Source organism: Xiphophorus hellerii, chromosome 16 (assembly GCF_003331165.1).
Source record: "Xiphophorus hellerii strain 12219 chromosome 16, Xiphophorus_hellerii-4.1, whole genome shotgun sequence".
NCBI lineage: Eukaryota > Metazoa > Chordata > Actinopteri > Cyprinodontiformes > Poeciliidae > Xiphophorus > Xiphophorus hellerii.
In genome coordinates this window covers 4,166,184-4,236,832 of record NC_045687.1, presented here as the reverse complement: position 1 = coordinate 4,236,832, position 70,649 = coordinate 4,166,184, and the positions used below count along the sequence as shown (strand labels likewise).

The following is a 70,649-nucleotide window of genomic DNA, read 5'->3' as shown; positions in this document are numbered from 1 at the left end:
TTATTTTTAACTCTTTGTTGAAGCTGCAACCTGTTGAGCTGTGATTCCTTTCATGAGGTTGGCTCCAGCTGAGATAATGCTGCCATTAACTAAACGTTCTCGCTCTCCTGCGACTAACCTTTTACTTTTCTGTAACATTGAAAATTTATTTTTTTTTGTTTTGCTTTGTAAATTCCTTAGAGATAACATATTGTGAATTGGCGCAATAGAAATAAACTGAACTGAAACTCATTTCTTTTGTCTCCTTCCGTACAATGCATCCTAAGAGCACATTAAAATGTATAAGTGATAATAAAAGCCTAATTTGGTTCTCAAAAGATTCATTTTGTGCACATTATGATGGATTTCTAATAAGATTAGAATCCAACAATTGTTCTATTTTAGCTAAATCAGTTTTTCTTAGCAATAAAAATAAATAAAAAGGCAAATAATTTCTTACCTTTCTCGCGTTCTGCAGGTTCTTCTGTTGAGACTTTAAGCAAAGTGGAGACCATGTGAAATGGTTCTGTACTCGTGGTTGTTGCTTCATAACGGAAGTTTCGTTTTGTGTCAATGAAGAGTTTGTGGTCATCTAAACCGGTTTTGCTAGTAGTAAACTGGTACTAGCAAGGTACTGGTTTAGAGATACTAAAAGTAAGAGGATGTAACCTTTGACATCTTTAGCAAATGTGTAGTAGAAAGATTTGATTTTATCTACAATTAAAAGAAAAACATTGAGTGTCTCAAACTCATCTAGATACTCTGGAGCTGGTTTTGAACATAAGACGAAAGCGATGGTTTTCTCTCAAACTACCAGAGATCCCTCTGTTGCTTCCCACTGCTCTCTGTGCACAAATGGAGTTTGACAGTAATTATAAATATCTTGGTTTTATTTTAGATAAAGAGCTTTCTTTTAAAAAGCACATAGAACATTTTTGGCCATCAACATCAACGTGATTCTATTAATCAAGGTCATTACTTTAAAACTGTTTTTAAATTTGTTGTAAACTTGTGCTTACACTCACTGGCCGCTTGATTTAGGTACAGTACACTTTGCTAGTACCAGGTTGGACCACCTTTTGCCTTCAGAACTGTCTTAATCCTTCGTGGCAGATTCGACAAGGTACTGGAGACATTCCTCAGAGTCTGGTCCATATTAACATGGCAGCATCATGCAGTTGCTGCAGATTTGGCTCAGATCCATGATGTGAATTTCTGGTTCCACCACATGTCTACATGCCAAAATGCATCGAGTCGCTGCCATCTGATTGCCTAATTTGATATTTGTGTTAATCAGCAGTTGGACAGGTGTGTCTAATAAAGTGATTGGTGAGTGTATGTTTTAATTTTTTACTTTTGTGTAATCAGGTTGTTGTGTGTTGCAGGTTTCTGCCCAGGTCCCTCTTGAAAATGAGATCTGGTTAAATAAAGAAAATAAAAAACATTGAGAGCCTCAAAAGCTGGATATGAATAATCAGAGTTCTAGGAATTTTTTCACTTAAAAACTGAAAACTGGGGGCGTGCCGTGGTGGCGGAGGGGTTAGCGCGACCCACATTCAGGCAAAACGTAGCCTCGACGCGGCTGTCGCGGGTTCAACTCCCGGACCCGACGACGTTTACCGCATGTCCTTCCCCCTTTCCTGTCAGCCTACTTTGAAAAAGGGACACTAGAGCCCACAAAAAGACCCCTTACGGGGCGATTAAAAAAAACTGAAAACTGGGCTCTGCAGATGTTGAGACATTTTACAAAGTGAACAACATCATAAACAATTTTTTTTTTATTTCCTCTTGCTCTTGGTGAAGGCGGACGCTTTGTTCCTCTGCTCCCTCCCTGCCAATGCCTGCCCTGCTTGCTCTATTTTTGTCCTGTCTTTTTCTATATCTTTGCACAAATTATGGATCTGGTCAACCTGTCTCTCAATGCAATTGATCAAATTTTCTTGATGAAAAGACGGGGCACAGGAGAGCCCTCTTGTTCTGCAGGGAGGGACACACCCGGCGGGATTCATCCTGGATTTATTCATGATAACAGGATTTCTGCTGTTTGGAGCTTGCAGATACCTGGATTGTCGACAAATTTGGACTTGGCTGAATTAGCGAACACTCAGACTGTTGGTGTGGACAGAGACGCAAGTTGGATGTGAGTCTTTGCTGAGACTCGCAGCCCAGCTGAGGACTCAAAAACTCACTAACGGGATGGAATCGATCTTGGAGAAATTGCTGGCTTTGGTTCAGTGGAACGACCAAACTAATTTGGATTATTGGGACTGAGATGCATCAGTTCCCCATACAAGGGAGATTGAAACTTAATATCTACCCGACCTAAGATATTCTTTATCTAAATTGACATATAGAATAAATAAATCATGTAAGAAATGGCAGAAACATAAAATTGATTAAATAATGAGGCAAAATTGTTATCTGGGTTCTTGTTGAACCTCTGAAGATGATAAAAAAGATGGACTCTTCATAAAACCAAGAAAGTTACGGACAACCCTCATTGTCCTCTTCATGTTATTGTCTCAGGAAAAGAGTATCTTCAGTCAGAGGCTTCTTCAGATTAGCTGTAATACAGACTGCTACAGGAGGTCTTTCCTGCCAACACCCATCACTTTCTACAATAACTCTTTGAAGAATCTGAATTAAAATGAGTTACAACAACATTTAATTTCCCTTTGGGATCAATTAAGTATTTTTTAACTGATTTTATGTCATGCAACTGCATCAAAAGATCGCTGTGAAATTTTTTTTTTCTGCTTACAAGAAAGTTTGGGCTGCTGGCAGCGATAGCGCCTCCTGGTGGTGGCAGCTAGTATCCACTGACTGAATCAGTATGACTGTATGTTTTATGTACATGTGTTCTGTGTCATTTATTTTTAAGATTGTACATCTTCCCCAAACACACCAATGAAACTCCAAAAAGGTAAAAGGTGAAGAAAACAGAATGAAGATGAAGATCCAACTCCTAAAGAATTACAAAACACTTTCATCTCATTTGCAGCTATAAAAATAAATGACAGAGCCGACCAAAATAATTAAGCAATTGTGTTCCTGTACTCAGTTTTTCTGTTAAATGATTTTAATGCATCAGTTTTGTTGAAATATTAGCACAGTTGTACAATTTTAACATTACTATTGACAAAATAAATTACATGACATTCAAATTCACAATTAATAGATCCAAAAGGGAAATTAAATGTTGTTGTACCTCACATTAATTTAAATTATCCAGTTATATTAGGTATGATGACTGTTGGTAGAAAAGATCTGTATTATGATCTGTATTATGTTAAGAGCATAATTTATTTAACCTTCAAAAATTGGCAATAGTTCAGTTTCTTTGCACTTAATACAAAATTCTTCTCACTTTTTTCCCCAAACAAAACTGATTCATGTGTCCCAGGTCACAAAATACATTTGGAGTAGAAACTATAAAATCCATTTAAATTTTGATGTTTTAATGAATCACAATAACAGTTTCTTAAAGCTGCATTTTAGAGCATCTTCAACTGTTTTGTTCCTGGGATTTAAATATAATCTGTCTCCCTAAAAACATGCAGAAGAGGCTCGGAAAGGAGGGGAAAAGGCCAATTATGTCAGTAATAGAACCGACATTAATGAATTCGATATTCCTTTTCCCTACAGGTCAAATTAAGGTACAGAATTACCTTTGATAAGAAGAAAGTCTATCCAAAGGTCGACAAGATTCATGACTTAGCAACCTGGCATTTGGTTTGTATTATTACTACCTGATGTTTTGTCTTATTTTCAGTAATACAAAATAAACCCTCTAAATTGAAGTATTTCAAGGATTCCGTGACTTTTATATAAGTAAAATTCTTCTTCAACGTTTAGGATAAATGCGATGCAGATTATGAAGGAAAGAAATGTAGAAAACTGGCCATATAGCCATTGTTTGAATGGAGAGCATGAGTTTTGGCTGGGCCAGGAGCCCTCTAGTGGCTCGATGCGGTATTGAATTTTTATACCAGCATTTTATAAAAACGTCCCAGACGTTCAGCAACGCAAACTTTCTCCATAAAGAAAAAAAACTGAGATTTTGTTAAACATAATAATCATCATAAAGGTGTAAAAGATACTGAATGTAAAGTTACCTTTGTTGTAACTACCGTTAAGGATATATGCTTTTATTTTGCTATCTCGTGTTACTGTAGCTATGGTAACGGAACGATGTTCCAACTGAATAGGTTAAAAGTTAGCAAAACAAAAAATAAATGCTAAAAAGCGACCCAGTTTTCGCTTCAGTCGGTAAGGGAACAATGTGAGTAAGTTGAAATGCTAATAGAAAAGTCTGTGAATGCTGTTAATGTAAAGAATTGTTCCTGTATAGCTCTTACGTTTGATGAATGATACGGATGGCTTTAATAAATCAGCATTTAACTATCATTTATGGCCTTCTCCAAATTGGCTGGATGCCACACGAAATACAATTACAGCAAAAACATTGTGAGTGAATATTCAGAGTGAACGATTTGGAAAGGTCGGTTTCGAATATTCGAATTTCAGACAACGTTGACCGATCGTCGTCTGAACATTGGCTTGCTAGCTGGGTCCTAGCTTCTTCTTTTTTTCATCAAACAAAACTGATCTGTGACGGATGATGATGTAATTCTCCGCCTCTTGTGATGTCATAGTTGAGATTCTTAGTGCATGGTTTTATTCTCTTCAGATATTCCAGACATCACAGGCGCGAGGATTTGTGCAGATATCAAGTTTGACCCTTGAAGTTTTCAGGAAATATCAGCAAGACCCCCAAGCTAACAGAATAATAATAATTATTATTATATTATTCTTGTTTATAAAGCGTTTTTAAACCAACTGGTGAGAGATTGCCAAAGTATTTTCAGGAGCTTCTGTTTTTTTCTTCCAACAGTATGGGACAAGTATTTGGCATGAACAAGTACAAGAGGATAAAGAAGGTGAAGAGAGTGGACTTTATGGAGGAGTACGTTAGGCAGCAGTTTCGCGGACATGACCCACCTGAAAATAATTATGGCACACTAGTAGAACTTAACATGCGATCGATTCGACAGAAAGGTGAGGTTGATGATAAGGTTTTAGGTAAAGAATCTCGGAGTTCCAGTGCGGTGTACTTTTTAAAGGACTTCCTTATCAAACATGACCTGGACTTTCATGTGGAGCCGATTGTAGGTCCGTGCACTGAAAGAGAGATTGAAAGAATAAAAGCCCGCAAGGTTAAACTGGAAATGGGGGAAAGACAGGAACAAATAAGAGAAAAGCCGTTCGAACAGAAAGCTTTGGAAAAACCACCATCTCCACCATCTGTTAAAAGTGAAACTTGTACTCTCCAAAAGCTCCTGACAGATGTGAAAACATCACTTGACGCAGATGAGAAAGACTGGGTGGACTTTGAACAGCAAATGTACAAGACAATGGAAGAAATGAACATGGGGCTAAAACAGAATTTTGATATGTTGAGAATGATTAATCAGGCTTTTGAATCCACAGATGACATCAAAAAACAGGTTTCTGGCAAGAAAACACCTCAGGAGACTAAACAACCAGAACCCTCTCCCCGAAAACTCTCTATGGCACCTCAGAGGGTAAAAATGTACTGCCTGTCACCCTCTTTATTGCAACTTACTCGAGGAATGGATGAAGTGGACTGGGTGCGCAAAGAGGCTACCGTGAGGTTTAGAATGCGGAATGAGTTCATTGATTCAACAGATGAATTCCTGGGGATAGAAGAAAAATGTTTCTATTCCAGGGAACATGAGGAACGTAAAGCTCTTCAAGAAAGGCTTAGGTTGGAAAGAGAGGCAGTAGAACGAGCAAAGATACAGAGATTAGCTCACAGACAATCAACTCCGGACATTATGGTACCAGAGGGGTTGAGGAAATCACTGTCTTTCGAGAGCGTTGCATCAAAAATTGGAGGGGACCGGACGAAAGATGATGAATGATTTGAAAAAAACCCTTGACAGAACTAGAGACACATGCAAGGACTAAAGTGTCTAATAGGGAGCCTTAAAAGGGCTTCAGTGTTGGAGGAGCTTGGAGACCACAGGGCTGCAGGAGTGAAGGAGCTAGGAGTCCGCGGGGTTGTGGCGATGACTTCTAGCGCCACAACCCCGCGGCTAGGAGCCTGGGGTCCTGTGGGCACTGACGTGATTGGAGCCTGGGGGGGCTCCGGGCACCGAGGAGACGTGAGCTCTGAGGTGCTTGGAGCCTGGGGGGCTGTGGGCACCGAGGGGCTTAGAGCCTTGGGGGCTGTGGGCTCTGAGGTGCTTGGAGCCTGGGGGGCTGCGGGCACCAAGGTGCTCGGAGCCTGGGGGGCTTTGGTCACCAAGGTGCTCGGAACCTGGGGGGCCGGTGCAACTGAAAAGCTAGCAGCCTGTGGGTCTTTGGAAACCAGAAGCTAGGAGCCCGCAGGGCCGATTCAACCAGAAGCTATTAGCCTGCGGGGCCGATTCAACCAGACACTAGGAGCCCGCGGGGCCGATTCAACCAGACACTAGGAGCCCGCAGGGCCGATTCAACCAGAAGCCATTAGCCTGCGGGGCCGATTCAACCAGACACTAGGAGCCCGCGGGGCCGATTCAACCAGACACTAGGAGCCCGCGGGGCCGATTCAACCAGACACTAGGAGCCCGCGGGGCCGATTCAACCAGACACTAGGAGCCCGCGGGGCCGATTCAACCAGACACTAGGAGCCCGCGGGGCCGATTCAGCCAGACACTAGGAGCCCGCAGGGCCGATTCAACCAGACACTAGGAGCCCACAGGGCCAAGGCAACTGAAAAGCTAGCAGCCTGTGGGTCTTTGGAAACCAGAAGCTAGGAGCCCGCGGGGCCGTGGCAAACAGGAGCTAGGAGCCCGCGGGGCCGTGACGACCGAAGAGCTTGGAGCCCGCTGGTTTCCAAGCTCTTCCTCCACCCAAAATTCAGTCCTGATAACTAGTTTCTAGTTGTAATAAGAGAATTAAAAGCAAAAACCAATGCTCTTATTCTGTGTGACCCAAAGTGGTACCTCTTATAAACCTGTAAAAAAAAAAAATAAAAAATCTAAATTTAATTTTCATTTTACTGTTACTTCATTAAATGTTTTCAACAGCTTCAGACTTATCCACAGCTCTAAAGTGTTTCTCTTTTATGCCTGTTTTGTTTTTTGTGCACAATATGGTGAACAACAACTCTGGTAAAGTTAGCCTTCCTGTGTTTACTCTGTAGATTTCAGTACAAACACTGTCCACTTACTCATTTAAATGGAGGAAGAAAGTGTGTCATTCTCATCATTTTATGGTGAATTATTGTCATGATCATACAGAAGAGGATTAGGGCCACCCCAAAAAAAAAAAAAAAAAGAATTCTGACTTTAAAGTCAGAATTCTTTTTTTTTTCGGTGGCCCTAATCCTTTTTCGTATGATCAGCACTCAAAAGGTTAACTTTTCACATAAAAAGCACTAACTGCTGCCAAATGGCGCAATGTCCCGCCCACCACCTCCCTCTCAGAGCTCAGGCCGTACACCTCGCTGCAGCAAACAGAAAGGGGCGGGGACGGACAACTGTCAGTCTCATACCTTATATGGAAATGGGACCATTGCACTCCGGAAGTGAAGGGGGCGCTATTTTTTTTATATTATCCACGGTCTCCCGTTTTTATTTTCTTTTGAAATCTGTGATATATATTCATCTTTCGGAAGGATTTTCACTCTCAGTATGTATTTGACCTTTCTCTTTTATTTACTTCAGCGCAGCTCACAGTTTTTAACAAATTCAGTAGCTTTCGGTGTACTTCTAAATCTGCTACTTAGTTGCATCTTTTCGGGCCTGCTACTGCCTCTAGTGGCGTGGGGTGGTATCACAACTAATATATAATTACATTACTAAATCAGAATACCACAAAGTCTTTATTATTTATTGTTAATTTCAGCATTACTGGCACCGTAAAAGATAAATAATCCTATAAAACACCATGTTTTTTAATTTTCTTAAAGATGTAGAGCAGTAGCAGGCCCGAAAAGATGTGACTAAGAAGAAGATTTAGAAGTCCACAGAAAGCTACAGAATTTGTTAAAGACTGTGAGCTACGCTGAAGTAAATAAAAGAGACAAGTTCAAATACATGCCGAAAGTTCAACTACATCCTAAAGGTGAAGATATATCACAGATATCAAAAGAAAATAAAAACGGGAGATCGCGAATAATATAGAAAATAGCGCCCCCTTCACTTCCGGAGTGCAATGGTCCCATCTCGAAATAAGGTCTGAGACTGACAGTGGTCCGTCCCGCCCCTTTCTGTTTGCTGCAGCGAGGTCCTTCTCGAATGGTGTAACCAGGAAACGTTTGAAAGTAAGGATTGTGATTGTGAAACAAAATAGTCTGAGTCTTATTAATTTCACGTCTTCTGTATTTATCCAAACCTTCTAATCCAAATTATTTATGTTCTTATATTATGTTTAGGTAAACTAAATCCTTGGTTGAGATCTGTTTTGTAGCTAGAGTGTTACAAGTGGCATTTATCATCATCCACAGGGGACAGTTTACAGTGAAGCGGTCATCAGTGTGGGATTTGACCAAAATATGTTTACTTTCATTTCTTTTTGTGACTCTTTTAGTCTCTGCATCTCTGTTGAAAACTGCAGATGACGCTTGAACCTCAGAGGCCTCTTCCGTCTGAGCGCATCCTGTTTAAAGCTTCGCCTCACCACGGTGCCGTTGATCAGTTGTTGGGTTCGTCTTTGTCTTGTGTCAAAATGTGAACAGCGTGATGAGGAGGACGGCTTAAATACCAGTTCTTGTTGAACTGGTATTTCAGGCCAATCACTTAATTGTACATGTGTTTGAATGATCAAACACCTGTTGACTTTAAACTTGTTATAGAACACATTGTGAAGAAAGTTCAGAAACAGCTGTACATGTGCTTTTAATGCAGTACTGTATTTTAACTTATAAATCAATGTAGACAACTCTTGATGTGGAAAAATTAAAGTAAGGTCACACCTGTTAGTTGTATTGCTATATGTTTATTCTAAGTTCCTGTAAATTCCCACCAAGTTTGAACTATTTGGGTTACATGCACAAGGTTGGACGATGTTTTTCCTACTGCATGGGAACCAGTCTGTTTCCCAGGCTTTGGATCCCTTATCCCTTTTGTATAAAACTCATGTGTTGGTATAGGGAGCCAGAACATATCAAGTCGGGGCAAAGTGAATGTAAAAACATTTATTTTTGTTGTCAGATATGTGCCCAGTAAATCTTATAGGGCGAGATCTGATGTGCCGATTAGGGATTGATCTTGTCTCAACACCGGAGGGTGTAAAAGTTGCATCACAGTCTGATTGGACTCACACAGCTGTGAAATTTGACTCATCTGCTCAAATTTGAGTCTCTTTGTATGTATATGAATGGAAGCTTCCAAATTCAACTCTTGCACAACAACTTCTTGCAGAAGTGAAAACTTTAATTTCCCCTTTTTCCGATAATAAACAGCCTGATGAATTAAGCTGCGTTTCTAATGTTTCATTAGAAGCTGATTGTGATTATGAGAAGCGATGGTTCAGAGCTCCTTCTGAGAAACTGTCAACATCTGCTTTGTTTTGGATCACACACACAGCGGGTCTGGCTGTCTCTCTCAGCTGATCAGAGGCAGTGTTTTTGTGTTCCTGACTCTTACCCACACATTCCTTTGGCAAAATCACAAAATTTGGGAATGGAGTGATGTAGGATCATTTAATCATGCGTGTAAAAATGAGACTGATTGGATTATTTCACCTGCTGACTCAAATGTAATGTTTTCTGAGTGCATGTCAGCATTCAAAAAGATGTTTCATTGTACAGTGCACTGTAAAAAAAAAACTGTGGAATTGATTCCTACCGGGAACTATCTGTTCCCCTTATTACCAGGTGCCAGATGCCCTTGGCACTTTGCCCCGACTTGATATGTTCTGGCTCTGTGGATATTCCCTGTACCTGTTTCTCCCAGCATATTGGGCCGGTAGGTGTGCCCCAGTTTAGCAAAACATTCCTATGTTGTTGGCAGTGTAGAACTTCAAGGGCAACACCAACGGGTCCGCAGATCACCCACAGACCCGCGTGGCCCAATTTGGGGTTCGACTGTTCCAGAGGATAGCAGGTTGTGGACTCGGGGTCAGAAGGCTGTTCTACCCTTCCTCCCTTCTATAGGTATTGGTCAAGTTATGCTTCTTGTGGAAACTTTGAGTTACAGGTTTGAGTCATTTGTTAATGATGTTTTGGTTGGTCTTGGAGCAGCTAAAGTTGAAGTAACATCGTTAAGGCTAATGGCTCTTCAAAATAGAATGGTTCTAGATCAGTGGTTCTTAACCTTTTTTGAGGTACCGAACCCATCAGTTTCATATGCGCAGTCACCGAACCCTTCTTTAGTGATAAATAAAATATTTTTTTTTTCCAAATTCAAGACATAGGTATATGTTTTTTTGCTGGTGCACAAAATGAGCAATGCATGAACGTCACATTTGCTCAAAGAACAGCAAGTTACAGTGTTACTTTATTCTGGCCCCCAAAAAATATTTCGGCTCCATAAAAGAATTTCAGCCCCCAAAAATATTTTTTTATTATTTTACTAATTAAAAATAAATTTGGATTTTTTTCAAAGAATTAAAAAAAAATTTAATAACTTATTTGTTTTATTTTAAATTTAATTAGTTTTTTGTTGTTTGGAATCCACAAAATACTTATTTGGGGCCAGAATAAAGTATTGCACAAATGACATACCTGCAAATCAGTGTGACTTCTGCTGTTGTCTTTGGGAGACCAGTTCAGAGAGGCGTGGCTTCACCTTGGCAAGTGCATCTTCAGAGCAAAGTCTGTTCATTTTCTTCTTCTTTTGCTCGACATATTTAATATGGATTAAAATATTAAGAAAGAAACCACACGAAGTACAGCTACAACAGCCGCTGATACTTCGTGCACTAAATTCCCCGCAGCACTGATTGGCTGAGCAATGTAACATGATCCTCTGCAGCAAGTGATGGCCAAGCGGCGCGTGTCATCACGACTTTACACAAGTGTGTCTTTGCCTCCGCGGCAGAGGCTCCGCCGAACCCCTGAGACCGACTCATCGAACCCCTGGGGTTCGACCGAACCCCGGTTAAGAACCACTGATCTAGATCAACTAACAGCTTCTACAGGGGGAGTTTGTGTAATGGTAGGTGCTTCTTGTTGTACTTTTATTCCAGCTAATGATGAAGATGGTGGTGCTATTGCTAATGCACTGTCTAACCTGACAGCTCTGAAGAACGCTCTTCATGATGACCATGCTTCTCCATCCGATTGGTTCTCGTGGCTTTCAGTTAACGGTTGGAAACAACTCCTAATAAAACTTCTCACACTGGCGTTTATTGTGTTGGGGATATTAATGATCTTGTCTTGCTGTGTGATTCCCCTACTTAAACGGTTAGTAGAAAGTTTCATTAATGTTCATCTCTTAAAATACACTTTCCTTACACACACATCTGATCAGTTCCATAACTTTATCTACCTGGTGATTCTGATGACTTGGACTTTTTGTCCTCCAGCGATGAGGAGGGTAATGTTAATGTTTCTTTTTTTGTCTTTAAGTAGTGATGATCATTGATATTTTCAAGCCTGTACAAGCCTAGAGGCTAAGCCTAGCTTAGCTTTCCTATCCTGCTTTGCACATTACAGAAATGTCTATGTTTCACAAAAACAAATGCCTATCCTTTCTGCATGTTCTAAATATGCATTTTATGTTTTGATTTTACATTTAATTTTATCTGGCAATATGTAAGTTTTTTTTTTTTGCTTTTTAGTTTCTTCCTTTTTAAGTTTCAGTAGGAGTAGGGTATTACCTTGTTAAGAATTGTTGCTGTGACATTGGTTTTAAATTGCTCAAAGACATATATGTGATTCAGTACAAATTGTTTTTCTAGCTACTTATAGGGGATGTTTTCTATGAATCTTGACTTTTTTTTCCGACAGATTTTTTTTTTTTTTACTACTTGATGGTTTTTTTTGTTTTGTTTTTTTAGTTTTGGTTTTAGCTTTTATATAACTTTTTTTTTCTTACTATTATTGTTCTTGATTTTTTTTTTCATGTCTTCAGTCATTGCTCTGATACCTCCACGATTTTCCTGGACAAACATATACAGATCCGCCTCCCTGGCAAGGAGGGGTTGCAGGATAACTTTTCCTACCAAACAGTCATATTGTTACAGGGTTGAATGGGTGAATGCCGGTAGGTTTTTCATATCTTGCATATGTGTGTTTTGTTTGTTGTTTTTTTCTCTTTTTGTTACATCTTCCAGGATAGTGTTATGTTATATCTTTTATCCACGGAGGTAAATGATGATTAATATTAAATATTACATATTTACTTATAATCAAAATGATGTGGAAAAATTACAGTAAGGTCACACCTGTTAGTTGTATTGCTATATGTTTATTCTAAGTTCCTGTATATTCCCACCAAGTTTGAACTGTTTGGGTTACATGCACAAGGTTGGACGTTGTTTTTCCCAGCTGCATGGGAACCAGTCTGTTTCCCAGGCTTTGGATCCCTTATCCCTTTGTATAAAACTCATGTGTTGTCTCTGCCTGGCAGAGCTTTCCGTTCAGACTTGCTTCATTATTGATTGTCCTATGAGTTCTCTGAGTTGTGCACAATTTATGAATAAACTTGATTGAGTGATTTTACCTGAAGAGTGTTTGGAAATAGTTTTTCTTCCACGACACTCTTCTTTTAGAAAGAATTAAAGTAAAGGATTAAAACAGCAGATGGTTACCACAAATCTTTTATGATGTAATTTAAATTTGCTTTGTTTAATTTTTTTAAGCAAAACAAAGTTTGTTTACAAAGTTTTGAAACTGAGTCTTCTGTGTTTGATTCATTTTATTCCTTTATATGAAAACATTTGTATCTGGCAAAGCTTTAATGATCTATGCTGATCATTGTAAAGAAACAAAAATAGAACAAACCAACTTATAGTAAATGTTTCGTCAGTAGAAAGCAATGCAGAAGCTGAAGAGTATCTGAGAAACACACTCATAAAATTATTTCCCGAGGCCCATTTGGTTGGGAGCTTTGTATAAATGAATACAAAACAAAATGAAATGACAGAGAAGTGGACAGGATTATATAAGCAAACACAATTGTCATTTAAGTTGTCTTGGAAAAATTGTGACTGAAATCTTATTTTCCTGCAGAAAGACTTTTGCATCTTGCACCTTGTTTATGCGTATGTTTTTAAACTTACATTTTAAGCAACATTTCAAAATGTTGGAAATGAACATGTACAAACTACAATCCTTCAAGCACCAACAAATAAAATTATGTTGTCGTCTTCATGGTTTTTATCAACTCTACTCCCTTGTCTGCCTGTCTATTGGACACCAGCCCCTTCCATAAAACCTCTAAATTACAACGTCGTTTGGACCTGAAGCTCTGTTGCTGTAGTACTTGGTGGTTGTATTAGAGCTGCTGGATCTGGGTCTGCTGAAGCAGCAGAGCAGAACTCCAGTCAGGATCAATATCACACCGGCTGCCCAGCCGATATAGATACACACTCCCGGCTCTCTCTTCTGGGAATTCAGGAATATAGGGTTGTAGAAATCTCTTATTACGTTATGTGCCACCCGGCTGACTGGGATGATCACCAGCAGGCCGGCCAGCATCAGGCCCACTGCGGCCATCAGGCTGAGTTTGGGCTTGGTGTCTTCGTTCTGAACACATGCGGTGAAGTCAGCACCCAAAAACAAGATGAGGAGGCTGAGCCCACAGAGGACGCAGCTGATGACGATCATGGCGCGGCTAGCCTGAAGGTCAGAGGATAGTACCAGAAAGGAGTCGTACACTTTGCACTTCATCTGTCCAGTTCTTTGCGTCACGCAGTTCATCCATAGACCTTCATAAATCACCTAAAGACACAGAAACAAAATATTAAATATGTTCTATATTTTCTATATATTAAATCAAATAGACATTGAATTTATTTCTGTTTCCTAAATGGCAGAAACTTTGTAGACTTCTTTGGGAATGAAATGACTCATTTACCAAACATGGGCTGAAAGGCCACTCAGAGAGGAAGACGCCATCAGCACCATGAAAAGCCAGATTAGTGTTCGTTGGTGCAAACCATAAAAGCTACCTAAACATAACTATGATAATTTCAACCATAACAAGCCTTTTGATTGTCTCTATTTAACACAATATATAGTTACCTGTGTAGTAACAATGTTTGCTCCAATGAATGTAGTAATTTTCCACTGAGGACCGGTGCAACACCCGATGACCCCAATCAGGCCGAGGGCTCCAAGGGCCACACAAACCATCTGAACTGCTGAGGATCTCATTCTGCAAAAGATAACAGCAGAAAGCAAATAATTAAAGAAATTACTGCAATATATTCTCTGGCTTTGGTAACAATCAACCATCCATTGTCCATCCATCCATCCATCCATCTTCTTCCGCTTATCCGGGGTCAGGTCGTGGGGGTAGCAGCTTCAGAAGGGAGGCCCAGACTTCCCTCTCCCCGGCCACTTCTTCCAGCTCCTCCGGGGGAATCCCAAGGTGTTCCCAGGCCAGCCGAGAGACATAGTCCCTCCAGCGTGTCCTGGGTCTTCCACGGGGCCTCCTCCCGGTGGGACGTGCCCGGAACACCTCACCAGGGAGGCGTCCAGGAGGCATCCTGACCAGATGCCCGAGCCACCTCAACTGGCTCCTCTCGATGTGAAGGAGCAGCGGCTCTACTCCGGGTCCCTCCCGGATGACTGAGCTTCTCACCCTATCTCTAAGGGAGAGCCCAGCCACCCTACGGAGAAAACCCATTTCGGCCGCTTGTATCCGCGATCTCGTTCTTTCGGTCATGACCCAAAGCTCATGACCATAGATGAGGGTGGGAACGTAGATTGACCGGTAAATCGAGAGCTTCGCTTTTTGGCTCAGCTCTCTCTTCACCACAACGGACCGGTACAGCGCCCGCTTGACGGCAGACGCTGCGTCAATCCGCCTGTCGATCTCCTGCTCCCTTCTTCCCTCATTCGTGAACAAGATCCCAAGATACTTGAACTCCTCCACTTGGGGCAGGACACCCCCACCTCCATCGACCCGGAGAAGGCACTCTACCCTTTTCCGGCTCAAGACCATGGCCTCGGATTTGGAGGCACTGATTGCCATCCCAGCCGCTTCACACTCGGCTGCGAACCGCTCCAGCGAGAGCTGCAGATCACTTCCTCATGGAGCCAAAAGGACCACATCATCTCCAAAAAGCAGAAATGAGATCCCAAGGCCACCAAAACGGATCCCCTGAACACCTTGGCTGCGCCTAGAAATTCTGTTCATAAAATTAATGAACAGAATCGGTGACAAAGGGCAGCCTTGACGGCGTCCAACCCTCACCTGAAACGAGCCCAACTTACTGCCGGCAATGCGGACCAGACTCTGACACCGGTCATACAGGGACCTGACAGCCCGTATCAAAGGGCCCGGTACCCCATACTCCCGGAGAACCCCCCACAGGGCTCCCCGAGGGACACGGTCGAATGCCTTCTCCAAGTCCACAAAACACATGTAGACATGTTGGGCGAACTCCCATGCACCCTCCAGGACCCTGCTGAGGGTGTAGAGCTGGTCCAGTGTTCCACGACCAGGACGAAAACCACACTGCTTTTCCTGAATCCGAGGTTTGACTATCCGACTGACCCTCCTCTCCAGGACCCCTGAATAGACCTAGCCAGGGAGTCTTAAGAGTGTGACCCCCTATAAATGGAGCACACCTTCCGGTCCCCCTTTTTGAACAGGGGGACCACCACCCCAGTCTGCCAATCCAGGGGAACTGCCCCCGATGTCCATGCGATATTGCAGAGCAACGTCAGCCAACACAACCCTACAACATCCAGAGCTTTAAGGAACTCCGGGCGGATCTCATCCACCCCCGGAGCCTTGCCACCGAGGAGGTTTTTAACCACCTCAGCGACCTCGTCCCCAGAGATTGGAGAGCCCAACCCAGAGTCCCCAGACTCAGCTTCCTCAATGGAAGGCATGTTGGTGGGATTGAGTAGGTCTTCGACGTATTCTGCCCACTGGCCCACAACATCCCGAGTTGAGGTCAGCATCACACCATCCCCACTATAAACAGTGTTGGTGCTGCACTGCTTCCCCCTAATGAGACGCCGGATGGTGGATCAGAATCGCCTCGAAGCTGTACGGAAGTCTTTCTCCATGGCCTCTCCAAACTCCTCCCACACCAGAGTTTTTGCCTCAGTAACCACCAGAGCCGCATGCCGGTACCCATCAGCTGCTTCCGGGGTCCCACAGGCCAAAAAGGCCCGATGGGACTCCCTTTTCAGCCTGACAGCATCCCTCACCGAAGGTGTCCACCAACGGGTTCGAGGGTTGCCGCCGCAACAGGCACCGACAACCTTGTGGCCACAGCTCCGATCGGCCGCCTCGACAATGGAGGCACGGAACATGGTCCACTCAGACTCCATGTCCCCCACCTCCCCCGGAACGTGTTTGAAGTTTTGCCGGAGATGGGAGTTAAAGCTCCGTCTCACAGGTGATTCTGACAGACGTTTCCAGCAGACCCTCACAACATGTTTGGGCCTGCCAGGTCTGACCGGCATCCTCCCCCACCACCGGAGCCAACTCACCACCAGGTAGTGGTCAGTGGACAGCTCCACATCTCTCTTCACCCGAGTGTCCAAGACATGCGGTCGCAGATCCGATGAAACGATGACAAAGTCGATCATCGAACTGCGGCCTGGGGTGTCCTGGTGCCAAGTGCACGTGTGGACACTCTTATGCTTGAATATGGTGTTCGTTATGGACAATCCATGACGAGCACAGAAGTCCAACAACAGAACAACGCTCGAGTTCACATCGGGGGGGCCGTTCCTCCCAACCACGCCCCTCCAGGTCTCACTGTCATTGCCCACGTGAGCGTTGAAGTCCCCCAGCAGAACAAGGGAATCCTCCAGGGGGGCACTCTCCAGTATCCCCTATAGGGACTCTAAGAAGGGTGGGTATCTGAACTGTCATTCGGCCCGTAAGCACAAACAACAGTCAGGACCCGTCCCCCCACCCGTAGGCGGAGGGAGGCTACCCTCTCGTTCACCGGGGTAAACCCCAACGTACAGGCGCCGAGATGGGGAGCGACAAGTATGCCCACTCCTGCTCGACGCCTCTCACCTTGGGCAATTCCAGAGTGGAAGTATGTCCAGCCCCTCTCAAGGAGACTGGTTCCAGAACCAGAGCCATGCGTCGAGGCGAGACCGACTATTTCTAGCCGGAACCTCTCAGCCTCACCCACTAGCTCCGACTCCTTCCCCACCATAGAGGTGACATTCCACGTCCCAAGAGCCAGCTTCTGCAACCGAGGATCGGACCGCCAGGGTCCCCTCCCTCTGCTGCCACCCATCACACAATGCACCCGACCCCTTTGGCCCCTCTCACGGGTGGTGGGCCCATGGGAGGGGGGACCCATGTTTCCTCTTCGGGCTAAGCCCGGCCAGGTTCCATGGGAAAAAGCCCGGCCACCAGACGCTTGCCGTCATGCCCCCCCTCCAGGCCTGGCTCCAGGGTGGGGCCCCGGTGACCCGCGTCCGGGCGAGGGACCAAGAAGTCCAATGTTTAAGCACTCTCTAGCACTTTGCCGTGTCCGAGTATTTATTTTGTGTGTACATGTGCCCGTACAAAAATAAAGTTTTGCCTCTTTAAAAATGTATTACAAATTCCTAATATCGAAGTAACTTCTATTCTCATGGCATCCAAAGAGGAGGTGTCTTCCTCAACAAATTAGTGCTCATCTGTGTATGTGTAAGAAAGTAGATTTTTGTTTGTTTTATTTCTTTCATTTAGTCTCTTATTGAGCGTTGGGTCACTCGGGTGATGGGATGATGATGGGATCATTCTGGGGGATCCTGCGTCGTTTCCAGGCCATAAGGAATATATGCACCCTGTACTCCTGCTAGTGGAACGCCAATGCCTGATCCAGCAGACAGCAGGAAGGGCCAGGCTACATTTGGTAGCCTATATTTCAGAACCCACAGAGACAATGGAGACGGACAGCAATTGTTACAAACTTACCCCTAAACGCAAAGCAGGAAGCGTTGGAAGATTTGAAATTGTTAATGCCATGCATTCTGCGCATGTGCTCTTTCATGATGCTCAATTGGTATTAATGGACCCAAAGTGTGGTGCAATGGTGTGTGCCACACCATTGCACCACCACCATCAGCCTGAACCGTTGATATGAGGCAGGATGGATCCATGCTTTCATGTTGTTGAAATTCTGCCAAATTCTGACCCGACCGTCCGAATGTCGCAGCAAAAATCGAGACTCATCAAACCAGGCAATGTTTTTCCAATCTTCTATTGTCCAGTTTTGGTGAGTCTGTGCGAATTGTAGCCTCAGTTTCCTGTTCTTAACTGCCAGGACTGGCACCCGGTGTAGCCCATCCACCTTAAGGTCCAACGTGTTGTGTGTTCAGAGATGCTCTTCTGCAGACCTCGGTTGTAACGATTTGATTTACTGTTGCCGTTCTATCAGCTCGAACCACTCTGGCCATTCTTGTACAAACACATACATCAATGTACCTACAGTTACAAATGACCTGCAGATCAGAGCGTAAAATACGTACACACTGATTAACATAAATTAATAGTTGGAATAATTTAAGTCATTCGATTAATACGCATTATTTTTGTACTCCTTATTTTTTCTCTTAAATTGTGCAATATTATTACTTTGCTTAATTTCTCTCCACAAAATGTATCCATAAAATAAAATCCCTCCTTAAACTGATATCACATGCATGCAAGATGTCTGCAAACTTCATTTCTTTAAATTACACTTTCCTCTCAGGTCACACCTTCGCTCTCTATACTTATTAAATTTTGAATATTCTTTGGATGCAGATTCTTTTTAGCTTTAAACATCAACTTATATTTTAGCTAAATGAGTTTTTTTCTTAACATTGAAATAAGTAAAGAGGGAAGATGTTGCCTACCTTTATCAGGTGCTGCAGGTTCTTCTATTTATTCAGACTTTAAATGATATGATCATAGACTGTGAAGCAGTGATCTCTGTGTGGTTCAGTCTTCTCTTACACAACCAAATAAGGAAATTCAAAACCGTCGTGATTTTTTTTTGTTTTTTTGCATTAACAGCGGTTTCACGTTCTCAGCAAATTGTATCTTTTGGGAATTTAAGTTGTGAAATGTAACATTGTACTTCTCCTTTTTAAGATTACACGCACTGTTGCAGACTTTATGCAAAAAGCTTTTATATTTGCTGTCAAAGTTTTGTGAGCCTCACAAGATAAATATAAACATTTATCAGTATTTTAGAATTTTTAAAAATTAAATTAACTAGATTTTGATTATCTTTATACGTTTTACAAAGTAAGGAAATTCTTTGAATTGGGAGAAGTTATGCATTACCAGCAAAAACATAAATATAAGATAAAAAATTCAGACTAGTTTGCAACATCCAACAAATACTTAGCTGAGCGTTTGCACCTACATGAAGAAAACCCTCTAAATATGATTTTATGACAGATCCACCCAGACTTGTGCCTCATTTTACATTTGAAGCAACACGTTACAAAATTGTCCTAACAGCAAGTCAGAAAAACCATATTGCTGCATTTTTTTGTTAGAGAGATTATAACTTAGCTCTTTACCTTTTCTTTTTTTCCAAATTCTATATTTAAAAAATTGCTAAATTCTTTGAAATTGAATCTGTCTTCTGTGTTTTTATTCATTTTTACAAACATATCTGTATCTGACAAAGCTTTAATAATTTCTAGCGATGAGTTTACAAAATGAGAAACAAAACCAGTTTTATGAATAGAAAGTCATGCAGAAGCTTGAGAAACACAACAACAAAAATGTTTCCTGAGGCAAATCTGGTTGGTAGCAAAGAAATCATGAACATAAAATGGACTAAATAAGCAAACAAAATTGTCATTTGGGTTATTATCTTGTAACTTGCCTGTAACAATCCATGTAATATGTCATTTGGCTGCTTAGAGAAACTTCTTCATATGTCTTTTTCATTATTATGTCACAAATTTCTAGAAAAATTCATGGGAATTCAACCTTTTTGCCAGGATAGAAAAAAACCAGCTCAGAAACTGTTGGAAATAAAACTTTACAGAGCACATACCTTCCAGCACCAACTGTTACAATTACAGAAATAATAATCAGATTCAGATATTCTTAGCATATATTAGCATAAAGTATTTACAGTTTCTGGTACCACCCGGCCTCTACACGTAGTTCTTGTTTGGCGCTGAAGCGCTGTTGCTGTAGTACTTGGCGGTTCCTCCGGAGCTGCTGGATTTGGGTCTGCTGAAGCAGCAGAGCAGACCTCCAGCCAGGAGCATCATCACGCCGGCTGCCCAGCCGATATAGATGCACCCTCCCAGCTCTCTCTTCAGGGACTCGTGCACCAATTGGTTGTGGAAATCTCTCACGGTGTTGTGCGCCGACCAGCTGACCGGGATGATCACCAGCAGGCCGGCCAGCATCAGCCCCACTGCGGCCATCAGGCTGATTTTGGGCTTGACGTCTTCGTTCTGAACACATGTGGTGAAGTCGGCGCCGCAGAAGAGGACGAGGAGGCTGAGCCCACTGAGCATGCAGCTGATGATGGTCATGGCGCGGGCGGCCTGCAGGTCAGAGCCTAACTGCAACAAGGAGTCGTACACTTTGCACTGTTGCTGCCCAGTGCTCTGCTTCACACACTGCATCCACAGACCTTCTTGACTCTCCTACACCGAAAGACGCAGAAACAGACATTTACACACACTGTTTAAAACACATTTTCTTCTCATTTTCTGTATTCCAGCAAACACTATAAAAATTTTAAGCAAGCTAGGAAAGGCCTAATGATGATGTCAGGACATTGTAGGTTTCTGATAAATTCACAAGATTTGTATTAAACAGCAGCAAGTTTGTTGCTTCATTTGGAGGAAATGGCTAGAAAGCTTGCAAATCACAGACCAACCAAACTTGAATGATGTTCTGTGGATGTTTTTGCAGCACGAGGGACTGGTGCACTCCACAAAGCCATGAGGAAATAACTATGTAGAAATGCTGAAGCAGCAATCCAAGACAGGAAGTTAAAGCTTGGGCTCCAGTGGATCTTCCAATTGGACACTGACCCAAAGTTTGCAGCCATATTAGTTATGGACCACTGCATGTGCTATACAAATACCCTGGAGCTCTGCTTGGGTTGCTAGGTAACGGGCAGAATTCCACTGGGGTTGCTAGGTAACAGGTAGTGCCTGCTGCTCTGGAATGTTTTTAGAACAACACATTTTCTAGACACCAAAAATCATGAACTTATTGCCCAAAAAACAACTGGATGGTTTTTTTTTTTAAAGCTCTTTCGGCTGTTTTCAGAAGTTGTTGAGACCAAAATGTTAATAGAAAAACGTGCAAAATGTGAATTTTCCATCATAGGTCCTATTTAAGAATGTTCAGTATGTTTAAGCCAAGAAGTGAAGATTAAAAGGCAATTTAAAAACTATTTTCTTCAATCAGTGTGGCATTTAGTAAATATAAACAGAGGTAATCCTAACTGACCTTAAATAGTAAAACCTACAATTATAATATTGAAATTATTTCCTGCTTAAACCATAAAATATTATTGCATAATTGTCGAGTAATAAAACATAAAACCTGCAAGAACATTACTTTTCTGATCATTTAAGTCATAAAATATATTGTGTTGCTCTGTGAATCATAAATGCTTACCTGCGCCGTCACAATGTTGTTTCCTATGAAGGCTGACACTTTCCAGAGAGGAAGGGCGCAGCAGACGATGACCCCAATGAGCCCCATGACCCCAAAGGCCACACATACCATCTGAACAGCTGACGATCCCATTCTGAAAAAAACTACATATATAAAAATCTGGATTTTTTTTTTTTTTTAATTTAGAATTTCTTATGCATTAAGATAAGGTTTTCTGAAGCTATTTAAAATAAAAAACAATGTTCAGAATTAATTTCTTTTGTTGCACCCATTGTTACAGTTAATCTGTGTGTTTGTCAAAAGCTTCAGCTGGATTCACTCCCTCAGACAAAACACTTATTACATGGTTTATGTCGCCACAGGATCTGTGGTTTAAGGTAACATTTTCAAATCCAAGTCATGCCCAGACAGGCCTGAGGTCTCCACCCATTACAGGCTCAGCCACGGCTTCACAACGTCCAGCAAGGGAGACAAAATTAAAAAATAATTGTAACCATTTTATGAGTATTTGATCACATCAGGTTAACAGAACTCAGACTTTTAATGCCGATGTGTGCAGAAGAATCAGCCACATTTGATTTAAACGTTAAAATATCTTGAATATACATATAAACATTAAATATTATTTTGATTAAATTGAGATTCTTTAAATCAGAAGTAGTAAATAATCACATGAAGGCTGGCACAAAAAATGTAATTAATTTCAATTAATTTATTTCGTTTTTGAACATTTTTTAATTCAGAAGTATAAAGAATCAACAACCCATATGAAGGCTGGCACAGAAAAATGTAAGTAATTTCAATTAATTTATTTAGTTTTTGAACATTTAAGGCAATTTTTGCCCAAACTGGTTGATTAAATTCCAGAGCAAAAGAGCAAAAAAAATTATCAGATTCTTTTAAATAAATACCTTTAAAAACATTTATTTCTGTAATGTTTTCTTAGTGATGTTGTTCAGATTGCATGTAAAGACTTACCTATTTGTCTTCTTTGAACGCCTGTAGAGGTTTAGAGGTTTTAGTTGAAGATGTTTCCCGATGCTCGGCCGTCTGGAAGCTGCAGTGCGAGGAAACAAACGTTACTTATAGAGGAATGGCAGGAGTAGGTGGAGCTCCACTCCAGCCAGAGAAACACAGAGGAAATATGGAGCTGAAACCAGTTCTGACCTGAACATGTTCCCCTCTTTTTCCCCTCTTTCTGGAAACAGAGGTCACAAATTTCTTGGAAAAAAAAGGAATAAAATCTCTTTCATGTTTTTATTCTGTCACAACAGTGATGCTGCGTTGTTTCTCCATTTGTGTCCATCACAAGTTGAGAAAAATTAACCACTAAGTGAATCATCTGGAAGATTGCCAGTTTTTCCCATCAGCACATCCAGTCGGCACAAACAAATCCCACGCAGGTTTCCATAGCTATCCCAGCTGCCTCCACACCTGTCTGTGTCGAAATTGATGACGAAGACGAGAAGCAGAGACCGTGAGGTCTTGACTCATCTTGTTGGTTTCATGGATCACGAGAAAGATGAATGAAGAAACAACAAGGAATGTCGGCTTTAAAAATAGACGTGTTGGTAGTTTTGCTTTGCATGACATCAAAATTAATCATTGAAAATAATCTGACAGAGAAAACAGGAAAATGGACAGATTTGGATAGAATGAGACAAATGTTCATTAATGTTCTGATTTTTAACTGTAGTAAGTCTGATTCTCACTTTGAATTAATCTAATTATTATTTTATTTAATTTATTGAGGAAACAACCAATCTGCCCAAATGGTTGGGCCAACTTCCATCCACCATTAGAGATAATTGAGAAAGTCTTTATCTACAATAAGATTTAATTTCCATCCTGTTCTTCAAATTAAAGAGTTTTCCCAACATAATTTATCTTTTTAATCATCTCAACTCAATCTGAGTTTTATAGGAAACTTTATTTTTAACCATCCTTCGCTGGATTTGAATGGTGTTTACTGACCTACATAATAAACACACAAGCTAGATTAAACCCTATAAGACGAAGTGTTGTAATATTACAACATCTTTATTTCAAACCACAAAAAGTACAAATATTGACTTTTCTTTTGTTTTTAACTGAAACTTGGAGATTAAACCTTTTTGATCAATGGTGGAACGGATTGGAACCAGTTACATTTACTGGAGTAACTTTCCTATTTTCACCAGCAATAATCTGCAGACATTGATTCTTACTTTGAATTCATCTAATTAATTCTGACATTAGACATTATTTAAAAAATAAGGGAAAAAAGACATTAAACCAGCTGGCCATGTTGTTGTGCCAACTGAATCAACCAAACAAGATAACTGGGTTGAATTTTGGTTTTTTACTCTTTGAATTGTTTGAGTCATCTCAACTCAACTTGAGTTTGGACTTTTGTAGGAAACTTTGTTTTTTGAACAATTAAAATATGGGGGTTTTATTTTTAATGTTATTGTCCTGCTACATAAACACAAGCTCACTCAAAACTCTGTACGACATTTAAATTTCAAAGAAAAAAGGAACAATGTTGAGCTTTTTTCTGCTTTTTGTGTTTTTAACCCAAACTTTGAGATTGAACCCTATTGTTCAGTCTTGGAATGCTATTAAATTAGAAATTAGCATATAATCAGAGTCGGGTTGTAAAAAGTTACTTGTAGGAGTAGTTTTACTACGCTGTACTTTTTACTTTTACTTAAGTAATATGTTCCTGACGCGTTGCTCCTTTTACTTTAGTAAAATTTCTGGATACTTTGCTTATGGAGATTAACTTCAATAAATGAAGAAAAAATAAATAAATAAAACATCAGGAGATACAGACACAACTATAGATGACATTAAACAAAATAATCTAACAAGGAAATTTTCACTGTTTTTAAAACATCTTCTAAAAGGGTTAATTCAATTTTATATAAAAAATGTTTTATTCCAGAGCAGATTTTGGAAAAACCTGACTAAATAAATAAACATGAAACCCGAGCATTTCATATCGAGTTTGTCTTGCCGAGAATACAAACACAAAAAAATCCACACAGATTGTGGAAAACAATCTGTGTTGTTTGCAGATTTTATGCTTCAAATGCTCAATGATTTCCAGCTCCCTTTTATGCAGAAATCAGCCTTTTTTAATTTTATAAAAACGTTGTTTTGTTTATAGTTGTCCAGGCAAGAGGGGAAAAATTCTATGAATATGAAAATGAATATTTATCAACTTACTGCAGGAATCTGCAAACCCCATGGTTGAGTTCAAACTAAGGTCATATATCCATAAATTAGTTTTTGACATGATGGTGCTTTGACAAACAAACCTCTTCAATGAGGGGCCGCTTAGCGTCTGGAAACCGTCTCAGTGACATCTGAGCTGATCAGGAGCAGAACTCCGACTCTCATGAATGAAACAAACTGTGTTTTCAATCATCCCTGCGATGGAGAACGTTCTACACAGAAAAGATAAAACAAACGTTCAGCTTTCTGCTGGGTGACAAAATCCATCCATCCATCATCTCCCATTTAATCCAGCTGTTAAAGTCTGCTTAATCACAAATCAGGTTTCTTTGCCCACATGCGACCCGATTCTGATCCAAAAAATCCAATTTGTTCCACTTCCATATGTGGAACTAATTCAGATACGTATCCGATTGTCTTCAAATCGTCTGCAGTCTGAATAATGTCACATTTAATCCGGCTTTTACGTCATTATGTGAATCATCATTCTGCACCAGAAGAAGCCGGACGGACGTAAAAAATGGCATAAAAAAAATCATAATCATGACATTATTAATGGAGTCCATCAGTGAAGCGCATCACATCACAGTCCCAAACTTAGACGCTGTTGCTAAACGTTGTGGCTATTAGTTGCACTTTTTTATTAGCTGTTTTTATCTTATCATTTCTTGACAGCGGCATTTATCATTACTTCTGTAAACAGAGCGCAGATTTGTGATGTTGACCTTCTTCTCCTGTGCATGCGAGTCGCTTTGGAGTCGTAAAAAACACAAAAATCTGACTGTCGTCACATAATTCAGTAGAATGAACAACACACACGAAAAAAATCTGATTTCAGACAAAACAAACAAGAAGTCGCACTTTAAACTAGAGCTTGAAAACTAAGTGTGCTCAATTTTTAACAGCACAAATGGCCCCCGGACCAAACTTTGGACACCCGTGGCTTAACGTAAACCTTGTGTCAGTTTGTGTTATAACATTTAAAGCGTTCACTATTACACTTCCTGGCTCATACAAACATATAAAGCACATAAATTTAAATGTAAAGTTGCTCAGTAAAGCATGAAAAAACTGAGAAAACGTGCAGATATCCATCTTGAAAGCCCAAGGAAGACTGAATGCATCCTGAAAGGCTTTTTTCACTGCAGCTTTCCTGTCGTTACACCAAAGTGAACTGCATAAGATATTATCATAAGAGTCAATCCAAGCCATAATGTAACCACAAGCTTGAGAGACTGAGTTGCACAGGCCTGGTAATCTGGTTCAGACGTGCTGGAACAAAAGTTGCAGGACAGTTGCTCTCGAGGAGTTGGTGACGTCTGATCTGCTGAGATTAGGCAAAAAGAATGTCCTAATATTTCTCTCTCTGGATGCATCAACCTTGTGAAATGTCAGAGCAGCAAAGAGCTGCTATATAAAATAACAGAAATGCCAAAATGTGTTTTTTTTACGTATGAGAGCAGATTATCTGTAATAACAGATTGTAAGCTTTAAATATCTTTGTGAGAGGTTATACTAATAGATGGAGTGTGCATAATTATGGTTTGTTTCATTAATATTTTAAATGTATAAATCATGTTTTTAAATATTATTTTACTTTATACAGGTGTTATTTTTTAAGAAATTTTTTTTCAGAGGATAACTAAAGCATTAAACTCAGATTTGTTCCATTTTTATTAGTTAAGCATTGTCTAATGCGAATGCAAATTGCATTTGGTTTCTTTCTAAATTGTATTGAGCCCTTTGAGATTGAAGAATTCAAAGTGAATTACCAATCCATAAATGATAATCTTGCAAGCTGGCTAGTTAAAGTACATTATATGGGTTAATTACACAGATGATCATGTGTTCAAGTTTTTTTTCTGCTTATTATGATGTTTTCCTACTTATACCTAGTGAAAATATTACATTTAACAGAAGAATATTACATCAGATCAATTTCTGTCCATTTTTTATTAGCATGCATTAATGACTATACGTTGTTTATGCTGACAAATACGGTGAAAAGATTTGGTCAGTCCAACTATTATTCATATTTAAAGCAAGTTTTTAAAACACATATTATACACTTTCAGACAACTTAAAATGAAATGAAATTGTTGGGTAAATAAAGTCTAGAGAAGTAAAAAAAAAACAATCAGGTGTGTTTTTAATAAATCATGAAATTCTGCAACTATCAGTTTTACCACTAGGTGGCGACGTTTAAAGGTTTTCATGAGCTCACCTTTGCAGCCGTTAAAAACTGCTGTGGGTGGAGTTTATTTTTAAGACAGACATAGCAAATAGCCAATCAGATGCAAAGGAATCGGTTTGAGTGACCAATCAGCGTCTGAGAAAGCTGGGAAGAGTTGGGTTTGATTCAGCCTCGTATGTCGCCGTAGACGCTCGGCTGAAACGGCCCTCTTTTAAAGTTCCTGGGGCCGAAGAGTGGAGCGACCTGGACAAAGCAGGAGAAAACCGGGCCAAGATTTTACCTTGTTAATAAAGAACTCATCGTTTTCCGTACCGGGAGGGCAGATACCGCTCTAGAGAAAAGGTTCGGGAACATTTTATTATCTTAATATGTTATTTCAGCGCTTAGCAGCCGCGGTACAGTTGTGCCGATGCTACTAAAAAAAAGTGTAGCTTATGCTACTTGGGTAGCAGCTTTAGCTCGGATTAGCTCATTGATTGTGCTCCTGTTGCTCGGTTTTGTCGGTGTCGTTTGCTTCTGAATGCGACCGACTACATCTGTAAAGCAAATTAATAACACTTGGTCCATCTTCTCTTGTTCTCTGTTTTGAATTTTAAAGAGGTGCGACGCATAAAACCGAGGTCTCACTTCCCGATAACGTCAGAAAATTCAGAAAATGGCGGAGCCGGACAAATTAAACATCGACTCTATTATTCAACGTCTTTTGGAAGGTAAGGGGAATCCAAACCAGTGTGAAGCTTTATTTTCTTTCGATGATGGTAAATTGTTTTTAGACCTTTACCCGGGAGATCGGTGCTGTGTGCGGTGAAGTAGCCTAGATTAGACCGGTTGGCAGACTCGTATTGGCAGGGTTGGATTTTGCCAGATCAAAGGTTGAGACTGAATCAGCTCTGCGTTTCATAGATTTATTTCTATTAAATAAATTTGTCCAGACAGTTCCCTTTTTATCACAGCCTATTCTCACTCTGTTTTCATTGGAGATGCATTTCGGTGGGCAAATTAAAAGAAATGCGTGACGTTACAGTGACGTATTGTGGATACATCACATTTTTTCCCCCCCTATTTTTATGAATCTGCTAAACTAGTTTTGTCTTGTAGAAAACGAAATCCTAACTGGAAGCGTAAATAATTGAATTTATTTATTTTGTGTAAATACTATAAACAAGACTAATGAAAATCATTGTATTAACTAACATGATCACTTTTTGCTCACATCCTCTTTAATTTGCTGCTTCTGGTGTAAATAGCTTTTCACATTCACAAAGAGAGCTATTGAAATATTTAATTTGAATCCTTGTAACCTATTGAAGCCCTAAGTTTAGATAAACAGGAATAAAGAACATTGCTAAAAATGGGAAGTTGAGGGAAAGAAAAAGGTTTAGTTCAAGGTTCACAAGCAACAGATTTGTGCTTCTAAAGATGCTCGTCACAATTAATCAATTAATCGCATGATAAATATAAATAATATTCTTTGAAAAGACATCAAAGCCCATTTTATTTATGGGTTTTTGGTGTGTGTGACTTTTATTTATTTTTATGTATTGTGTATGTTGTATTTTGGATATTTAAAATATCTTCCAGTTCCAGTATTAAGTGTTCTCTACAAAACTAAAGTTTATTGGGGTTTTTTGATAGGGTGAAATTCCAACATACTACTTGAAAACAGTCTTAAGATAACAATATTATCATTTATTGCAAAATTTACTTGAAAAATCTATCGTCCAGAAAAATTTGTAATCATGACAGGCCTACATATCACTTATATTTGTGTTGTTTTTCTCATAATAAGCCTAAACAAGAGTATTAGAAGTCCACGCTGTTGGTTTAAGTTTTTTGACTAGGAAGAGGAATCATTATTTGACCTGTCAGATTGTGATCTCTAGCTTTTTGATGCGTCTGTGATGTTTTACTGCTGGAGTTGGTGTTTATATTTGTAGAAACAAAACTTGTGCTGATCAAACTTAAACTTCCCCCGATTCAGGAAGTGGTAAAAACATTCTGCAAAAATGTGTCACACATTCAGAAAGCATGATCACTAATTTCCATGTATTGTGAAAATCTGCACCACACGTTAGTTTTATGCTTTTAGGAATAAACAGTTTGTTTTTTCCCCACGCTGTTAATCTTTCAACTCAGGTTTTACATTTAGAGGAAAAGTTTAGAGTCAAACTAGTGCAGTAAAACACCTCCGTAGTGCTTGTGGACCATAAATTGGCTGCTAATTACTGCAATTTTCAGACTTTTTCCAAAGCTTAATACTTCACCAGACGTATCGGCTTAAGTGATTTATCGTTTCATATGCAAGATGTGAAACAAAAAGCTGCAGTTTGTTCATGCGTGAGTGGATACACAACAAGGACACAGCCTAACAACTCACTGTTATCACTGAGAAAACAGCAGAATCACCGTCGGCTCACGGCGACTGCAGGTGTGTTTTCTGGTGTTTGTTTATGCCACATAACTGGGAGCCAGCAGAGCATAAACATGATGTACGTCTGCTCTGAAGGAGCGTTTGAAAGGAAACAGCTGACTAACTCTTCCAGCACTTTGTCCTTTTCAGAATCATCTCCTCAGGTTTTTGTTTAGTGTGAAGTTTTGGGTGGAGAGATTTAAGTTTTCTAAAAGAAGCTTGGAAACCCATTATTATGTTGCATTGTTCAGGGAAACTAGTTCAATGAAATTGTTCCTGCAAAGTAATTCAGATTTTTTTTTTATTTCTGTGGACACACGATAAAAAGTTTTGCTGGATGATAAATTGTCCATAAATTATTATAATAAATGATAATAATGTTATCTTGAGTTTTAAATCACATGATAAAATAAAACAAGCTCAATTATTTCTATTTGCATGATTTATAATTTTTCCCTTTTCTCTCTTTCTACAAAAACTAGATGATAAAGCTCTTAAATCTGGGGATTTGGTCTCAGCCTTTTTTAAAGAGTAATTTTGTTGATTTATTTTTGGATATTTAAAATGTCTTCCAGTTCCAGTGTTAAATGTTCATTAGAATTGAAAGTTTTTGGATCTTTGAGAATGAGTTCTGGCATTATTATGCCATTAAATTACTTATTATTTTATCATTTACTGTAATAACTTCAGGGACTATTTTTTTTGTCCAGTAAAATTTGTTATGGTAACAGACCTAATTGAGACCATTTTTGATTATCTGAACGTCTGCAGTTAGCAATAGTTGCCCCTTTGTTGCCAACTCTGTAGCTTTCTTGCTACATTTAGCAACATTTCAGATTAAAAAAAATGGTATTGGCCAAAATTAGATTCAGTAGGTCAGACTCTTTAAAGATCGGGGATCGGCCAGAAAACTGCAATCTGAGCATCCCTATTATATCTCTACACATGGGGCTACCACTGTTTGTTTCTCCTTCCACTCAATTTTCTATAAAAATGCTTTGTTGCGGCCAGCTCCTTTAGCAGTGACGTTTTGTGGTCTACCTTTTTCTCTGGAACGTCGTCATTAGTTTTCTTCCTTACAGCTTTATTGACTAAACTGGGGGAGGAAAAGATGGATTTCTGCAATAAAACTGAATATGTGCTCTTTAATTATCTAAAGAACTTAATTCAGAGTTTTTGTGAGCTGAAAAATTAAAAATCTGTTAATTATTCTTTAAATGTTTTTACAAAAGTTAACAGTTTTCTTCCCCATTAGTGTGCGTCCTCCACCTGTGTGTGTCCCTTTAATTGGGTCAGAACCCGAGCTCATTGGCTGGTTCTGTTTGCACCGTTCTTCCAGAACAAACAGCAGCAGGTCTGATTCCTCCCCAATGAGCACGGCCTCTCCAAAGGCCAAAGTCTCCAAAAGTATTTACTTTAAGTTAAACAAAGTTTGGGACGCTGATATGGTATTATCATTTTATTTTTTAACAAACGATACCTTAGGGCACAAGGGTCAAACTCCAGTCCTCAAGGTCCTGCAGTTTTTAGATGTGCCACAGGTACAAAACACTGGAATGAAATAGTTTAATTCTTCTTCTTCTTCTTGTGTAGATCAGTTCTCCAGAGCCTTAATGACCTAATTATTCTATTCAGGTGTGGCGCAACAGAGGCACATCTAAAAGTTGCAGGACAGCGGCCCTCGAGGACTGGAGTTTGACACCCTGCCTTAGAGAAAAGAACTGCTGAAAAGCCATGAAGGAAAAACATAATTCATTAATTTAATCCATTGATGGCTGATTTCTGTTTCCCTTTTGTTCGACGTTTGAAGCTGCAGCTGCCTGCAGGTTTTAATATGCAAATTTTATACGACAGGTAAAATAAATTTCCCTACATCCTATTTTAATATATATTGGTGTAAATAATTTGAATGTCTGAGTCCAATTTGAGTAAAAAACACCAGAAATCCAATGTTTCATTTTGCACTCAGACACAAGACTAAACTTTTTATGTATTTCTAGGTAAGTCCAGTAATATTTCACACTGAATACGTATGACTTTGTGTTTGTAAATGTTTAAGAAGAGCTCAGTTTTATTTAGTTTTTTTATCATACAATTTATAGATTTCTACAAAAAAGTTTTTGTTGTAAAATGCAAGAAATGAGCTTTTATTTTAAAAAAAACGATCTAAATAATTTTTTGAAGAAATAGTCAAATATTCAAAGATTTATGATAACAAATAACTAGCGGCAGCCATAGAAATAATTTAAGTTGGGTAAAGAAAATATTCACACTTGGTGCCTTTTTTATTATTACAACTTTTTTTAAAGCTTTTTCAGAAAAAGCTGTTGGTATAAAAATAGTTTTGTTTTGCTCTTCCACAGGAAAGTGGTTGGTTTGGTGAGTCAAGTTCCTTTTATTTATGTAACACAAATATCAGTCAGATCTATTTTATCTGGACCTAAACTGGTTTAACTTTTTAGCCTTGCTGAGATTTAGGCAGTGAGAAACCTTAAATCTGGAAACATCAGCAGAGAAAAATACTTGAGTTTAAAAATAATTTAAGTCAACTAATTTTATACTAAGGAGAGATGCTGCAAGTTTATTTATTCTTCTAACTCATTAAAAATTTGTTTAGAAGCATAAATTAAAGTTAGTTTTATGTTTATGGACGATTAGAGGACAGTAGAATATGAAACTGTTTTATTCCGACTGTAGATTCAGGATTTCAGGCTCTTTATCTCTTTTTAGTTCATTGAAAATGTTCATTTAATCACTTCCAGATTTTATGGTTACGGTTTCCACTCATCATTAATAAAATCTTAAATCAAGGCCTTAAAATGTCTTGAATTCATAATTTAAAAAAATGTGAATGAGCCTTAAATCTTTTAATTGTAGGTCTTAAATGTCTTGTTTTCTGGACTATTTAATAGTGGATATTCTGTTTTTTATTCTTACGGGACGTTTCCCACAGAAAAGTTTGAGTTGCACAGACACACCAAGGTGGTTGAGGCTACCGCTAACTAGATGCTAATATAGCCTAGCTAGCTTTTTGCCATCTTAAGTGCAAATTTATCATTGTTTGGCTTCATTTAATACATTTTTATCATGATATAGGCCTTATATTTTGTTCATAATGGTCTTCAAAAGGTCTTGAACCTGAGCTGGTGAAACCTTGTTTTTAGAAAACACTTTTCACATTAATATCGTCTTAAAAACTCATTTTTAAAATGTTTTTGTACTCTTCAACACATTATTTTATCAGTTACTTATTGTTAAACCACGAACTGGTTAGGCTAGTTGCAATAAATTAATTAATTGCATGATAAATTAAAACAAGCTCAATAATTTACATTTTTATGATTTATTGTTTTTCTCTTTCTACCAGAAACTGGATGATGAAAGTCTTCAGTTTGGTAAAAGTTAATCCTTTTTTTAAAGGGCAGTTTTGTTTACAGAGACTTCATGATTCATTTTATTTGTTGTTTTTTTTGTTTTATTTATTTATTTTTCTATATTTAAAATGTTGTCCAGTTCCAGAGTTAAATGTTCGTTAGTGTTTAAAGTTCATTCATCTTTGGGAGTTTGTTCTTGCATTATTATACCTTTATTACCACTGTATTACTCAGAAATGGTCTCAAAACAACAACATTGTTTATCTTAACTTTGAGAACAATTTATCACCCAGTAACATTTGTTATCCTGACAGGTCTGGTTATAGCTTCAGCTTTTCACACTAATATCATCTAAAAGCTCATATTTTGATGTTTTTATGCTCTTCAACATGTTATTCTATCAGTTTATTTGTTGTTTTGGGGTCAGATGGTAACGTTCTGCGTTCTCCCAGACTGTAATGAAACGCAGTTCTGTGTTTGTTTACCTTCTAATGAAGGCGCTGGTCGGGATCGTTCGGTTCTGAAATCGCCTGCTGGGAGTTTGACTTTGACTGCAGGACATGCTGGAGTGTTTGTCCATGGATTGTTGTACTTGGACCGTGATAAGATTGTCTGCCAAGCACAGGAGAAAACAAACAGGGCTGATAGTGGCAGTATTTATATCCTGTTATGTAACACTTGGTTCTTTTTTTTTTACCCCCGTTGGTGCTTCTGCTTTTATTGTTGGGTCAAACTCCTCGGCAATATCGATCCAAACTTCCAGATAATGAAGGAACGACACGCCTGCTGCAGCTGCTGCTGAATTGCAGCATTGATAGATGTTTTATTTCCATCAGCTTCCTGTTTGCTGGACCAAACCAATTAAACCTGTTTGGATAATTAGCAGAAACAATCGGATTAGCTGCTCAGATCTGAAGTGAAGCAAACTGATTGAGTGCCGCGGCTGTTTGTGGCCCGGTTACCGACCGCGGTTTTCCTGTTGCACTGCAGCAGCGTTTTGTTTTCAGAGTGTGTTAAAGCCTTTTGTGAACCCCTCGCTGTCGCCCACTGACTCTGAGGCTAACTTTGGAGTAAGCTCTGTCAGGGATTAGCCTGTGGTAATCCCGCTTTAAAGCAACAAGCAGCAGGCTGGTATTTATATCCACTTTTCCCTGCCTTTTCCGTCACTTTGCCGTCCTTCTGCCTCCACTTGGTGATTCCTGCTCTGTTATAAATACAGCTTCACGTTTAAAACTTAGCTTTAGTATTTACCATATTTTTAGTGATGCATTTACTAATTTTAACCTGATTTATTTCCCTTTTTTTGGCTTATCTATTGATACAAGTGTTGACTTTCTGTTTAGATGTTTTTACAAGATGTAGAAAATATAAAATCGTCTTATATGTTGCTACTGAGAATAGATATTTCTAATTGTAATAAAACTACAACCACTAGGCCTGTTGCATGAAGTCAGTTGAGTTTGTTTTTCCATTTGCATAGTTTATTGTTTCCATTTCTACTTAAGCTGGATGATAAAAGTCTTCATTCTGGTCTCAATTAGCCGTTTTGTTGAAAGACAATTTTGTTTAGCGACTAAATAATTAATTTTATTTGTTGTATTTTTTATTTATTTTGAATATTTGAAATGTCTTCCAGCTCCAGCGTTAAATGTTGATTGAAATGTAAAGTTTATTGATCTTTGAGACAGTTTTCTTGCATTATTATGCCTTTATTACCATTGTACTATTTGAAAAATAGTCTTAAAACAGCAATATTATTTATCGCAATAACATCAGGGTAGATTTATTGTGACTGACCTAAACAACCTTGCATTTCTGAGGTGTATGTGGTATCTACAGTACATTAGGTTAAATATATCCTGTGGGCCATAAATTGTCTGTTTTTGGTAAACTTTTATCTTATGTTTTTTAATTGACGAAACAGAATATCAAATGCTTCATGGCAGAAATAAACAAGAAGCAAACAGATTTTCAGCAAACGGTTCCAAGTCTGTAACTGTATTTTAGACTTTATTGCCGCTTAATGCAGAATATTTTAAAAAACATTTTACCTTTGCAACTCACAAAGGTAAGAAACTTTAAGCCTAAAACATTTGACAATGATTGAACCGATGAACCATTATTATTATTAAAATAATTGACAACTAATTCAATGATTAACTGAAGTAAACAGACTCAAAAAAGGTGATTTAATGAGTTTATCATGCTCAAAGCTCTAATCAAACCAAAACTGTACTTATAATCTAAACATTTAAGTAAAAAAGCATATTCTAAAGAACTGCTGTTGTTTGTCTAAAACTTTTAATGTGTTTGTAAGATTGCAGCTTATGTATGTAAATGAAAAATCTGCAGAATCTTCAGAATAATCAAGAGTAATTGAGTACAAAAATCCGACTCTCAATAAAGATCTGTTGTAAAATGTGTTGCCTTGGTAACCGCCCCTGCAGTAAAAACAATAAAAGCATCTTAATGTCAACCTGAGTGGCATTAAATATTTAAATATTGTATTTAAATATTTAGTCTTTCTGCTTACAAGATCATCTACCTGCTGTTGGCTGTTTGACTTGTTATTGGAAACCATTTTTTCCTAAATGTATTTAAATCTTAAAAAGCGTTTGTTACATTTTAGGTTTTGGTTTCAGTTTTACTGTCAAAACGTTTGATTTTTAAAGATAAAACTTGAGTTTAGATGGATAAAATGATGCAGAAAAATGGGCCCATGCTACTAACTCCTCTCTTATAATACCTAAAAGACATTTTAATAATAGTGAGCTCTTTTTTTAATATTATTTTTACATCCCTAGAAAACATTTGAAGATGTTGTTTTATTCTCATCATTTATTTAATTTTTCCCAGGAGAAAGAAAAAGCTTTTATCGTTTCTTAATCGGGCAAAATAAATTTTGCTGGACGATGATGAATTATCCCTGACGTTATTGCGATAAATAATCAGATTGTTGTTTTGGGACCATTTTCAATTAATATAATTGTAATAAAGACAATAACAGATTCTCAAAGTTTTACTTTTACATTAAAATGAACATTTAACACTGGAACTGGAAAACATTTTAAACATTCACGAAACAGAAACAACAAAAATAAATTAGGAAGTCTCTGTAAACAAAATTATTTTTAAAAATTGGCTAGTCTAGACCAAATAACTAGAGAGAAAAGAGAAAAAAATGATCAATCATAGAAATGGAAATCATTAAGTTTGGACTTTTTAAAAAATCTGTTTGGGTTTGTTGGGCTCTCCTTTAGTTCACGGCTGCATATTGATTGCACCATTATTGATTCAGTCATTGATACGAACTGACCCGACTCCAAACCGCTGCAGCTTCAGGGCGCAAACATTTTGCACTTTTACACGCCTGGTTTTCATGTGACGCAGCTGAAAACGTGTTTAGATCAGAAGTGGTTAAAATCCTGGGAAATGACAGTTTCTGTGTCCATCATGGCGGTGTGCTTTCCCTCTTCGGTGTGTGTGGTACGTGTGAAAACGCATGATAAGCAGACACTCGATAAACCTGCTGAATTCCTGAGATAACGCGAGCGAACGAGGCGAGGACGGAATGTGCGCTTACTGTGAGATACACGGGATTTAAGTTTATTACAACCAAACTAACTCTGCTTCATGCAATCACACAGAAAAGCTTCTAATAATGCCGGAAACGTCAGACTAAAGAGGAAGTGGTTTCACATGTTCGGCTTTAACAGAGCGACCTCATTTAAAAGACATTTTCCATATATCAGGGTTTTCTCTTTGCCAAAGTCTTCTCGTTTCCAGAATACGTGTAAAGAGGAAAGAAGAAGCGAGTACCTGTGGAAACTGCTGCAAGTCTGAACTGCTAACAGAATTTGACAGCATTTGGCTGGTGGGAGGTGTTAGCTGTCCAGTCTGGTGGTCTGCTGCACAATCCAAGCATCACATTTTAATGCTGAATGTCAATCTTTGTTTGGCCTCCTTTAAGGCTCACAGTACACGCTTGTCCTGATGTTTCCCCCATAAATGATCTTATTGATTTTTTTTCTTGTCGCAGTGAAAGGCTCCCGGCCGGGGAAGAACGTCCAGCTGACGGAGAACGAGATCCGTGGCCTTTGCCTCAAATCCAGGGAAATCTTCCTGAGTCAGCCAATCCTGCTCGAATTAGAGGCTCCTTTAAAAATATGTGGTGAGTTTTAGTTTCATCAGTCTTATCAGATGGTTTACAGCAGCAAAAAAAAACTCATTTTAAAACAACAAAATATTCTTTCTTTTTTTTTACCTACTTAACAATAAACAAAGCGTGAGCTATTTTTATTAAACAAATAAAGTATTTTATCTAAGAAATTCAACTGGTTTTTCCTTGTTAAATGAAAGGTATCCAGTTTTAGTTTTATTTTCTGCTCGATTTGAAGAAAAATTAAAAAAATATTTTGTTTATTTTCAGTGACTAAAAACAGGATCCAGGTCAGTCTTTATTTGAAAACACTTGCTGTACTTAGCCAAGTCTTAATACAGTAATTAAATAGGGAAATTCTTGAAAATGCTTGAATTTCATTCTAAGATTTTCAAGGTTTGGAAAGTGTTGTGATTTCTGCATAAAATCCTTGAATATTTTTGATTTTCCAACACAGTTTGGTAATAAAAGCTTAAATTAACATTTGAAACCAGATATTTTTTCCCTCCTGTTTTGTCCTAATTTATTCCTAAATTTTTCAACACTCTTGGGTTACAGCGTTGCAAAATCAAATTAAATGGAAAACAACTCGTAATAAACCAGAAAATGTGTTAAAATAAGGTTGATTTAGCTGTAAATGCTGCATGTTGAGGCAGTTTGACGTCTGTGTGCCTCTGCTGCCCCCTGCAGGCGATGTCCATGGTCAGTACTACGACCTGCTCCGACTCTTTGAATACGGAGGCTTCCCTCCAGAGAGCAACTACCTGTTTCTGGGCGACTACGTGGACAGAGGGAAGCAGTCGCTGGAGACCATCTGTCTGCTTCTAGCCTATAAGATCAAATACCCCGAGAACTTTTTCCTGCTGCGCGGAAACCACGAGTGCGCCTCCATTAACCGAATCTACGGCTTTTATGATGAGTGTGAGTACCACTTAGTGACTTCAGTGGCGTTGAGATGTGAAGGAGCTGCTGCATGTTTATGCTTTCTTTGCTTCCAGGTAAGCGACGGTATAACATCAAGCTGTGGAAAACCTTCACAGACTGCTTCAACTGTTTACCTGTGGCTGCTATTGTAGATGAGAAGATATTCTGCTGTCATGGAGGTAGGCCTGGTTCTCCTGTTACTCTTTTAAAAAAGAAAAGATGAAAAAGAGTGAAACAGTTTTTTATTTTTCCTCCAGGTTTGTCTCCGGACCTGCAGTCGATGGAGCAGATCCGCAGAGTCATGCGGCCCACAGACGTTCCGGACCAAGGCTTGCTGTGCGACCTGCTGTGGGCCGACCCGGACAAAGACGTGCTGGGCTGGGGCGAGAACGACCGCGGCGTCTCCTTCACATTTGGGGCGGATGTGGTGGCCAAATTTTTGCACAAACATGACATGGACCTAATATGCAGGGCACATCAGGTAGATTTTAAATGTTTTATCATAATGTGCTGTTCTGTTTAGACACAGGATAGAAAAAATGCACCAGGATGTATGGAATATATTTAATTTATCTCATGTCCCAATTTAAATTTGGGTCCATTTTGCATTTTTGTAAAGCTGATTGCAGTTTTTGTTGTTGTTTTTTTTTCTTCTGTGACCTTCATGGTCATCTTTAAATATTTTCTATCAGAAGCAGAGAAAACATCATGAAGGCTGGAGATTTAAAATATTTTTAAACAAACAAAATTATTAAAGAATTTACATTTTAGGATTTAAAGTGTTCAGCTTACTATATTTGTGATTATTTTTTACATGACCTAATGTGCCGGGTACATCAAGTAGATCTTTAAATGTTTTCTTTTTTTAGTGATTTTCTCTTTGGTTTTTGTAAATAGACCCAATAGGTAACATGTATCAGAACTCCTGTAAAACTCCATAAACTCTGGAATTTGGGCATTTCCATGTATAAAAATCAAATTATATTATTTAATATTTTCTATCCAATATTCAAACATTTGATTGATCTCCTGTTTTTGTAAAGCTGTTCCTTTAAAAACTATAAAAAGATACAAGTACAGCGTTCAAAATGTCTTCCTTATGGCCTTCAGGGCATAAGCAGTCTTTAAATATTTTATACCAGTAACAACAACACAAAAACAGAATTTTTTTAAACAAAATTATTAAGAGAGTTCACATTTTAGGCTTTAAAGAGAACCTGTTATGCAAAATTAAAATTGTGCATGTTTTTGTACTTCCATTTAAGATTCCAAAAAGCAATTGAGCAAAAAAAAAAAAAAAACACCCATCCAGTTTTTGGCAATAAGTTCATGTTTTTTGGTGTCTGGAAAACGAGCCGTTTCAAAAACCTCTCCATCATTAAGTCACACTGCGCCGTTACCTAGCAACCCAAGCTGAGCTCCAGCATGGTTGGTCAGCTGGTGTTACTGCTGCACAATGTCTGCTGGAAAAGACGAGTTTTTTTGTTGTTGACTTACCATCCAGACACCACTTGTTGGATTATTGCCAGATGTGCAGGAGTCTCCACTTCTGCTTTTCAAAGATGTACAGTTGTATAATTGTCCATCTGTTTGCAGCCATTTTAAACATGCGAGTATAAACATTGAGATGGGGGGCGTGGCCAGCAGCAGCTTATTTGGACTTAAAGTAATAAAAAGCCCTGATATCTTTTCAAACCTGTTCAGCAAAACATCGTAGGTCACCTTCAAGGTGCTTTGCTTCCAATGTTTGTGATTAGTTTGTGTATTTCATAGAGAATGTTGATTCTTACCTTTTACCTCTTACTTTTCCAAACGTGGGAGAAACGTCTTGTTAAAAGTAAAATAATCTGACTGTGGAACTAGAAGTTTATCCATCAATATTAAGAAATTATTTACTTGAAACAAGCTCCTATTTCTTGCTGAAAAGTTACTTGTAAGTTAATTTTATCTTATTTAAATTTGCATTAGAAACAAGACCAAAAATACTTTGTAAAATTTTATGTGCATCAGAGCAGAGTTAATGTTCAAATTGTCCATTATTGGTTTCAGGCAAAAATGAGCTGGATATTTCTTCCTGCAACTTCCTTACAGTCTCTGGTTTTTATATGTTACACTCCCAAACCCGAATGATGTAGAAATATCTAAAAGAACTCTCTAAAATCCAGAAATATTAAGTTTTATAGAAAGGAGCACTGATTAGGAACTTTGTGTTCCCAAGGCTTTCCTCCTCGGAGTGATGGATGGTGAAAGCGTGTGTGTAATATTTGAATTTGATGGCGTAAGCGAGGCATAATTAAGTTGTGGTTGTAAACGTGGCGACACAGAAACCTCTTGTGTTCCTGCATGCTTCTACTCATTGAAGAGCTGACGGGATTAAAAGGTTCTTACTAGTTTATGATCAGCAGTAATTTTCTAAAACTTCCCGTCTTCCTGATGCCACTTCTGATTCCTCCTTTTCTGTTCGCCTCGGTTTAACTCTGGTTTTCTCTCGCCTAAGGTGGTTGAAGACGGTTATGAGTTTTTCGCAAAGAGGCAACTCGTCACTCTTTTCTCAGCTCCCAACTACTGTGGAGAGTTTGACAACGCTGGTGCCATGATGAGTGTGGATGAGACGCTCATGTGCTCCTTCCAGGTAAAGCAGAAAGTCTAATGCTCGATCATTTCTTTAATATTTGCTCCCAAGCAGACGGATTTACTTTAGCTTCAAGTGTTCTGCATCACTTATTCCGCTTGTTCTCTGTTCTCTTCTTTCATCATTTTTGAGTTGATCTATTCAGACCTTTAGAAAGCCAAATGTTGATCAATACAACACTGAATATTTAGTGTTTTCACATCTGATAATCTGGTAGAATCGTTTTGATTGAGGACCAGAGTTGTGACATTTGCTACATTTTCAGCTGCTGCAGTTCTCTTTCACAATGTTCTGTGTCAAACCAAACCAAACCCTTTGAGAAATCTGTTCCCCTCCTCACCTGTAGGGGCGCTATGCTAAGAACCTTTTAAAGAAATCACACAAAAGCCTCTGAAGAAGACACTGAGTTCAACTTCCTTCTTTATGAAATGTAAACAAAAATGGAGTAACATCAGATTTTAGTTGTAGAATTTCTCTATACTTCCTGCAGTCTCTGGTTCAGGTTGGCATCAAACAGAGTTCACTTGAACTGAACCGAGACCGAGGTTTGCAGGTGGACCAGAGTTTGCTTTTTTAATCCGCATCAGAGTTTAATTACGCAGGAAGTGGACTACAGCGTAGGGCATTCTGGGTAAATAAAACCAAAATAAATGTGAGTCTAACGCGAGCAGGAGAAATGTCTTTTGGTATTTTACCAAAAACAGAATCGCTAAAATCTAACACTACTCCATTTTTGTTTACATTTCATGCTGAAAGAAGTTGCGCTCAGCATCTTCTTCAGAGGGTTTTGTGTCGTTTCCTTCGGTGGTTCTTGGTGCAGCGCCCCCTCAGGCGAAGGAGGGAACAGATTGCTCAAAGGATTTGGTTTGTTTGACATTGCAGTGCGAAACGTAGCAGCTGGAAATGTAATATTCTAATTTTAAATGTCATGTTCTTATTAGCTGTAAGTGGAAAATCATCATATGTAGTAAAAAATAAAACATCCATCTTTGTGTAATTAATTTGTGTTTTCAATAATTTTCTAATTTATTAAATGGCTTTCCTCTCCATATCATGTAAACATTTGCATATTTTATGTGTTTTATGTCAAAAAGGAAAATGTTGCATCAGCTAAAGCTCACTAATGAAAGAAGTTTGAAGCTGATGCATCAAATTTTTTTGTAGGAGTTCCTTATAATCTCACAAATTTAATATAAATAACTTAACACTTGAGGGAGTGTTGAAGTTTTTAAAACGAACTCTGGATCTGGAAAATGATTAAGAAAACATTTAAAAGTTATTCACTGTGCCGTCTCTGCTGGTTTAATTAAAGATTTTATTTTTTCTGTTTTGTAGATTTTGAAGCCAGCAGATAAGAAATTGTATCCTTACGGCGGCGGAGGAGGAGGAGGTGTGGGACTGGGAAGACCCGTCACTCCTCCACGGAACGCAGCCAAGGCCGGCAAGGCCAAGAAATAACACGCGCTGACTTCCTCTTCCTACGATTCACCACCCTTCGTCGTTCCAACACCTTTTTTTATCATTTCTTCCTTCCTCTCTACCTCCCAAACTTGTCCCCTTCGTCGGCACTGAACAGCAACAAAGACAACCAGGGTTCAGTCGGGTTTTTCTCTCTGAATGAAACACTTTTTGAACGTTTATTTTGCTTTTTGTGTTGTATTTGTGTGGATATGTGAGCGAATGATCCAGAGAAAGTTGCTGTATTCACCATGTACTTTTCCCACCTTTCATGTTTTCCTGTTTTTTATGTAAAGAAGAGTTGTTTTTTGCCTGTTTATCATGTAAATCATACTTGGCTGCAGGGCAGAGCGGATGGGGGCCATGAAGAAGAGAGCTTTGGCTGTTTATGTTGAGGTCTGGCACTGTTTAATGCTAAACGTGAGCTTTTGTACATTAGCTGTGAGGGAAAGGGGTGGAGATCACAGGTGGGTATAAGGTGAATTCACTAGATTTATTTTTCTTCTTCCATTTTCAGAACCAATCATGTGAGATCACGACCATGGATGTGATATAGAGGCTTGTTTTTGTAGATAACTGACACCAGAATGGTTTTTATTTTATTTTTATTTTTTTCTCTCTCCTTGTTTTTAGTTCACTCGAAGCTAAAGATGAATAAAAGTAACCTTTAATTTGAAGTACATCATCATGCTCATCACTTATTTGTCAGTGGCTGCTTTTCATTTGTCGTGACTTTTAAACTAAAAAATATCTTAAGAGGTAAAATAACTGATAATTATGATTATTTTTTGCTCTGGATTCTGAACAGGTTTTGACTAGAGCTGGGCGATGTGGCTTAAATATAATTTTAAAATTCATTTTAGATTTTGATCAATTTCTTTTCTCACTTCCCTTTCTAAAAAATAAATTATAAATGACAGAATATTTTCAAAAAGTGGCTTTTATTTCAATCATACCTTCTGTGATCTGTCGGAGAATCAGGGTCAAGCTACGAGAATGTTTAATTACAAGGATATAATAAGATAGGCATAATATTAGCAGAAAAAGATGGAATTTGACCAGAAAAAAACATCTTAAATTTATCAGGAAAAAAAAACTTGTTTAAAAAAAGATTACCAGGATTTTTAGTTGGTTTTCTTCAAAATAGTAGTTTGCATGAACATTTCAAAACTACTGATTGCAGCCTGGCTCTAGTGCTCCATTTGTAAAGTTGACCTGAATTCCAAATAAACTGCTTTAACATACACTTAACAAGATGGCTGCTAAAGGAGTGAATTGGTGAAAAAGAAATGTAGATTTTCCACAAATTAAACCTTTAAAACAAAATAAAACCCATTTATCGCCCAGCCCTAGTTGATCTATAATTTTCATAGTTTTTGTTTTAAGTTTTGGTTTTTTTTTAATTTCATTTATGTTGTCATCAGATCCAAAGCTAATCAGAACATCTCGCACAAACAAGCACACCTCCACATTAAACTGGGAACGTGAGGCGTTCATGAGTCCTTTAAACTTTTCAGCGTGAGTGAAATATTATATATTTAAAATAAATGTATAGGCTTATTCTAGCTTAAAGTTAGCCTGGTTAAAAATCGGCCTCTTCTACCCTTTGCTTCGTATTGAGGGTCTTTAAATTTTACCCAGTTGCTAATGTTCGCCCGTAAGGTATGTAATGCGCGAGTTCGACGCAATGAAGCTTACCGGAAATGACGTGCGCTGTAAACTATCCTTCACTTCGAAAAGAGAAGTGTCCAGCCAAACAAAATGGCTTTTAATGCTAATTATTTGGAAGTGTGGCTAACACGGACGGAACGGCTTTTTTCTCTTCCTTCCGCTGCTGCCGTTGCTAAAACTACAGTCAGACTACAGTTATAAAACGGCGCGGAAAATGACGTCATAGTTCAACTTTGACCGGAGCGGGCTTGCTAGGCTAGCTTAAAGTTACAAGCAAAGCGAGCGCTTCTTCATTTTTTAGCTTTTAAAAACGCGTCTGTGCTTGTTTTAAAATAATAATGATAATTTTTTTAAAAAACATAGAAAATGACTGAATGCTTCTGACTGCGTTCCCAGTTTCGTGTGTCCTAACTGTGGGAAAAGAGCCATAAAAAGAATAAAATTTAATGTCAAATTATTCCAATCAACTGTGAGCCCTGGATATTATGGGGTAGCGTTTCTAAAGTTACACAGTAAAAAATTAACGGCTGTAATTTGGTTTAGTTAGCCTGACACAAAGGAAAAAATGTGTTAATTTTTTTTAAGTTATATTTTCACCATGTCATTTATACATTTATAGATTTACTTATTTCATCAGCTAATATATAACTTCTAAATTAAGTATTTAGTTGGCAATGTAAATATTTAGCTCGGAAAATAAATATTTAGTTTGAAAATTAAATATTTTGCTTGAAACATTTTTTTAAACTAAATATTTAGTTACCAAACTAAGTATTTAATTTGGACTAGATATTTAGTTTGAAAGCAAAATATTTAGCTTAAACTTAAGCATTTAGATGGGAACTAAATATTTAGCTTGTTTAATTTATAATCTAAATAGTTGTTTTAAACTAAATATTCATAATTATTCCTTATAAATCCACAATAAGATTGTGAAAATATGACTTGAACATCTGCATTTTTTTCTCTTGACAGGCTAAATACACAAAATTATTGCTGTTAATTTTTTCACTGTGTAACTTTACAAACGGCACTCTGTACGATATTCCTAATATTTAGTTGTTTGTTTTTACGCTTTGCGTTTATTTGACTATACAGGGTGTTTCTGGTTAAAAAGTAAATAAAAACTGAAAAAGCAGGATGCTGTAACTGTTAAATATTCCTCTCTGTGGAGCTTCAGGGTAATCTCACAGCCCACTTCCACCAGCCTCACCGCTTTCTGTCCTCCCGCTGTTCAAATATAAACCTGCAGCTCTCTGTAACAGCAGGGCAATAAGGACGGAGGATGGACAAAATGGACTTTAAATATTTCCTTTTGTGCATTTTTTTAGTTAATCTTAACATTCTGCATGGTTTTGATATATCACAATCTCTTGTTTTGTGCCTGAGAGGTCACCAGACTTCAGTTTGTGCACATGTTCAATTCGCATCCAGGATCAACTCAGGAAGTGAAATTTAGATAACAAACAGGGAATCCAAACCTGAAGAGGAACTGTAGGGAAAATGGGTCCAATTTGGTTAATTTTGAAACAATCTGGCCACAGTATTGGTAAAATTCAGTGATTTGTTGTGCAGAAAGCTGTTTATTCTGATCTGTAAAGTTTCTTTTGTGTAAATGAAAGTTAGATTTTAAAAAAACAAACATTTTTATGAGACCTGCAGAACTTTACGTCCATTTTCATCGTTGTTTTCATGGCTGTACAAACCGCAGCTTCGAACATCTTTCACCTTTTTCTTTCTGTTTTTGCTTCTCACCACCAGTAATCTCAAATATCTTCTTTTCTGTAACATGTAAGCTTAGGTAACTGAAGCTTATCGGTGTAGGATCTTTTTAATCAATCAGGGATGTTTTTGCACCATGCACTGTTGCTGGGTAGTTTTAGATCCATTACATTAAAGTTATTATAACTAAGATTAGATAAGAAAATTACTATTAATGGTATTTTTATTTGTATATCTTTTTGTTTTCATCTCTGTTTCAAGGTAGAAATAAATATAGAGTTTGTATATTTTGTGTTTGGGGTTTTCTTTGCATCTTATATTTGGAATAAGTATCCAAAAGTATTGACATTATGGTATAATAACAAGCTGTTTCCCTCAAACTCAAGTCAAATTGAATGGAAAATTTATATTTTTAAGTCTTGCCACTGGTTTTCTGTTGCATTTATGTCTTCAGTCAGAGGCTTCTTCAAACTTGCGGTAGTACAGACTGTTAAAGGAGATACTTGCTGCCAACGGCCTTCACTATCTAGAATAACTCTGTGAAGAATTTGAATTAATATGAGTTACAGCAACATTTAATTTCCCTTTGGGTGAATAAAGTTTTTCTGATGTAATATTTGGAAATGAAGCCATCAGAAAGGTTAAAGTTACATATAAATTCTGGTATTTTAAAGACTAAAATGGGAAGAAAGAATACAAATAAACAACATAATTACAAAATAATAACTTAAGAATAATATAAAACTTGTCAAACACAATGTACTTACAGAGTTGGGTAGTAACTAGTTACTTTTACTCAATTACATTTACTTGAGTAACTTTTTTGGAAAAAAAAATACTTTTAGGAGTATTTTTACTATGCTGTACTTGTTACTCTTTACTTGAGTAGTTGTATTATGAAGTATTTCTTTTCTTACTTGAGTAAAATTTCTGGATTTTCTACCTACTGAGTGAAAAACAAATATTTTAACCAAATATCCACCAGACACAGACCCACACCTGCAGCTTTTCTTAAAGTTTCATGAGTTTTTTTATTGAAAGAAATTTATTTGGAAAATTTTATTTTCCCTGGTTTTGTTATTTTTTGTTACTTGTATAAATTGTTGTAATTTTGGTTCTTAAAATACCCAAATTTCCACTTAACTTTATATTTTGGTCCATCTGATGATGCAATTTTCAAATATTAAATGACAGATAATCTGATCAGTTACTCTCTACTTCAGTAGACTTTTTACAAAATACTTTTTTACTCTAACTTGAGTAATTTTTTGGATGGCTACTTTTTACTTTTACTTGAGTAAAAATATGTTGAAGTAACACTTCTCTTACTTAAGTATAATTTTTGATATTCTGCCCTCCAGTCCAAAGGAACGTACAACAGGGTAGATTAATTTTCAAAATGTTTTGGTGTATTTAATATTTACAAGAAGAAACAATAAATACCAGCATGTATGTCAACATTTAACACAGATGCTAGGAGGAAGGAGCTCCTGTGATGCTCTTTTGTGCACCTAGGATGCGGAAAATTAATGCAACATTGAATGGAAATAAATCTGGTGAGGCTAAAGCCGTTCATGTTTATAAAGAAACAAATATTCCAGGATGTGAGTTCATTAACTTCTTTATTCTGGGAATACTGCTTGGCTTCATGAGATACTTTCTCTTTTTAAAAAAAGAAACTATTCTGAACAGAAACTACGCTCAGCTGCCAACACAAACTTTCTCCTGAGAATCATCAATCATTCGGTTTATAAAAACATTACTGATAGATTTTCCCTGCAGACACAGCAGCTTTCTGTTCACGGAGGCTCAAATAGTTGAAATACGTCAGGATTCATAGAGCCGCCACTTTGGATTGTTTTCCAGTTCAAACTTGTCCAGAGTATTGAAGACTGAATTCCTAGCAAACATCCAGATTACAGCAAGCGCTTTTCAAAGTTAAAATGCGACTCTGCTGATGGTTAAATCAGCAAAATTACCCAGTATTTATTAGCTTATTGTCAATGTAGGTTTTAAATATGTGACCTGACTGTGATCCGTTTCCCTGTTTGTGATTATTTTGAGCAGGAGTGATGTGTCAGTCATGGCCGAGGCAGTTGGATCTGCAGGCTCATTTTAAACGAACAGTCAAAGCTGATATGCACTGGTTTTAATTTGGTCATGAGTAAGTTAATTTTTTAATACATAAAGAAAGAAGTAACATTATTGTCTAAACTATAAGCTGATTAAGACTATTTAGGATTAGTTCTATTTACGTTCAATAGCTGAATATCATAACAGCCTAATTATTAGACCATATTTTTTTCTCCTATTTAAAGCTGTAAAAACAGACCAATTCAGCATTAATCCACTAATGTTTTATAGCTGCTATGGTTTAAAAACTAAGTAGAGCAGATTTTTAATATTATATTTAGAGATTCTGACTTCTCAGTGGGAGATGGGGAGAGAGAAAAAGTGTCGGAAAAGTCAGGAAAAAAAAAATCTATAACTTTGTGAGCCACAAATACTTAAGGCGTAAATTAAATAGGGTTAGGGTTAGCCAGATTGGCTGATGTTATTAATGTATTTGAATGTAAACACTGTGAAAACATAACATAAACTATAAGGAGCTGGATTTTAATGACTAAAATACCAACTATGTGTCTTATATTTTAAGATTAACTTAAAAAAACAACCAGTTTAGCAAACTACCCTTCCAATAAAATATAGTTTTGCTCCGGTTTCTACAGTAGAAATTATTTTTTAAAATGATAATAAAAAATAAAATAAAAGCACCATAAAACTACCCTGCTTTCGTAAAAAAAAAAAAATTAAATTAAAGATCATCTAGTGAAGAGACATTTAGGAGCCGACCGATTCAGTTCTTTTTAACGAATTAAGCCAAATAATTCGAATCTCAGTAAACATACTGAATTCCCATCACTACAGCTCACTGTACTATAAGAGGGTCTCACCGTTCTCACCACTGTCCAGCATGAGCGGCAACGCCCACTAACCAGCTGGCCAATCAGAGAGCTTGGAACGCTTTCCTTGCGTAATTGAAGTTGGCATCAGCCAATAGGTAAGTCCGTGGGCGTGGTCATGAATAGTTTGGTTGTGATGGAGGTTTCTCATCAACTTTTAGGCGATCTTTGCAAAGCTAATTTACGACACATTTAAAACATTTTCGTCCCGTTTTACTGGAATGTCGCGCGTTTGTACTTTTCGGGATTCACACCGGGATTTGTTCCGTTATCGCCATCCAACCAGCCAGGACACGGAGTGACGAGCAGACTCCATTTTCGTTTGCAGCTGATCGGCGGAGAGCTAGCTACTTTATGTTGCTAGGCTAACTTTCGCTTCCAGGCGTTAACTTGTCTACCTGGCGGTACTTTCGTCGGCTACAAAACGACTCCCAGGTGGGTTATAATTCCTGCATCTTCTAGTAAGGAGGCTGTTTTAAATATTAGACCGCAGGGTATATATTTTATCAGCTAAATGATGCAGTAATGTTCCGTTAGCTGCAGGCCGCTAAACGTACAGCCTCCTCCCTCCTCTGATCAGAACACAGCGGGCTAATACCCTACAGAACCTCATTGGACCTTGTTTTTATTGCACTATTGAACAAGCAAATTAAAGATGAACAACATGCTGCATAAAGAGATTGTGTGCTGCTGATCTGAGCACCTAAACCAAGCTATTCCGCTTGTTCTCTGCAGACTGGTTGTGCAGAAATGCTTCAGATCCCTGTAACGTATCGTTGTTTTGACCCCTGTGATTGCAGCATGCTGATGGTGGGAGGCAATGGACGGCTACACTAGAATGAGTGTGAAGGAGTTGTGTGAGACCGATGACCTGGCCACCAGTTTGGTGCTGGACCCTCTTCTGGGCTTCAGCACCCATAAAATGAACATAAGGTAATCCAAAACACTGTCAACTAGAGTGTTAGCAGCATGTGTGAAAGAGCTTCCCCTCATATAAAAACATAGGAAAACTGAAATGACTTCAAATGACTCCAAAATCATGTAAAACTTAAGATTTCTACAACAGTGTTTCTCAGTTTTTACTGTAATCAGTGAAAAGTCGTTGCTTCTGATCATATCTCTTATCACTTGAGGCATTTTCTTATCATGACAAGAATATATGGAGGTTCGAAAGCTAAAAAAATATGTTATTTTTACTATTTCCTATCAATAAATTTGAATATATTGTTAACTGTATGCAGGTTAGTGACAAAAATCTAATGTTTTGTGCAGCTGGTGTCATGAAGAGCATTATTATTTGTCACATACAACAACCTGAAAAAGAAGCAAAAAAGAAATGAATAGCTTTTTATTATTATTAAAACAATACCAGTTTCAAATTTCATAGTTAACATTAAACATCAGCATTGTTGAATGTCCTACCTTTTAACTATGTAGAATAAAAGCAATTTAATCTTTTGTAACAGTTTACTAAGCCAAAAATGTTACTGCATAGTTTATTATTTTTACAGATACAGATTTGAATGTTGTTCTTGCAGACAAAAACACCTACTTGCTCCAGATCTGATTTTATTACTTTACCTCAATTTCTTTTCTAAAAATAAAGTTACAAATGACAGAAAATATTCTGAAAAAGTGAATTTTATTTTAGTCATTCTTTAACAGTTGTATAGCAGAACATTAGGGCCAAGATACAATAAGTTTTGCTTAATTTTGAGAATAACGTTGTAAAATTTTATTTTTAAAAAAAAAAAAGATGCGATTTTACCAGAAGAGTAACTTAAAATGACAGAAAAATGTTGTTTTAATAAGGAAAAAGTTCCTGGAGTGAATTGAAAAGTGAAGTTGATGCGTCCGCCTCAGTTTGGTTAGACACATTTCTGCTACTGATAATAATTTGCTGCTGATTTGTTAAAAGATTAAGTATTCAATATTTTCTGTAAAAATGTTCACAAGACACAACATTCCTCATTTAAATTGTTTTGTGTTTTTACTATTTTATTATCCTAACTTCCCGACTTTATTCTTGTATTATTTTGCTCTCTGTTGTCGTACCACTTGTGATTTTAACTGTTGGAATTTTTCTTGTGGTTCTTTTGCACCGTTAGCATTTATTCACAAACATTTCCCACTGATTTTTAGTAAACATTGAAGATTCTGCATCTCCCAAAATATCAAAATAGTTCCCTCTGTTTCTCTGCGTTTGTGTTTTTAATCTGTCGTTATTTCCGTTCCAGTCCGGCACCAGAGATCAGACGCTGGGGTGTCCTCAAGGAGACGCTGCTGCGGTTTCAGCGAACGCACGACTTCAACGCCACGTTTGAGGCGCTGACTGTTGGCGAACTCGCTGGCGACTACTTCAACGCTCTGGGGAGCCACCGGCAGGAGCTGCTGAGACAACATGTAGGCATCTAAACGGGGGCCACATTCTCTTTCTCTTATTATCTAGAAGAAAATATTTGTTAAAATCTGCTGTTTTATGTTTCTTTAAATTTAAATGATTAAGTTTATATTAGTTTTGCATCATCAATTTGCTTTTTCTTTTGCAAAATCCGAAGACAAAAGCTATTTCTAAAAGAAAATGTAAATTTTTGATGTTTTCAAAGTATAGATTATGAGTTTACAAAACTAGTGTTTCTTATATGCCAAACATAAATCACAAATTGTGCTTTGAAGAATCTATATTTAGTGCAGGCGGCATCCTGGATGATTTCTGGAAATGTGTGAACAACAAATGAAATCAATTATGAAGTCTATGTAAACAACATTGTCCTTCAAAATAGAGCCAGTTGAGGCAAAAGAACCAAACTGAAGCGCAGAGTCATCCAGTTTTTTGTAGAAAGAGAGAGAGGAAAGAGAAAAATAATGAATAATGCAAATTGAAATTATTGTGCTCGTTCCAATTTGTCATGCGTTTAATTCATTTATTGCGACAGGCCAACTCAAATTACCAGAATATTTTAAAATGTACTGGAAAACAACTAATTTGGGGTCTTTATAAATGTGGAAATCTGATGTTAGATGTAGGGCTGCACAGTGGCGCAGTTGGTAGCACTGTTGCCTTGCAGCAAGAAGGTCCTGGGTTCGATTCCCGGCTGGGGTCTTTCTGCATGGAGTTTGCATGTTCTCCCTGTGCATGCGTGGGTTCTCTCCGGGTTCTCCGGCTTCCTCCCACAGTCCAAAAACATGACTGTTAGGTTAATTGATCTCTCTAAATTCTCCCTAGGTGTGTGTGTGTGTGCATGGTTGTTTGTCCTGTATGTCTCTGTGTTGCTCTGCGACAGACTGGCGACCTGTCCAGGGTGTACCCCGCCTCTCGCCTGGAACGTAGCTGCACCAGCAACCCTCCGGACCCCATTAGGGACACAGGGTGAACAGAAAATGGATGGATGGATGGATGATGTTAGATGTGTGGAACAGTTTGTGACTGTAGCAGCTGTTAAAGAGTCTTCACACATATATTCATGTTTTACACTCAGCCTTACAGATGTGATAGTTTTCACACCTAGAAAAGTAAAAATGGGTCTAGACTCAGTTTGTTTTGCAAGTTCATGTGGTGCTTCGTTCACACTGCCGGCGCTACAGAGACACGTTGAGATCAAGTTTTGGTTTATTTCTGTTGTTACTACAAAGAGAAGCTGATGGGGTTGAAGCTAATTGGAAAAGGAAGGAAATAGAAAATGGCAGCATGTGTCTAAACCTGCAGGTCAGGATGAACCAGCATGTTTGCAGGCTGATTCATGCACATGAACTTAATCATTCATCTTTATAAATCCTTAGTCATTGTAACGTCATCGCAGAGCGGGGCGATGTGGCTTAAAAATAAACTCAAATCTTTTTATACCTCTTTGAAGTCTGATTTGTCAAGAACTGCAGCTTTAGTACCAAATTATGTAATTTGAGAACACCAGATAATATTTTAAGCTAAATTTGACTTCAATTGGTACAAAATATCAAAGGACTACATCTTGGAATTATAGGAAAGGGGACATATTATGCAAAATTACAATTTTTCATGTTTTTGTACTTCCACTTGGATATGAACTGCTTCTAGAAACAGCACAAGTTAAGAAAAAAAAACATCCAGCCAGTTTTAGCAGTAAGTTAATGTTTTTGGAGTCTGGAGAATGAGCCGTTTCAAAAACATCAAGATTAAGTCACATTCTTTGGGCAATGACCGTTACCTAGCAACCTCAATGGAATTCCGCCTGTTACCTAGCAACCCAAGCTGAGCTCCAACAGGTTTGGGCAGTTGGTCTTACTGATGTATAATGGCTGCTGGAAAGTACAAGTGTTTTGTTGTTGACTTAGCATTCAGAAGTCACTTACTGCATTCTTGTTGGCTGTGCAGGAGGTTCCACTTCTGCTTTTCAAAGATGTACGGTTGTGTAATTGTGTGCCATTTTAAAATGTGAGTGTAAACAGCAGCTTATTTAGATTTAAAGTGACAAGAGGCCCTAAAACATCTCATTCTGAAACCGAACAGACTAAATCCATTATCTAAGGATGATTTTGTCTAAAGAAATCTGTCACACATGTTTTGTTTAGTCCATAGAGCTACCTTGACCTGTTCAAGGAAGCATAATAGGTCACCGTTATGTGTTGTTGGATGTGGCTGCAGGTGTATCGCTACCTCAGTGCCTTCCTGCTGGACAGTGGGATCAAGATAGAGTCGTGTGATAGATATTCGTCGGAGACCAACGGAGCGAAGATAACGACTACCAGGCATTGGTAATCCCTCCCTCCCTCTTCTTCCAGCTGTCGGTTCCAGTTCTGCCCTGAGCTCTCACAGCTGCGTCTGTTCGTCTGTCCTGCAGGTTCGTTGGCGAGCGCGTGGAGGTCCTACTGGGCTGCATAGCGGAGCTGAACCCCGCGGACAGCGTCGTGCTGAGGGCAGGGGTCAACGACTTCAGCGTCATGTACTCCACACGTAAACGCTGCGCTCAGCTGTGGCTCGGGCCCGCAGCGTTCATCAACCATGGTGAGCGTCTTTTCTCTGCTTTTATCATTTTACAAGCTAAGAATTAGTGCAATTAACTGGATTAATCGTGATTAATCGATTGCTGATATAATCAACTAATTAAGTAATGGATTAATTGTTAAATGAAGACTCAAAAAGGCAATTTGCTGAAAGAAGACACTCAGAGCAGTAAATAAAACAAAAACATAAACATTTTGCATTTAAGAGTAAATCTATTTTTAGAAGTATTTTTTATCTTCCATAAGATAAAAAAATACTTCTTTTTATCTTTTCATCTTCTGCTACTTTTGTTTACTAAATAATTGCTGTTGTACTTTAGACAAAAATGTTTTTCTTATTTAAAAAAGAAATTGAATTGTTTGCATCTTTAAATGTATTTCTGATATTAAATGAAAATCTGCAAAATGTGTAATTTTTTCACCCGATTAATCGTCAGAATAATCGATTAATCGTTTAGACTCAACATGACTGTAAGGGTTGTGAGTTGGATTGATTTAGTCAAAAAAATGTTTGTTTTTTTATTTTAAATGCAAAATTTTTATATATATATAAAATATTGGAAACATTTTCACTTACTTGTCTGCGTGTGTTCTTTCAGTAATTTCCCTTTTTTGAGTTTTTATTCTCCATTTAACAATTAATTGATTATTAAATGTATTGTGAACTAACAATTTATCATTACAGAAGATAAATGTTAATGAAGATTTTAAGGTCATAAAATGGAATATTTCACCTGTAAAATGTTTCCTGAAGTGTTTGTTTTTATTGCTATTTTAATCCTGTTGCAAAAATAAGCTTATTTTAAAAAGTTGCACCTTTAACTTTGGTTTTAAAACTGCATTACCTGAATAAGACTGATGGGGGCGCTCCTTTAGTTTCCACTGGAGATGAGGAATAAGGCAGTAAAATTTAATTTTGATATTTTGTGGGATTTCTTTTGATTAAGGTTTTGTTTGTTTGTTGTTCATAGATTGAATTAATATTTAGGGAAAAATGATTCAAATAGCAAAACAAAACGGTAGATTTATTATCAGTTTATGGGTTTTATTAATGAGTTCATTGTTATTGTTAAGATGATATTTTTCCCCACTATCACTATAAATAATACAATTCTTATCCAGGCTATTTTTCACAGCCAGAAAGATTGATTAATTAATTATTGAAATGATCATGAACTAAATCAATTAATCGTTTGTACACAGACTTAAAAAATGGTGAAAAGATGAACAGAATCAAAGCCGTAATTAAGCCAAAACTACAAAATATAGATAAGTTTTGCATTTAGGATGGAACAACATTCTTTGTCTGTAAAAATGTTTTATGCAAAACTTTAGCTTCAGCTGGTTAGCATGCATGTAAGGAATGCTGTTATTTCATTTTAGGCAGTAAAATGTTTGTTTTTCTTAAAAAATAAAGAATTAATAAAATAAAAGGCTCACATGGTTAAATGAAAATCGTTGGAATGCGGTGATTTCTTTATCAAATTAATCGATTACTAAAATGATTGTTTTTTGCAGCCCTGATTTCCATTGATATTGTGAGTCAATTATTAACTGAAATCCTTTTCTTTTCCATTTCTCTCCTGGATTGAAGACTGCAAACCGAACTGCAAGGTAAAACATCGCTGACCTGCGTTTTTATTACAGAAATTCTCTTATTTTATGTTTTCTGACACATCTGTTGTTGTTGGACCCACCTTTTGTCTAATCTGTTGTTTTTTTTCTCTCCTCTCTTTTTGCACCTGTCAAGTTTCTCCCCGGTGAGAAGAACATCGCCTGCGTGGAAGTGATCCGACCCATCTCGCCTGGGGAGGAAATCACCTGTTACTATGGCGCCAGCTTCTTCGGCGAAGGCAACGAAATGTGCGAATGCTGCACCTGCGAGAGGTGTGTCCGCCGCTCCGGCCGGCTTTGTCTCGGTGGCGGCTCGGGTGTCGCTCACGGCGCGTGTGTTTGATCCGATCAGGAACGGCGAGGGCCACTTCAGGCACAGAGGGAAGCAGCCGGACAGCGAGGAGGGAAAGGAGGCCGTGGGCCAGAAGTACCGGCTCAGGGAGCGATACCTGCGACACCACAGGGAGAGAGGACACCTGACCGCCAGGCCCAGCGCCCCAGGGATCCACGCCGGGATCTTCACAGGTGAACAGAAATACAGCGAAAAAATCGAATCCAGAGATTTTACCTCAAAGGAATGAAATAAAATCCACCCAGTTTACATCTCTAAATCATATTTAATTGAATCTGAAGTGTTTACAATAATTATTGCATCATCTGTCCTTTTTCATTCATCTATCCTTTCTTTATGTATTATCCTTTCTTGTTGGATCCTTCCTTCATTCGATCCTTCTTCCTTCCTTCTTTTGTTTCTTTCTTCCTTCCTTCCTCCTTTTGTTTCTTTCTTCATTCCTTCCTTCCCCCTTCCCCTCTTTCCTTCCTTTGTTTCTTCTTTCCTTTCTTTATCATCCTTTTTGCTTCCCTCCTCTTTTCCTTCCGTTCTTCCTTCTATCTTTCCTTCTGTCGCTTCTTCCTTCCTTCATTTTTCTTTCTTCCTTTCTTTCTTTTTTGTTTTGTTGTTTCTTTCTTCCTTCCTTCATCTTTCTTTCCCTCTTTCTTTCTGTGTTTCTTTCTTCTGACATTTATTTTGGAGGTTGTTTATTAAATAAATTGCACTCTAGAAAACTGGTTTAAAATTAACGATTAAAGCCAAAACTTTACATTAATCAAAACTTTTGTCCAGAGCTGTTTTTGTTTTGTTGTTCTTTGTTCTTATTTGTCCTCCTGAATGTAATCCAGCTGCTCATTTTGTCTCCTTTCATCGCCAGCGATCCCCTCCAGGAACTCCTTCACCCAGCAGATGAGGAGAAACGCTCTGAAGAACAAGAAGTTGAACTACACCAAGAGGTGGAGGCGTGAGAAGCAGAGGCGGTCGGGGAATTACCTGCTGAAACGCTGCCGGACCGTTCCGCTGCCGCCCCAGGTCACTCTGAGGGACCTGTGCATCAGAGTGCGGCGCCACTCGGTGGATTTCCTGCTGCACTGCAAGGATCCCAAAAGCAAAGAGAGGGCCTTGCTGCAGGAACTAGAGGAGGTGAAGCCAAGAAAAGCGACTGTTGAGGAAAACCCGAAATCTTTGACTTTGAATTCCTCTGTGCCGGCCAATCTGAGAAGCAGATCCGCCGTGAATAGCGTGGCTTTGAACATGAAGATCTGCTCAAGAACCAAAAGCATGGTTCATAAAACGCAGGAGACAAAGACGGAGTCCAGTAGCACAAACACAACTAACACTACTACAGTTTGTCCGCCTGTTGAAAGGGACAAAACCTGCAGCGCAACAAAGCAGGAGAACACGAAAAAAGCAATCACTGAAAGTCAAAGCAGCAAAGTTGAATCCAGGATCGCCGCTCCGACTCTGACCGTGTTGGAGAAGGCTGCTGACAATCCAGCAATCACCCTGAAGCAATACGTTACCGTCGACCTTACCAGGTTATCAATCCCGCAACCCGCCGAGGCTGGAAAAACACAAGAAGAGGAGAAAAGTGGTGTTTTAGGGAGAGGAAGGAGCCAACTGCCCCCCAAACCTGGGAACCTGCCAAGAAAACAGGTTTTCAGGTCAGACGTCTGCACTGCTACGAGCAAACGAGGAGGGAAGGAAACGCTCCTCAAGGCCACAGATGGAACAGATGCTCACAAAGAAGTCGCCGGGAATCCATCTGGCTGCGAGAAGGAGGGGGTTGACAGAGTTGTGGAAATAAAAACAGTGCAAACGGAGCTCAAGGAAGAGAAGAGAGACCCTAAGTTAACTGAAGCTGAAAAAGTGGGGAAGTCGAAAGAAGGGAGTAATATCCAGAGTGTTAAAAATGCAGAGAAAGTGGAAGTTAAAGTGTCAGGACAGACGAAGAGATGCTTGAATGAGTGTCCTGAAGATGTGGTGATAAAACAGGCAAAGGTTTTGCTGTCGGACATTTTAAGGAAAGATAAATCTTTTTTAGATCAGAGGCTGCAGGGAGACATAAACAGAGGAAGTTGCAATCGTTCAGTTAAGGGACGGTTTATGAAAAAACGAAGTGTGCGAAAAACTAAATTAGATGAATCACAAAATGGGACGGGAACCCCAAACGATGAGCGATTGGTTTCTGTTTGCACGGACTTGGGTGTGAAAAGTACACAGGTCCAGTCCGAACCGAAGTGCAATGAACTGCTGGCCTCCTCCTCCATCAACTCACTACCTCACAGGTCGGCCGTTTCTACGAAGGCTCAGCCGCGCCCGGACGCCAACCCGCAGTCCAACATACCTCTGAAGAAACGCACATTTCGGAGCTCCGTGGAGATCGACTCGCAGCGAGGTCCGACTTCCGCCTCCGATCGTGTTCAGAAAAACACGACTGTGGTGACGTCGCCTCCAGCCCCACAACAGAACACGTCCGCTATGTCTGGAGAAGCCAAGAAAGATAATAAATCAGCTCCAAGGCGGATCCAAAAACAACCTGTAGTTACCAGAGTGCTTCGCTCCAGACCTAATGGATCTCCACGAGGCCACCTGCTGAGGAAAGTCCGGCAATGCAAACAAGAAAATCAGGAGGAGGATATTTATGAAGATCCTGTCACACGTAGATCCCAAAAAAACTCCCAGAATAACCTGGAAATATCGTCCCCTGAAGAAAACAGCTCAGAGGAAACAAAAGCCGGCTTTGATTTCAAGATCCGCCTCAAGCGGAGAAGAGGGAGAGTGTGGGATGTTCAGGGCGACAGCTTGGCGCTGAAAACGGAAAAGCACGACGACTCGATGGCGTGTGATCCTTTCAAAGCAATCATGGATTCTGTGTCCATCTTAAACCGAGAGATGGAGGCTCACGTTCAAGCGAGTCAGAAGTCGAAGAGCAGACTGCATCGATTGAGACGAAGAAACGACAAAAACAACAAAAAACAAGTTACTGACATCCAGATGGATGGAGTTAGTGAAACTAAAGTCGGACTTCGCGAATCTGTTGACGAAAAAAGTGACATTACAGCAAAGTTGGAAAGCCGGCCCCTGTTGAACCTGAACGGAACCAGTGAGATGCTTCCAGAAACTAAAGTGGAGGATCGTCTTTTAAAAAGCTGCTGCCTGTTTGAGAGCACGTCCCAACAAAAGCTGGGGCCAGAACTGGGCTCAAACGGCCTTCAATTACCAGTTCTGAAACTGAGGAGGAAGGTGGAAGATATCTGGGAGGTGGACAGCAAAAAGGGGCTTGTACTGCCCGACCTAAGAGCTGAGGTTAACGTCAAGACAGAGGTCAAGAGTCACGCCTTAGGGAGGCAGAAGAAAGAGGAGACTTGTCTGAGACTCAACAGCAATCTGATGTCTCTAAAAACAGAACCGCCCCCTTTTTCCCTCTCTCTTTCGCCGTTGTCGCTGTCATCACCTCTTAACGAGGGAAAAACTGAAGCTGCACACTCAGCTGGAGAGCGAATCATAGAAAGGTTGGAGACGTACATGGGGGGAAGGAAACAGAGGCTGAAAGTTGACAAACAGCCCAAGAGTGTGCCCATGGAGATGCCCACCCCTTGTCTGAGTCACACACTCCAGCAGATTGACAACAGCCTCTCCAGACTCTCCGAAGGCCTGTGTTCTTCTCAGACGCTGGAGAAGCCTACGGCAGCTGGTGCCAGTGCCTCCGGTTCTGTGATCCAGACCCCGTCCCAGTCCCCCCCGTTTGTGGCCGCTGACAATATGCTGTCCGCCGAGCCCAGCTTCACCAACTGCTGCGAAGACATCCTGGACTTCCAGTGCCTCGGCTTTGATGGATACGACCAGCCGCAAAACATTCTCCCATCCTCCCCGTCAGATCTGTGCTCCCTGGACCCACCCACCGACCCATTTAGCAGTCCTCTTTCCCACAGCCCGACCGACACTTGGTCCACCGAAACACCCTACCTGGGCCCACCAAGTCCGGGGAATAACTTCACCAGTGAGGATCTGCAGTTTTTCCCGGGCTTGGTTGCTTCCAAAAGTGACTCCGGGAGTGTTCAGAACTGTGAAGCCAAGGGCATCTCCAAAGACGGACCCAACTCTGGTTTTGGGTTTTCAGCTTCGGTAAATTCAGACGTTGTGAGCAAGGAACGTATTATGAGCAAAAATCTGGGAGCGAGGCTCTCCAAAGATGACCCCAAAACTCAACCATCTTTGTCCGTCGCCAGCAAGCCTCGTATTTTCACCGGAAATCCCGTCGTTTTAAGCCAGCCTTCCATCAACTTCAAGGCCACCACCAGCCAATCAAAAACGCAGCTCAACCTCAAAACCCAAGGCCCGTTCCATCGCATGACCATTCCAAGTAAATCCCAGTCATTCCCAAGTAACCAGCCAACTGTGGTCAGAGGAACGCCGGCTCAAGTGTCCAACAGATTCCTTTCCCCTTCAGTCCTCTCAACAAAGAATCCCAACTCTCCTGAAAATCCATTCAGCTACCAGGAGAAGCCATCTACGGTAATCCACAGGGTTCTGAAGTACCAGGGGGGTAGCCAGACGCAGAACCTGTACAGCGCGCCGTGCGAGGACACTGTAGCTGCTAGTGGCGGCGCCCGGATCTCTGCCAAACAGAGTCAGAAATTTGTTCCTAATGTGTCTCAAAAAACCAACATATCTTTCCAGGGGTTCGGAAAGGATGTCGGCCATTTCAGTTCCTCCAGCAACCTCACCAGCTCCAACCTTCATTTCAGCAGACCCAGTTCCTCGGTTTCACAGTCTTTCAGTAAAAACAAGATGGCATCAGACAAACAGGAAGCGGCTGAAACTAACATGGGGTACAAAAACTTTTCCGAGATGCCGAGGCCCTTCTTCTTTCCTAGCAAAGCACCTGACTGCTACTCATCCCAGCAAGACAAGAAGCTGGATAAAACCGACAGACACCAGCCATGTTACACACAGCAGGATGCTTATGACTTTAGCTATTCCTCTCTCTCACCCATTTCCCAGCACAGCAGCCCTCAACTAGTCCACAGCACTCCTCCAAGTACACCAGCACCCAAAACCCAGTCCACCGCCTCCTTCCCTTATGGCTACCAAGGTCCTCCCTATGTGCTGAACTTCAGCGGCGACCACTCACTCACTCTGGGCCTGAGGGACGGTTCTGATGGCTACCCGGGCCTTTCTGCTACAAACTACACCTACCACTGCCTGATGGAGCCCTCGGGCACTCAAGGACGGCTAGTCCTTGAACCTTGCGGACCCCAACTGTCCAACCCATCCTCGTTGTGCGGGTTCGCTGGCCTCAGAAGTCAGGACGAACACTGCCGGAAGGACATGCAACAGCAGTGCCAGCCAGGGGAAAACCAAGGTGCTTCACACTACGGTGGGGTTCCTATGTCGCACCCAATGGGCACCACAAAACCCAAACGGGTGCGGCTGGTGGTGACGGACGGTACGGTGGACTTAGATTTGCAGTACTCGGACTGAGAGTGACTGGTTCTCTTGAAACCTTTTAGATGTTGGTTGTTTTTCTAAACGTTTCTGTTCATAATCTGCTTTTCTAACGAATTATCTTGATGTAGAAATGACTCATGCAGGGTTTGAAATGGCAGAAATATCCACTACAGTTTGTTCAGAATACCAAATTTTAAAGCATTACCTTTGAACCTGCAGGTCAAGTGGAATTCTTTGCAAAAAATTATTCATATGTCTTAAAGTTTTTCACATTTCATCACTTTAAAACCACAAAACTCTTAGTATTTTTTTTCTTAAAAAAATACTGACTCAGTTGGATTTAAGTCTGTACTTTGATTAGGCCATTCAAATACATGAATTGAATGAACTTCAGTACAGTGGGTGTTGTTCGTTTTAGTTTGTCTGCATAGTTGAAGGACGTAGTATTAGACGGAGAACTTAACAGAAAAATTAACTAAAGTAGTAAAATGGTACTTCTTTCACCAACTTACAATCCAATATGGCCGCCTTACTTTTAAAAATGTAGTAATAATCAGCGAATATATAAACACTTGAACTTGAGGCAAAATGTAGCTGAGTAAATTAATAATTAACTGAGCTACATCGTCTGTTAATAGCTGGTTTTGCTAATAACAGTTAGCCTGATCAGTTAGCAAATCTCTTTGTTGTAGTTTAGCCTTACAGCTTCCATCCAAACCTTGGATCTGGAATGGAAGTATTATCCACAGCTACCAGCATTTGCTCCTGGTTCACTGTACCACGTCAGGGCAGCTGAAGTACCAGGAGTTGTACGTGTACCACAGTTTGAGAACCATATATCTAAGTCATGAGTTCACATCTTCTGCAGCTTGACTCCGCTCCACCCTCAGAGTTTGGCTCCATCCATCTTTCTGTTAACTTGGGGAAAGATTCTGTGTCCCTGCTGACGGGGTTAAAAGGCATCCCCACAGCATGATGATGCCACCACCATGTTTTAAAGTGTTTTCTTGTGTGTTGGCCAAAATGTTTCACTGATCTTCCCACTTTTTTTGCATCTTTTACAAACCAGATTTGTAGAGTGCTCCATTAAGCATTGTCCTGCTGTCCAGCTTTACTTTGACTAGGCTGTACTAATACATAAATGTGCTTTAATTGTGGTTTTTGTCATGTTTAGCCTCACCTCTACCCCACAGCTTTTTCATCGTCTATTAAGTTTGTAGAAATGTATCCCCACAGCATGATGCTGCCACCACCATGTTTCTTGGTGTTAGTGTTAGTTTTCTGCCATTAAGTCTAAATTATTTCATGTAGAATGTCAAATATTACAGAAACATGCATCAGTATTATGTCAAGTTTGAAGTTTGTGGTTGTAAAATGACAAAATGTGAGAAACTCAAAGGGATTTGAAGACTTTTTGCGAGGCACTGCACACATCGAAGCCCTTCTTACCGTACTGTAACATAGATGTATGAATTTTTCTATCCCATAAATGGTAGTAGAGCCAGAATCCACCTGAACTGTTTGCTGGTGGAGCTTAAAGAGGCGGTTTGGTGCCTCGCTCGTGATGTTTTCAAGCACCCGTAGAATTATTATTTAAAAAAAATTTTTTTTTAATACCCACGTTAAGCTCTCGTCTCACTTCTGCGTGTAAACTCCTGAGTTGTGTGCATGTGTTGGATGCGGCTGGAGGTGTGTTTGCATGATCGGTGCAGTGAAAGACTTCCTGTACGAATCCAGGACCATTTCCGTTTTCCTCCATGTTGTTGCATCAGCAGTGTGACAATCCTCTCATCTACATTGGTAATTTCTAATCCCTCAGAAGGATTATTTTATAATGTTACCATGTTAATAGTGCTTGTTGATGAAGCTACTCATTTACAGATATTTTTTATTTTATTTTATTTTGGTCGAGATTGAGAACATTTCGTGCTGAAAGTTGAATCGGTTTGACTTCGTGCGGTGGGAGCGTTCTTGTGGTTACCGTGACGATGTACTGTCTTGTTATGACAAAGAAACAAAAAAAAGGCCAATTATTTATTTTAATATCCTCACTTCCGGAAAAGGTGCTTTCGGTGTAATTTATATTTCACGTTGATTGTTCAAACTATTAAATGTGTGGTTTTTAAAAAATATTATTATTATTATTATTGTTATTTAACGGGACATGATGATATTTACATGATGTATTTAATTTTAAAGACCAGTTTTTTTAACTGTTGCAGATGAAACTAGCTTGTCTTTTTTCTAATTGGCTGTTAGTCCTACTGGAAGTCTGTTGTAGAAATGTACAAATGTAGCCTATATCATTAAAGATGATTCTTTTTTTTATGTTTGCCTCTACCTTTTTCTTTTAAATATTTTTTTTAAATTAAATATTTAAAGTAGTGGTGGTAAAAGTGAGGCGTGGGGACCATTGGTGGCACACGTGCTGATTTTCTCTGGCCAATACAAATTCAAAATATTGTTTTTTTTAATATAATATAGTAATCAGGATTTTTGTTAAATATTTATAATACAACGGAGCTTCACCCATTTGCCGTTTAGTATTTGCAGATTTTTCTGTGAAATGTAACTCTCCTGATACGTGGATTGTTTTTCAACAGCAGCAGCGTGTGCTACTTCACTCGATATTTACTGGTGTTTGCAAAGCAGCCAATCCAGAAGTGCAATTTATTTTCCTTGCTGCTGATTGGCTGAACCACCAAGAGAAGATGAGGAACACTGTAGATCTTTAGCTGTGAATGCTGCAAGTGATGAAACCGAAGAGAAGAGATGACAAAGATGATCCAACAAATGTGTGCAAAACTGACAAAGTTTTGCACACATTTGCAATGGAAATCATTGCAATAAAAGATAAATGCATGGATGAGTTTCTCTACATCTTGCTGCGACATTAGTCCTTTTATCCTAGAAATGTTTGTCAGGTGATAGAAGACCGAATTTGTAATTGTCTTTATGTGTTTCTGAAATCTGAATGCATCACTAAATTCATTAAATGTTTTTGCTTAAAAGTCAAAGCTTTTCAGCAAAAAAAAAAAAAAAATTTAATTAGAGCTAAGCCATTTAACAAAAGCCTTTTCTGAATCTTCAAGGGGATCTATTATTCCAAATTAAAATTTTGCACATTTTTATTCCATTTGGGTCTCAACGGCTTTTAAGAACAAACTAAGTGCTTTGAAAAAAAAACACAGCTGTTTCTTGGCACTAGATTAATGTTTTTTTTAGTGTCTGGAAAATGAGCAGTTTCAAAAACCTCCAGATTAAGTCACAATCGAGTACATTGCGCTGCTACCTAGCAACCCCAGTAGAATTCCACCCGTTACCTAGCAACCCAAGCATAGCTCCAGTATGTTTGATCAGCTGGTCTTACTGCTGTACAATGGCTGCTGGAAAAGACAAGTGCTTTGTTGTTGACTTTCCATCCAGAAACCACTTACTGTATTCTTGTTGGTTGTGCAGGAGGCTCTACTTCTGTTTTTCAAAGATGTAAGGTTGTATAACTGTGCTTTTGTTTGCAGCCATTTTCAAATTATCAATCATTTAATATTTTAAAATTACATCATCAGACAAACCAAAATATAAAGTTAGTGGAAATTTTAAGGATGAAAATGACAAAAAAAGTAAAATAAAAATTCAGACAAAAAAATAATAATTCTAAATCAGTTTCTTTCAATAAAAAGCTTCTCAAAGTAACACAAACTGCAGGTGTGTGTCTGGTGAATTTCTGGTTAAAACATGTTTGTTTTTTGTTCATTGGGTAGAAAATCCAGACATTTTCCTCGAGTAAGAGTAGAGATACGTCATAATAAAATTAGTCAAGTAAAAGTTAAAAGCAGAGCGTAAGAAAACTACTGCTGAAATTTTTTTTTCCAAAAAGCTACTCAAGTAAATGTCTTAGTTTCTACCCAACTCTGGATGTAGAAAATCAGTTTCAGCTCTTTCGTATTTCAGTCTGCACTTTGCTGACGTCCATAACATCTCATCAACTCTGAGATTTATCTTTTAAACTTAACCGTGCTTGAAACTTCACAACTTTCTTCCTCTCTGCTAATCAGAAATTAAACTGAAGTGTTCCTTTGTGGTTTCGTCTGATCGTGATGAAAGCGTGCCATAAAGGATGAAGATGCTACATCCTTTAGCGTTAAGCTGTTTGTTCCCATCGCCTCTAAAATATTCATCTGCTTGATTTTAAAGCTGCTCTGCCTGCTCTCCTTTCTCTTCTTCTGCTCCTTTCATCCTAAAAGCAGCATTCCTCTTTTTGCAGCACATGACCCACTTCTGTCTTTTCTTTCTAGCTCTCAGCCAAGCTGCTATTTCTGTTGCCAAGTGTAACATATTTCCCATAATGACGGCAGTGAGGAGAATGAGAGGGAGACGATGCTTCTACAGTAGAGGGATGAAATAGTGGATTTTACAGTTAAAAGAGCTGGAAAGAGACGATGACAAATACTGATGTTGAAAGGCAGGAAAGATGTTTTTTCTGCTCGAATTAAAGCTGCAGCGATACATGACAGAATCTAAAAAGTTAAATTATAGCTTCTCCTAGATTATTCCACTTATAACGAGACATTTTTCCCACGTTATAAGTGGAATAATCTGCTAATACTACAGTAGTACCTTTTTGTCAATATTAAAGACAAATTTACTTAAAACAAGCTCCTGTATTTTGATGACAAGTTACTTGTAAGTTAGTTTTCTTATTATAAGATATTTAGAAACTAGACATAAAATACTCTGAAATTTTGTGTTTTTGCAGTTTAAAAAGCTGTACTGTTTAAAAAGGCGTAGGAAGAAGTAAACACATATTTAATCCTACCCCTTATCTCAGTTTAATTCTTGTTGGTTGTGCAGGAGGCTCTACTTCTAATATATAAAATTTATATTACTGACGCTAATTATTAGAGACTGGTGATTAAAACCATGTTATGGTATTCATATTCCCTGTTCATTATATTGTCCTAAAAACAACAAACAACTAATATTACATAAGCAAAATGATTACAAGTTGATTCACACAAGAAGACAAGAAAATATTTGGACCCAAAATGTTAATAATAAAAGTAATAATGACAATTATAAATAACAACCTAAAACATCAGAAAACTTTTAAAAAACTTAATTGAATTACTTATTACGTGAACAAACGTATTAATATGTGATTCTAATTCTATTTCTTATTTAAGGGAAAGAGCAATTGCAAAATAGTCATTTTTAGATGCTGACAAAGTTTTACACACATTTGCAATGGAAACCGTTGCAATAAAAGATAAATGTATGGATGAGTTTCTCTACATCTTGCTGCGACATTAGTCCTTTTATCCTAGACATGTTTGTCAGGTGATAGAAGACCGAATTTGTAATTGTCTTTATGTGTTTCTGAAGATCTGAATGCATCACTAAATTCAGATTTTGAACCTGATCTCTAGTTTTTATAGTCGGTCACCATCAGCTGAGATTTAGTCCAGATGTTCATGTGTAGCATGAAAAAAACTGATGTGATCACAATAATTAATTTTGCCAGACAATAAGTTATCCCAGAAGTTATTGCGATAAATGATAATATTGTTATTTTGATACCAATTTCAAGTTATATAATGGCAATAAACTTTACATTCTAATGAACAATTAACCCTGGACCTGGGTTTTAATAATAAATGAACAAAGCAACAAAAATATCAAATAAAATGAATTATGAAGTCCCTGTAAACAAAACTGTTCTTCAAAAACATCTCTCCTAGAAAGAGAGAGAAAAGAGAAAAATGATAAATCATACAAATGAAAATTACTAAGCCTGTTTTAATTTATTATGCATTTAATTGATTTATTGTTTATTGCGACAGGCTGACTTGATGCAGTACTTTGCATAAATTACATATTTGCTTAAAAAATATATGAAATATTAGTTTCACCGTCATCTTTTTGGGCATCATCCTTCATCTTCTTCTTACACACATAACAACTCCAGTAAATCCTTACATGAATACATGACTGCATGTTCTCTGTTCTTCACTCAGGGGATCATAATCCACCCTAGTGGGGGATGTGCATTTCACTCTGCAGCTGCTGCCCTGAAAGATGGCCGACTGCTGCATACGATCGTTTGTTTTCCATCAGAAAACCAGCACAGTCACTAATGTTGAAGAAAATTAAGTTTCAGAGAGACTTTAGAGGTTATTTCCCAGGTGAAATGTGACTTTTCAACAGAGGAGGTGGAGTAATGAGCAGAAATGTCACAGCTCTCATTATGTTAGCCATCTGATTATCCAAGCCACCGGTCAAAAAACAAACTTCAACTCCCAAACGTCAAAGATACACAGAGAGAAAGATAAAGGGGGAAGGGTTGCCAAATTTATCTGAGAGTTTACAACCCAAACACAACGCCCAAATCGAATCGATCACACTGACTTCTTTTAAATCTCAAATGAAAACCCACCTGTTTAGAATTGTATTTGAAATGTAATCAATTACAAATTTATTGATGTAACTTGACTTAATGATTGATTCTATATTGCATTGTGATTCTGTGTTTGTAATGATGTAAAGCACTTTGAAATGCCTTGCTGCTGAAATGTGCTATACAAATAAAATTTGATTGATTTGATTGATTGATCAACTCATAACGTCCGTTAGGACCGTCTCTCAGTGTTGTAGTTTGGCCGCCAGCCAGCAGAGGGCGCCGCTGGTCATCCTTAAGCGGAGCCGTGGACACAAAGATGGCGGCTTCCTCAGAACAGGAAAGAGAGACGGTCAAACGGAGTCCGGTGTGGGATGTAAGATGGACTTTATGCGGTAATTTGAAAACCAAACACTCGATAAGTTCCTTAAGTTTCACCATGTTTTTTGTTTTGTTTTTATAAATCCAGCATATTATGAAAAAAAAGTTCGTTCCTTTTCATACGAGAGAAAACTCAAATTTGTAAGAAAATAGCTGGTTATCGCTAAGATCAATCAACTTTAGATTCAATTTGTACTTTTTAGTTGTCCTTTATGTGAGAACAGAACCCGTTTTAATCTGCTTTTCGATAAATAATTAATCAGAGAAGCGCTGACTTTAATGAAACCAGTAGATCGGCAGTGGCTTTAATACCTGCAGTGTGAAAGTTGCAGCTGTGTGAGTCACAGAGCGAGGTGGACAGCCCCCGCTGTGAGAGGGTTTATTTATTTCACCCACATCTGCTTGTGAACACGCAGCGTGGGGCTAATAGATGGGATGTTAATGCCACTGAATGTGTTGGAGGCTCGTTGGTATTAATATCGCTTTAAGGAGATGTTTTATTTGCAGTGTAGGAGCGCAGGATGCCTCATCATGCCTGAGATTTGATGTGGGCACACTCTGGGCTTTTTATATGTATTTTATATATTCAGTCCTGTGGAAAAGTTTCCAAACTTTTCTGCAGATTTTCAAACAGTTGGCGACTTTGGTTGGTTTTATTCATACATTTGTTTTTGCACCTTCAGCGAGGTTGACGTCTAGACTTTGACTGTACCATTTTTTTTTTTTTTACAGCCGTTTTTGATGCAGTTTGAGCCCAGACAGATGGCCTCACATTTGACTCCAGAGTAGATAGATAGATAGATAGATAGCATTTATTGTCATTGAACAGAATTCAACGAAATTTCCATTGCAGCTCCCGTGCAAAAGGTCAAATATATACAGTATAAATAAGCAAACACACAATAATAATAATAACAATATATACAACTAAATTAGTAGTTGAATTGTCTGAAGTGGTGATTATGATACAATGTCTATATTTCCATCAGTCTTTTCATGAATTCAGCAGTGAATCAAATCTTAGTATTGTTGCTATATTCTCTTTAAAGGGGACCGATAGTTCGAGATTCTCATTTTGCACCTTTTTGTACTAATATTTGGGTTTATGCTGCTTTTTAAAAACAGCCCAAATGCTTTAAAAGCAAATATCCATCCGTTTTTTGGAAAATATATATTTTTTCCTTTCTAAAACCTTCTGATTAAGTCACATTATACGGGCACTGCAGCGTTACCTAGCAACCCCGGTGAAGGCCAGTCCATCACCTAGCAACCCAGGTTGATCTCCAGCACTTTGGTCAGCTGGTTTTACGATAGTTACTGGAAAAGTCAAATGTTTTGTTGTTGACTTACCATCCAGAAATCAGTTGCTTCATTCTCGTTGGTTGTACAGGAGGCTCTACTTCTGCTTTTCCAAGATCTATTTTTATATAATTAGGCCCGAGCAGCAAAGCGCTGCGAAGGCCTATTGTATCTGTACTGTTTATTATTAGGCCCGAGCAGCAAAGCGCTGCGAAGGCCTATTGTATCTGTGCTGTTTATTATTAGGCCCGAGCAGCAAAGCGCTGCGAAGGCCTATTGTATCTGTACTGTTTATTATTATTATTAGGCCCGAGCAGCAAAGCGCTGCGAAGGCCTATTGTATCTGTACTGTTTATTATTATTAGGCCCGAGCAGCAAAGCGCTGCGAAGGCCTATTGTTTCTGTACTGTTTCTTATTAGGCCCGAGCAGCAAAGCGCTGCGAAGGCCTATTGTATCTGTACTGTTTATTATTATTAGGCCCGAGCAGCAAAGCGCTGCGAAGGCCTATTGTATCTGTACTGTTTATTATTATTATTCTTCCCACCTCTTCGTGTGCCTTTTTGGGGGCTTTATCATATTCAAAAACTCACCAAACTTGGCGGTCGCAACTAGAAAAATTAAAAATTTTGAATTTTAAGGTTGTTGCAAAAATCGCAAAAAAAATTGCTCAACGGCGGCAACTAGCAATTTTCTGTTAACACAATGGTATGAACGTACTTCATCGTAGAGACATGAAATTTGGCACACTTGTAGAGCTCACCAAAAGACTCAGAACTTACATTTAATGTTATTAGCCAACTATCACAGGAAGTCAGCCATTTTGTCTTGAACGTCCATTTTTTTCCTCGATTTTGACGTTTACAGCCTTCGTATTTGATCGAACTCCTCCTAGGGATTTCGATTGATCGACTTCAAACTCGGTCAGTCTGATCATAAGGCATGTTTGATTTAAAGTTATCAAATTGGTGAGTTTTGGAGCATGTTGAAGGGGGGTTAGCAGGGGTCAAAGTTCACCTACTCGCCATGAAACACGAAACTCTTATATTTCCTATATAAAAACACATAGAGGGACCAAACTTTCAGTGATTGATCGTCATCGGGTGCCCTACAATACCCTATGGTCAAATGATGACATCACTTAGGCCACGCCCCCTGAGAACAGGAAGTGTCATGTTTTACTGTGAACGGTCGCTATCTTAGCCCTTTGACCTAATCAACATGAAACTGTGTCCAGAGACAGAAGACATGTTGGTGTGTTGTGGATTCCAACCCCGACCGGCTGCGATGAAGCAGGTGGGCGTGGCGGCGTTGCGAACGCCGTCGAATTTCGTTTGGCTCTGAATTCCACAATTTCGGGCCCAGCTGCTCCAAACTCACTAGGATGGATCCTTATCCACCCACCGACAGGAATTCATAACAAAATTTGGTGGGCGTGGCCTAATTTCTCTATAGCGACCCCTAGAGTATTTTAAATGAACAGCCCCAAGCCATGCTTTATCCTAGAATTACGAAACTTGGTACATATGTGTATCTTGTCAGGACGTACAAAAAAGTCTATTAGAGCCATGGTCGAAACCCAACAGGAAGTCGGCCATTTTGTATTGAAGGTCCATTTTGGACCTCGAGTTTGACGTTTACAGCCTTTGCATTTGATCGAACTCCTCCTAGGGATTTCGATTGATCGGCTTCAAACTCGGTCAGTCTGATCATAAGGCATGTCTGATTTAAAGTTATCAAATTGGTGACT

The 70,649-nt window shown here is 38.9% G+C and overlaps 5 protein-coding genes and 1 long non-coding RNA gene across 9 annotated transcripts in view; 2 read left to right on the top strand and 4 right to left on the bottom strand.

The window, feature by feature from the left end:
* Positions 1–535, bottom strand: part of LOC116735171 (claudin-4-like) — a 34,435-nt gene extending 33,900 nt beyond the window's left edge. For all 3 annotated transcript variants that reach the window (XM_032586841.1, XM_032586840.1, XM_032586839.1), the window contains exon 1: positions 440–535. The gene's annotated coding sequence lies outside the window, so the exon portion shown is untranslated. The remainder of the gene's footprint in view (positions 1–439) is intronic.
* LOC116735176 (uncharacterized) overlaps positions 1–2,020 on the bottom strand; it is a 12,757-nt gene extending 10,737 nt beyond the window's left edge. The window contains exon 1 of the long non-coding RNA XR_004342340.1: positions 2,010–2,020. This is a non-coding gene — a long non-coding RNA (uncharacterized LOC116735176). The remainder of the gene's footprint in view (positions 1–2,009) is intronic.
* A 10,813-nt stretch (positions 2,021–12,833) lies between these two features.
* On the bottom strand, positions 12,834–19,085 carry LOC116735167 (claudin-4-like). The gene is made up of 3 exons (XM_032586832.1): positions 18,968–19,085; positions 14,180–14,312; positions 12,834–13,876 (listed from the first exon to the last, which is right to left on the bottom strand). The coding sequence occupies exons 2-3, from the start codon at positions 14,309–14,311 to the stop codon at positions 13,373–13,375; spliced, it is 636 nt and encodes a 211-aa protein (XP_032442723.1). The 5' UTR covers position 14,312; positions 18,968–19,085; the 3' UTR covers positions 12,834–13,372.
* A 609-nt stretch (positions 19,086–19,694) lies between these two features.
* Positions 19,695–22,779, bottom strand: LOC116735166 (claudin-4-like). 2 transcript variants are annotated; one of them, XM_032586831.1, is made up of 3 exons: positions 22,701–22,779; positions 21,723–21,865; positions 19,695–20,734 (listed from the first exon to the last, which is right to left on the bottom strand). In XM_032586831.1, the coding sequence occupies exons 2-3, from the start codon at positions 21,852–21,854 to the stop codon at positions 20,231–20,233; spliced, it is 636 nt and encodes a 211-aa protein (XP_032442722.1). In that variant the 5' UTR covers positions 21,855–21,865; positions 22,701–22,779; the 3' UTR covers positions 19,695–20,230. The 2 variants fall into 2 exon arrangements, with proteins under 2 accessions (XP_032442722.1, XP_032442721.1); XM_032586830.1 differs by having other exon boundaries at positions 21,723–21,855.
* Positions 22,780–27,316: 4,537 nt separating this feature from the next.
* Positions 27,317–42,777, top strand: ppp1caa (protein phosphatase 1, catalytic subunit, alpha isozyme a). Its single transcript, XM_032586820.1, has 8 exons — positions 27,317–27,477; positions 27,734–27,845; positions 36,959–37,090; positions 37,769–37,999; positions 38,077–38,181; positions 38,260–38,483; positions 40,500–40,634; positions 41,970–42,777. The coding sequence occupies exons 2-8, from the start codon at positions 27,791–27,793 to the stop codon at positions 42,090–42,092; spliced, it is 1,005 nt and encodes a 334-aa protein (XP_032442711.1). The 5' UTR covers positions 27,317–27,477; positions 27,734–27,790; the 3' UTR covers positions 42,093–42,777.
* A 5,783-nt stretch (positions 42,778–48,560) lies between these two features.
* Positions 48,561–63,155, top strand: kmt5c (lysine methyltransferase 5C). The gene is made up of 9 exons (XM_032586788.1): positions 48,561–48,883; positions 49,249–49,381; positions 50,686–50,851; positions 53,070–53,179; positions 53,266–53,429; positions 55,023–55,042; positions 55,179–55,315; positions 55,395–55,567; positions 56,251–63,155. Exons 2-9 carry the CDS (start codon positions 49,269–49,271, stop codon positions 60,858–60,860), a joined length of 5,493 nt encoding a protein of 1,830 aa, XP_032442679.1. The 5' UTR covers positions 48,561–48,883; positions 49,249–49,268; the 3' UTR covers positions 60,861–63,155.
* The last annotated feature ends 7,494 nt before the right edge of the window (positions 63,156–70,649 follow it).

What these genes read in the sequence shown, in the direction of transcription:
- LOC116735167 (XM_032586832.1), bottom strand. Translation starts at nt 14,311, where the DNA reads ATGAGATCCTCAGCAGTTCAGATGGTTTGTGTGGCCCTTGGAGCCCTC. An exon ending in CAAACATTGTTACTACACAG is followed by an intron (nt 13,877 to 14,179) that starts GTAACTATATAT and finishes CTGTGTCTTTAG; the next exon opens with GTGATTTATGAAGGTCTATG.
- LOC116735166 (XM_032586831.1), bottom strand. Translation starts at nt 21,854, where the DNA reads ATGGGATCGTCAGCTGTTCAGATGGTATGTGTGGCCTTTGGGGTCATG. An exon ending in ACAACATTGTGACGGCGCAG is followed by an intron (nt 20,735 to 21,722) that starts GTAAGCATTTAT and finishes CTTTCGGTGTAG; the next exon opens with GAGAGTCAAGAAGGTCTGTG.
- ppp1caa (XM_032586820.1), top strand. Translation starts at nt 27,791, where the DNA reads ATGGCGGAGCCGGACAAATTAAACATCGACTCTATTATTCAACGTCTT. An exon ending in GATATTCTGCTGTCATGGAG is followed by an intron (nt 38,182 to 38,259) that starts GTAGGCCTGGTT and finishes TTTTTCCTCCAG; the next exon opens with GTTTGTCTCCGGACCTGCAG. An exon ending in CGCTCATGTGCTCCTTCCAG is followed by an intron (nt 40,635 to 41,969) that starts GTAAAGCAGAAA and finishes TCTGTTTTGTAG; the next exon opens with ATTTTGAAGCCAGCAGATAA.
- kmt5c (XM_032586788.1), top strand. Translation starts at nt 49,269, where the DNA reads ATGGACGGCTACACTAGAATGAGTGTGAAGGAGTTGTGTGAGACCGAT. An exon ending in AGGAGCTGCTGAGACAACAT is followed by an intron (nt 50,852 to 53,069) that starts GTAGGCATCTAA and finishes ATGTGGCTGCAG; the next exon opens with GTGTATCGCTACCTCAGTGC. An exon ending in CGCAGCGTTCATCAACCATG is followed by an intron (nt 53,430 to 55,022) that starts GTGAGCGTCTTT and finishes CCTGGATTGAAG; the next exon opens with ACTGCAAACCGAACTGCAAG.